We start from the raw sequence: 52,685 nt of genomic DNA, 5'->3' as shown, positions 1-52,685 counted from the left end.
AGTTGAGCGAATGAATCAAACACTCACTTGACAAAAATTGTGGCACAAGTTGCTTGTTGCCACCTACTGGTGTAATGCTGTAAACTGAAGAGAAGGTCAATAAATGAATCCAAATGAAATGCACACTCAGAGATGGGTAGATTACTTACAAAAATTGCAGTTTCTTACTGACTTACATGATTAAAACTGTAGTTAGTAACGCAATCTGAGTTACTCATTTTAGTTAATGTATTCTGCAACAAAGGCCCATTGGGAATATGTGCTTCTAAATACATTTCTGTGAAACTTAAATAACGTACCAATACAAACGAATCACTGCAGTTTCCAGTCGAAATGAACACTGGAGGGAGTAAAAATCAGACAACTTTTATTCCTTTTCATACAAAATGTGATTTGCAGGTCCAAAGTTTCGATTGAAGCCTAATTTTCACAACATTACTTGAGGAATATTATGTTATGGATTCAAAACAATTGCTGTGAGATTTGAAAACGAATACTTTTGAACATGTCGTCACATATACACAGCTTTATATGCATGAGTTTTCTAATTTAGTAGGTTTTTATCAGTAGCTTCAAATGTAGTTATTGACAGCACTAACATATCCCTTGGGCTACAGTCTTAATAAGTATAATGTATTAAAAATATTTTGACATTTTCCACTAATCATGACATGAACATTCATGGATATTTACGGGAATCAAAAAGTATGGAACCCTGTATAAATAACAAATCCTTTCCTCGATGGTAAAAACCAACCAAGCTACACAAACAGACGGTGTTTAACTATACAGTGGTGTGTGAAAGTATGGTCCACAAGAGGAATGATGTTCCTTTCAGGCACAGGTCTTTCAGAGGGCAGGTCAACATCCTTATCGATCCATTCCACACAGTGGGCTGTATCCTCGGAGGGTCTTGCCGCGCGCTTACATGCATCACGCACCTTGAATGATGTATCAGACTCGCACAGGCAGGTGGCAGACCAAAGGCACACAGTTACCGTGGTGATTAATTAGGTGCTTGGATGGTGATGTAGAGAGTATGAAGGAACATGGTGTAACAGAAGAGGTCAATAAGCTGCTGAAGTACAAATGGCCAAGCAAAGTCCGTAGCGTAAGGTTTTAGCAGGCATGCCATAGAAGAATTTTTGGTTTCATAAAGAACATTTCAGTGAACTATTAAAATAACCTTTTTTTTTTTTTTGTGAGGAACATTTAATTCATCTGAAGGACCTTTTCCACTATTTTGTGCAATACACTGGAAAACAAAATCTATTTATTTTCCTTGGAAGTTCTGCTTGAAGAAGATTTAATTAAGTTGAGAGGTCCAGTTATTTGCATTTGGAGAAAGATGGTGAGAGATGATTAAAAAAAAAAAAAAAAAGACTGTAAATCCATCATCATTAAATATACCCACATAGGTTTGAAGCACACCTTTTTCTAATTAGAGAGAGGGATCAAGAAAATGAAATCTCAATCTCATAAAGGTTAAACTTTATTCTCTGTTTGGTGGAGAGATGAGAGAGGTGAGCGAATCCCTCTGTGCTCTTTCATTACCAGACAGATTGATCCACTGATGAGTCGAGTCACAAAGATTAATCAGAACGATTCCCCAAAGCTAATATTCTCCAACTCCACTAATGTATAAATGCTCAAGTCACATTTTAATTGGAGTGAATGATTCAACTATTTTGTATGTTCAGGAACACTATCTATGCAAAACAAAATATAGTACCGATATATTGCAAAATAGACTCCAAAATAAATGGATGTTTTATATATATATATATATATATATATATATATATATATATATATATATATATATATATATATATATATATATATATATATTATACACACACACATATATATATACACACACACACACACACACACATATACATACATATATATATATATATATATATATATATATATATATATATATATAACTAGTAACTAGTAATTTTTAAATATCTTAAAATTTATAAAATAGTAATCCAGGGACATTTTAACTGCAGATGGTTGCTAACCATTTTGAGTCGCACAATTTTGAAAGATATAAAGGTAGTACTGCTCTGTTGCTATGGTCAAAACTGTCAGATATAACTGACCAGTCAGAATCAAGCATTCCAGAGATTCCACGCAATAATCATTTTTAAAATTTACACCAATTTATGTGAAAAGTATTTAACAGTGTTTTTATTTCATGCAACAAAATAATAAATAAAAATGTATAATAGCCCAACGAATACATACGGTGCCAATTATCCCAATATTAATTGCTTTAAACATCTGAAACACTGGTGAACATCCAAATGGTGCTCATTCACCATCAGTGAATTTTAATGAAGAGCCTGAAATATTTCAGCAATTACAGAGGAACCAATGTCATCCTGCCTTTGATAATCATTTAACAACACAGTGTAATTATAATCTATTCATACAATAAGAGCATTATTTGCTTTGTTTCTGGGCATCACATTACAGCGTGGATTTTTCCAGTATGTGTTAATTATGCAAAGAAACAGACTGCAAGAGCCGCCTGCAGCCAGAAATCAACGACTACTTAAATCCGAGCGCATTTTAATCTGTGGCACGTCTTGAATACCGGGCTGATCCTCCTCAGCCTCGGTTGTTTGCCTGCAGTGTCTGAGATCCTTGGAGGCTTTGGGCCCGGTTCCCTCCAAGTGACTTCCTGTGACTCATTTCCTCCTGAAGCGAGAGTGGCTTTGGCAAACGCAAATACAGTTAATCAGATGATGAGGATTTTTCATTTCCTGTCATGCCAGTCTGGCCGCAGAACTGCATCCATATTAATAGGCTGGGAGTGATGATTCAATAACTTAATTCCAGAGTAATAGAGAGAGAAAGTCTTTACATCTCTGTCCAGCATCTTAGACATCTCACGTTTCAGAGTATTTTAAAAGCTCTAACCGGTTTGACTGGGCCACGTTGCATGAACTTTAACAAGATGAACCAAGAAGTTGGTCATGGGATATCAAAAGTGGTTTTTAGATTTTTGAAATTGAAATTTTTGGATTTATAATTCCAAAATCACTGCTCCCAACTGTGTGTAAATGTTGTGAACATCTGAATGTTTTCTGTTCTTTTAGACAAACTGATGACACTCCCATTTCATGATACAACTCACAAACTATCTTTAAGATACTGAGGTTAAACTTATTTGGCTTGCTGTCCGCAGCGGAGGAGTTTTGGAAAGCAGCTTCAGCTCGAGCTCTGATAAACCCCCAGGGTCTCAGAAGATGCTTGGAAGAAATAAGTATGAATGGCAAAATACATAAATTATGATGGAGTTACTTATGTGCATCAGCAGTTTTAGGTATCATACTGTATGCAAATTCACTGTCGTATTCAGAAGCCATTCCGGGCGGATGATGTAAGATGTCGTAGCACATGCGCCAATGAGAACTGACATACGTGGAAGCGCAGAGGAGAGAGCAAATTGAAACACCGGTCACAAGTTAAAATACAAGATGGAGGATTTGTAAAGAAGAATGTAGGAGAATTTCAATGTAAGCCAAAGTAAGGTAACTGTTTCCTTTGCTCCCGTAAACAAACGTTGGTTCTCGCGAAACTAGCACATCCTCACCGGCGCATATGGTATGCATACAACCTACAACATCATCGGGTTATAATGTTTTCTCACAAAAACACATTGATTCACTACAGGATGCCTTTCACACCCCGGAGTCGTGTGAGGCACTTTCTCTTATGGATGGAAGGATACCTTGAGGGTGAGTAAATCAAGGGCTAATTTTTGGGTCAACCATCCCTTTAACTGAAAGATTAGATGTTTTGACTGCATTTAGGAATTTCATAAAATCTAATTAATTAGTTACATTTAAAAATAAATTTCTGTCCAGTCCATTTTCCTTTTGCTTATGGATTACTGGTAGTCTATCATGAGCACCAGTAGATAAGCTTAACACTTTTAATAAATAATCTCTTTTAGTGGCCAATTTGGGGCAAAGTTTCAGAGGAAATGGTTGGTAATTGCTGATATATGTAAACTGAGCAGTTACTGAGATTAAAATAATACACGCATTCTGGATAGTGCTTTATTTCACTGCAACTACTAGCATCAAGAGGCATGTGTTCAAATAAGCACTTTCTGTTTCCTGATGAGAGATGGGAGGGGAAAACATGCAATTGATTCACACAGTGAAAAGAGGGGGAAAAAACAGATGCAAGGAAAACACAGTGTACTCAGCAGGATCTGGCAGCATCCAGCTGTCTGTTTTCTGGATATAAATGGCTGAAATTATTAGTATCACTGTCCGCTGATAAATGGGTTATTCACAGGACCCTCATGCTAGCTGGCTTCCTCTAGATATCCGAGCATCATCAGCAGTAACATGTCACTGGTTTTTATGCGTATGAGTACAAACAGAATGTTAAACAAAAGTGCAGAAATACAATATTTGGATGAATATAACACTGCTTTGAGGGATCAGTCCAAGTATATTTCACTTTGCAACATTAAGAATATTTCAAAATGACTAAATAAATTAAAATGACACAATATATAATAGCGCCTGGTATTTGACAAATTAAAATAAAAAACTGCTTTTAGACCAATATATGTAACTTGCACAATGGAGTGCTTATTGGACTAGACTGCTTTTATATTATGCACTTTTGTGTTGCTATAAAAGGTCTAATTTCTTTGATGGGAAAGAATTGTTCATCAGAAATATTGCTACCATCCTGTTCCCTCCCACGTCAGTGCAACCTACCTTTCTGCTGAAATAATTACAAGTGCTAACTAAATCCAGAGAATCCAGGTTATGGTGAAATTTGATAATAATGCCACTAAAGTTAATATGGTATGGAGTCATATTGAGTCTGAATTTGAAACCAGTGCCCTGTGCCTATAATTGCTGGAACACACTTCTGAAAACTGTATGAATGCAAATGCATACACATATTTCAGATCTAAATTTCTAGTCTTGTTTGTTCTTTTAATTTTTGTAATGTTTTATGCTTACCTAATGATCTGGTTTCCCTCAGTAATAAGATTAAGAGTTTTCAATCTCGAGGGGCTCAAAGTGATAGAAAATACATGCAGACAAACCGAAGCACATTTATAAAATTACTGCAGGCTTTGACCTTTCTAATAATTTCTTATTTCTTATGCTAGGCTGTCAGCACTCTCCAGTTTAAGATAAGACTGTCAGACATTTGAAACTACATTTACATATACTAAATCCATACATAAACACTATATTAGTCCAAAGCAGCTCATAAATAAGGAACACATCTGCATCAGTAATTGTAGCATGATATAAGCATGATACCCAACAAGACAATGTCAAAACCAAGAACTCACCAGAACGAGAATCAACCAAAATACAGGTGTGCAGTGTGCACAATTAACGTGCAACCAGCATTTACAATGACTCAAATATTCTTTCAAAATACAAGACACAACAAATTTCAAAACAAAAGCCTGGCTTAAACTAAAAGACTTCAAGTCTCTTAAAATTCTTATTTGATACCAAGTAGTTCAAATCTATTAACATATTTACTGATGTATAGCTTAAAACTTGATGTAAAAATTATTTTTTTGGAGTACTACTTGTATACAATGCACATTTCTTAATATTAAGCCTAAAGAGAGTTTTAATGTCACTATTGATGAGGATTGTATGATCTTTGAATGATATCGATCTTTAAATGCAATATATTTAAAGTGTACCTAGTTCACCCAAAAATGAAAAATTGTGTCATCAATTACTCACCCTCATGTCGTTTCAAACCCGTAAGACCTCTTTGGAACACAAATGAAGATACTTTAGATTAATTCTGAAAGCTTTCTGACTTACCAAGGACATTAGTAAATAATCCATGTGACATCAGTGGTTCAACCATCATTTTCCAAAGCTACGAGAATACTTTTTGTATGCAAAGAAAACAAAAATAATAACTTTAAACAATATGCCACCTCCCCGTCACCCTGGAACCATTTTGGAGAATATCCACTGAATGTAAACAGCGTATGCTGTTCTATGTCAGCTGTGCCACACCAAAACAACGTATCCACATGGCGCAGCTGACACAGAATAATAATAAGTAAAGAAAATAAAGCAGCACAGCATATTTAAAAATGTGTTTTGACCACCAAATCCATATATTATAATGATTCTGAAGGATCGCACGACACTAAAGACCGGAGTAAAGACTGTTGAAAATTCAGCTTGAAATTTCAAAACAGTGTAACAGAAATGAGTCGAACCAGACAAATTAAAGAGTCTATCAAAGCTGTATGCATTGAAACACGAGCTGAATTCCTCAGGAAGTCATAAATCAGTTCTAGTGCCACAAGAACCAAGCAAGATGACCAACCAACTTGTTCACACAACAGCTTTCAACACTAACACCACTAGAACAATTGTTTACAATTTCAATTCGAAGAAGAGAAATTTGGTGTCAAATGTGTTGTTCGTAATTGAAATGCAACGCTGGACATCACATGGAAACCCATGAGTTAAACACTTACATTGACTTCCCCCCAGACTGAAATTCCTAAGGGGGGGAAGGGCTTTAAACCTCTGTCTTCACAGAAAAGTCTTTTGTCATGAGAATGGCAAAGAAACTTCTTTCGTACAGATATATGGACCAGAATTAACTCAAAAAGACTCATAAATGAATCATTCCATCGCATCACTCCATATTCATTTATGTGTAACCCACACATTTGACTATCATGTTATAATCACTTATTGTGTATGTTTTTTTTTAATAACTATGGCATAGCTTAACGATTTATAATTGTGTTTGGTATGTGTGTGATCGAATCTTCTTGCTTGAATTAGCCCTGACAATAATTTATTTGTCCCATGTATCGTATTCGTGTTATAGGAATCATGTCCAAAATTAGACCCTGCGAGGCAGGAAAATTCAGACCACATGCTTGGTAAGATAAACAAATGATTTATGATACCCCCGAGCCAAGACAATATTTGATTGGTCAAGACAACATTTGAGGTGTGGCCAACAGGCCACTTTAAATACCTAGGACATCGTAAAATCTTTGCTTTTAGTCTGTTTTTAGTCTCCAGCTATGCTGCTGCTATTAGCCATGTCTGTTTCTGCTAGCTTGTAGCTCCTAGCCATGCTTTGTAGTCATCACTGTTCTTTGAGCGCGGTTCCAGCGTGCCTGCCTGCTGCTACTATCAAACTTTATTTCTTTTCTTTTCCGTTTGAGAGTTTCGTGTTCTGAGTTAAGTTTTGTAACGTCGACCTCGTCTGCGCGTTTCAACTTCAACCAGCCACACGATTCTGCATCTTCAGCCAACGCCCAAGCACGGACTTCCCAAGACGACACTTCAAGGACTACTGAACTTCCAGCCAATCAGCGACAACTTTTCACAGGAGAGTACGCAAGTACACTCCAGACTGTGACCTTTACTGGTGTATCTAATATAATTTTAACCTCACTGAGGAACTCAATGCGAGGGCTAATTACGTGATTGATGGTTGTTCATGTCTATGCAATTTAACGTATTGCTGTAAACTTGGGATTCCATATTTCCATTCTCTTAAACTCATCTTTTCCTAACTTTCGATCTTCCTGCAACTTGTGTAAATGTGTGAGTGCGTGCGTTTATGTGTTAGATTAGTTTATATGTCTTAGATTTATCTAATAAAGCCTTATTCATATTGAAAAGAGAAGTATCTTGTGTTTTGTGCTTACAAGTTAATGTCTTAAACTGCCGATCTTGTTACTGTGCTAATTGATAGTGTTTCACTATAGTTTGGATATTAATATCCAGCGCAGATTTGATTTTAAACGGCTTGTTCAGTGAATCGCAGGGCGTCTCATTGATCAGCCGTGAAACAGTGATTCTGTTCAAATTCCCTTTAAATTATTAAATGATTGCCTTTGAGCTAAATTGACCTGTTTCCCTTACAACAGGAATAAATTACATTTTAAAGTATATTTAAATGCAATTTTAATCATCATTTTCAGCTTGTAGTGTATCGTTTTATTGTCAGTGTTTTTCCAGTATCCAGAGTAAATTCCAGTGAGAGAAAATTGAATAGTCTGTCATAGGTGGCTTATACAGTTTAAGATCTGAGTTATAAATCGAGCACTAATATCAGTTAATTACTGTACCATTGCATCAGACTGTACTTCACTGGAGGAATAAGGTTCAACTTCTATCACACTTGCAGTCAGTTTTCATTATTAGTCATAAATGAAAGTGAATGCAGTGCTGCCATTCCAGTGGTCATAACCTCAGACTGCTGATTAAGGCCTCGCTGACACTTAATCTGAAATTGATGTGCTGCCGCTAGACTGAGCTAAACTCCATTGCTGGTTTTTACACTGCAAATACACAAGCTTTCTATTTTATCCATGTGAGTTCATATGGCTTTTTCACAGACACGTATACGACAGGGAGAAAAGCTTAAACCCATCTGCCAGTGGTCCTGGATTTATTAATTTCCAGAAAGTGTAAATTTCCTTAATGTGAAACATCCCATAACCACAGAGACTGAGGAAGCTTAATGAACCTTAGAAATTACAGCCACTATGGCCATAGAGTTACCTGGCCATACTGATACAGTATTACACGCAGGCTACCATCCCCAGTGAGACGGTTCAAGAAAAAGCAAAGCAGATGAAATACTTTCAATATGCAAAAATGTCTCCTTCAGGCATAAACAGGTAGAAAGGCATTATACCGTTATCTGCTAAAAAATGAAGCACTGAAGTCATTATGGTGCCGCCAATGGAGTAACATTTTAATAAACTAATGTTCTCCCTTCTGCTCCTCATTGGATTTTAATGTCCACAAGTCACAACAATAATACCACTAAAAGTAACACAAACTCTGTCCCAAATAAGAAAACAACAACAAATGGCATTACATGGTTCTGTATGGAATCCATTTTTGGTAATGATGCAAAAAATTCTGCTTCGAAAGTCAGCTTTGATTTTTCCTAATAAACTGTTTATCTGCACTCACAAGTGGATATTAAATTATGTTGTGGGATAATTTAATATATTCTAAATAAACTACAAACATTTAATTATATACATTTATTTTGACCTCACATTCTTTCTTGTAACTCTTCCCTCTCATGCCGCGTTTCCACCGAAATTACCCAGAACATTTGTACCAGGAACTTTTTTTCCCAGGAACTCCCCCCGAGACCTGTTGCTTTCTGCGTTTCCACCGTGGTGTAAAGTACCGGGAAGATTAGACAAATAGACTGGTGGCGTAGGTTTGCGCTCGTTTCTCAGTACAAAGTACGCTGATTTTGGACAGGCATCCACATTAGATCAGACTATGTGAATTCGACTCGGGAGTGTGATGTCCGCAACGACGCGAATCCGGTAATTCTGCAAACAGCAGCGTACTTCATAACTTCAGTCAGCTGACCATGGCTACTGCAATTTTCCTCTCTGTATATTTACAATAAAACGAAATAAGATATCAAATACCACTGCCTGCTTTCGTTTTCATTTAAACATAATAACAGCTGAAGAAATGTACTTAGTTCAGGGATATGTGTATATACAGCCATTACAATGAAACAAAATATTATATAAATTTGCCTTTTTTATTTTCATTTTAACATATAGATAAATTGAATACAGACCTAAGATAAGCTGTTAGATTTACCCAAAACAAATTATATTTTATGTTTAACCACTAAAGAGACATCAAAGCCAGCAGCACACATTAGAAGGTCTAGCCGAGGTGAGGCTGCTTCTCGGCAAATATATAAGCATCAGTGTTGGGAAAGTTCACTTTCTACATGAACTAGTTCAAAGTTCAATTCACAAATTTTAAAATGAACTAGTTCAGTTCATAGTTCAAACTACAAAATTTTGAACTAAGTTCACTAATTTCCAAAAATGAACTAGTTCATAGTTTGTTTGTTTTTCCCATATGTTGCTGTGAGCTATTATTTTTCACAATTATTGCCACAGCCCATATAGAATCACAGACAACAATTATTTTATCAGTTTTAACAATGAAGCTATGCGTCAGATTTCATCTTCATATCCAATTTTGAATCCTTATCCAACCAGGGTTTACATTAGCATTGAGGGGACAGCATTTCCCCATTGTTGCTTTAATGCTTTGTCTCCCATTCTCAACGACCTTATCATAAACATCATAAAATTCTTTTTAATGATCATGCGCCTTCTTGCTACATGCTGCTGTCGCCTTTTTTTTTAAATCGATGACACTTTACACATGCGGTGGACGGCGGTGCGACACTGGTGGTGTTGCCAGATTGGGTGTTTTTCCGCTACATATTAAGACCCGTTTACGGTGTGTTTTAGCTGCGTTTTCGCCTGGAAGGCTCTATAGAAATATGGCACCCTATTGAACGAAGTTAACCTGAGAGAGCGTCCCTAGTTCCTGGGTAAAGTTCCTGCGGTGGAAACGCGGCATCAGTGACACAACCTGACTGAAAGGCTCATTATGCAGCTCATTACATTTATGTGTTTTATTGTCTTATTCAAGTGATTTAACATTTTTAGTTTTTCACATTTTTCACATAACATTTTTTTCTCAAAAACACAGTCATGTACATACATGCTGCTCACATATTATTATAGCCCAGTTTGTGCTGATTACAGTGAGATTAGCTATTTAGATATTTATAAGAAACTGAAAAAAAGCACAAATGTCAGGGCATGACAAAACTTCTCCAGGCCCCAAAAATACCTTTAGACTCCAGAGGGTTAATGCAAGTTAGCATTTAACAAGTGTTAATGCTGCAGAGCTGCAAAATAATAGCATTTATGTATTTATGTACTTAATAAAAAATTAAATATCTTGCAATTGTACTTTTTGTATACTAAACTGGTATACTTAAAGTCTGCTAAATTGGAACAACTAATTTTGTGCACTTCAATTGTGCTGAAGTCTAAATAAAGATGTGCTGAAGTATATCTAATTGTAATGATATTACTGCACTAAAAAAAAAAAAATATATATATATATATATAATTTTTTATTATTTTTTTGTGCCATGAAAAAGATTTTCAAGATTTGTTTTTTAATTTTTCTTTTTACTTTATTTTAAAACATCTCTAAAATAGTTATATGCTAAGTTAATATTATTATTATTTATTATTATTATTATTATTATTATTATTATTATTATTATTAATATTATAAATTTAACTTTTTATTGGTGTCAGTTCTTCATTATTCAGAATTTGAGAAGCTGTTCAGTCTCAAATCACAGTTGTGCCCAAAGGTGCTCAAAGAGATGGCTTCTAAATTGCTATGGATAACCAGATTATTACTAAATTACGATATAAAGAAGCCAGAGTCCACTGAAATCGCTGGGGAAATCTGTTGCTCTATTCATAACCTCTGATTCGGTAATTACAGTAGATCAATCTTTGACACAATTAAGTGTCAGAATCCAATAGAAAATGTTTCTAGATAGAAGAAATCAATCTTTGCGTAAATATCTGACACTGCTGACAGGCCATTTCCATCAAACAGATAGGAAATAAAATGCTAAGTGAGAGGTGCGGGTGATATAACATGAAAAATATCCATTTGAGCCTCAGAAGTAACAGTTACCAAAAACACCTCCTCTCAGTGTGGACTGTCCCCTCGTCGAACGACAGAGGGAGGCACAGAGAGAGAGAGACGGGGAAGTGAGACGCTTTGACAGGCTGTCATAGAACAATGTGTCAACTCCACGGCTGCTCTCTATTGATGTTAATTACAGGTGACAGGGCTAAGTACAAGGCTTTACACATGATAACGATGACTCAAGAGGAACTTCTTCATGGTCTCCTTTACAGCAAGGCTGACAGCTGCCATTATGCATGCTGGGATTTTGTCAGGATTCACTGATGAAGATGGCCACTCAAAGAAAAAGAGGGGTCAGGACATACTTACAGTATCGCCTGATGTACGCAGACATCAAAAAGAAATAGAAAAGAATTTATTCATCATTACAACACTTACAAAAAATAATAACAATAACATTGCCACACACCTGAATATGATGTAATATTAAAATCAGACTGGGGATCTCTTTAATATGCATTTTTATCTTCCTAAATAACAGTATCATTCAATTAAGGAGAATCGAAAATAGCCATCATTACCATTTTTTTTTAATGGAAATTGGCCTACAAAAAAATGAAATAAAACATAATTGCTCATAACACACTACAATTCAATACAATATTTCAAATGTATGTTGCTCTTAAGCAAAATAAATAAAAATCATCAAAATACACCACTATTAATGAATTTGTAGCAAATGTAATTGTGAAGATACACCTATAATATATGTATCTGTCCCTTTGCTATTTATTACTGAACAAAAATTGTATGACAGAAGGGGGAGATTACAGAGGTGAAATTAATAGTATGTTTATTCTCTAGGCAGTTGATATAAGTAACATTTATTTCATTTAAATTTTTTGAGATGACCATTTTAAACAGGTTTAATCTCTTTAGTGTCTCAATATTTTCTCCCAATATGGCAGCAACTTTAGGCCGCACACATTCATTGGAGTGAACTATCATTTATTTCAGATTTTTTTTTTTTTTTTTTTTAAGATTGACATTTGAGAGAAATGGAGATACTATTACTTTACTCTCCTGCTTGACAGATAATCTTAAATGTGTCTCTTTTAGATTTCAATAATCTCTCATACTATGCTGAGTTTTTCCAAAATACCTACATTTCTGATCAAAACTCAAATAGTTCAGTTCAAGTTCAAACATCATGTCAAATTGTGTTCATATTTATAATTACCTCTATACGTTTACTGTAACTCTTTTGTTTGTATTTTCATTTATTCTTTTTCTAAAAGAAACATTTTAAAGTACAATTTGTAAGATATTTGCAGTAAAATATCCAAAAACCACTAGGCTAGTGTTATATATTTAGTCCAGCTGATTACTAACAATACCGCTAATGTTATCAACTACTTGTAAATCATGAGAAAATTCCCATTCTAGACATTGACACGGGGCAGTGCAGTCGCCTGTCAATGATGTTAATTACCCTTTGTTACCGCCTTTACTGACGTAGAGACCACATGACAACAGTGTCGACGACAAATGCGGAAGTAGTGTCTAGCGTCCAGCAAACCACTAGCTTGCTTCAAGCAGTACCTTAATTCTTCTTGCACTTTTTATGTTGGATTGTGTTACTTATTTATGGAACATAATTACTGTTTACCGTCTGCCGCTGGTTCTGTCGACAAGGACAGCTCCCATGTACTGTATGCTATTATAATGATCAACAAGATTAGTATTATGGGGCATACATGCCAAACGCAGTCACTCCGCGTGAGGACGTGTCTGATCCATAGTCTGATCGCGTCTCTGCATTGACTTTGTATGTAATCTACTTACACAAATTGTTGAACTTGCGTTTGCTATATATGCCCAATTTTTGTGTTTGAATGATTAAAGTTTATGTAGGTGCAGTGTTTTTGCATTTGGTTATTTACTGATTTATTTACACTGCCTCATTTCACATGACAAGTTAAACAATGCAAATCAATCATTATTGCAAATGATATTGGTAAGTTCAAAATAACATATAATTATAATTGATTTGAACACTTGAAACTGTGCTGTGTTATCACACCATCAAATTAAATATTCTAACATCTATGATTAAAAATTGAGTTGTTAACCTTCCATTACTTGGGTCTAATTCAATATAATAAAATTATGACATCAAACACAACATTTAAAAAACTTCACCTCATCCGTTAGATCCATGATTTATCTTTCCGTCTGATTGATGGCCGTCATCGGTTGGGTAGAAGACAACAAATCCCATCATTCCAGGCTCCTTCTTAGCGTCATCAAACCACGCGACTGTTATTGTTTTGGTACTACGCCCTCTCGTAGCAGGTCCTACAACCTGTACCTTTAAGAAAGCAAAAAGAGAAAGCAAGAGGTAATATACAGCAAATATCTCCATTAACTGAGTATGCCGTCTATTTTGTCGGAGAGAACAAATAAGAAGTGGACATTCAAAATGTGCTGAGCTAAAAAAACATTTTAGTCAAGTTTCTGATTTCTGATAGTCAAGATCACAAACAGCTTTATTTGTGCATGAAATCTACTACATGCCAACAAACAAATGAGAACATAACTGGCAAAGATTTTCCAAAAAGTACCGTTGTTTGGCAAATGAATAATTTACGGATAGTTACATACTGTACGCATTTCCATCATTTCATTATGTAAGCTTTATATTAAACCTCAGTTACTGGAATATTTATAGTGATGTAAATATTTTGCTTGTCCCTGAGCTCATTCTTTCAAATGGCATGGATATGCTAGGCATTGATATCTGGTGAGCGAGAACATGGAAGTCTGAACAGTCAAGCAGAGGACAAATGTAGCAGCTACAAAAGCAACATGCCATATAAACAAGCATCATGCAACACACAGGGGTAAATGATGTAGCTGTACTCCATCAGTGTTATCAGTCAAAGTCAATGCTACTCCAGTTACCAGGGAGAAAAACATGGGTGCACAACCCATGTTTGACATCTGATGACCAAAGGAGGCTTAGAAGTGTGTCAGATCATTTGTACAGAAAACCTAGTAGAAAAGCATTTGCTGAAAGGTTGCTCTCAGGACAAGAGTTGTAATACCATAATGTTAATCTAAAATTCCACTTTAATTCAAAAGGATAGTTAACCCAAAAATAAACATTTGCTGAAAGTTTACTCACTCTCAGGCCAACCAAGATGTAGATGAACATACAAACAAAAAGATTTTCACAATCCATGACGTTAACTGATGGACTAAAGTTAAAAATAAAGGTGCTTCACAATGCCAAAATGGTTCCATAAAGAAAATTTTAAGGGGTCATATGTTGCTAAAAAGAAAATTATTTTGTGTATTTGGTGTAATGAAATGTGTTTATGTGGTTAGGTTCAAAAACACATTATTTTCCACATAGATACATACATTATTGTTGCTCCTCTATGCCGCGTCTTTCTGAAACACATCGATTTTTACAAGGCTCATCATTCTGAAAAGTGAGGTGTGCTCTGATTGGCCAACTATCTAGTGTGTTGTGATTGACCAAATGTTTCAAGTGTCTGACAGAAATGTTACACCCCTCAACATATACTGTTATGGCGTGTCCCAGTCAGAACCCTGGCACGACAGGACAAAAATAATATAAACCATTACAAACGAGGCAGTTGTTGCATCCAGTGGGAATATAATTAATGATTATAATGACTTATACTGCCTTTTTACACGGTGCGTGGCATCGCACTGCTTAAACATAAAACCATTTCTGTTTTTGTGATCTGAGAAACGACAAACAACAGGTGCTGCTCTACACTCCTCAAAACTCACGTTTTAATCATCAGTAGCAAATCCTTTACATATGTAAACCTACTTACAGACCGTGAGTAAGAAGCGCCAGACTGTCCTTGCAAAGAGTGAGGAATGGCCAGTGGTTTGAGCAGCCAGCAGCTATAACGAGGAACGGCAGGCAGATTCGACGAAGGTGCGCCAACCACATGTGACATAGACATGTGGGGGCGTGTTTAAACAAGCTGTTTTAGGGGGACGTGGACAAGTGTTAACTTTTGTAAAGAATATCTCTTTGGATTTGAGACTTTAGTCTTTGCAACTTTACAGATCTTTTTTATGCACCAAGAGCTTGTAACACTCATCATATGACCCCTTTAACATCTGAAGAACTTTTCTGTTTCACAAAAGGTTCTTTGTGGAGAAAGAAGGTTCTTCAGATTTTAAAGAACATTTGACTGAATGGTTCTTTGTAGAACCAAAAATACTTCTTCTATGGCATTGCTGTGAAGAACCTTTTAAGCACCTTTATTTTTAAGAGAGATTAGTGTATCATGGTTATGTTTTAACAGCCGCTTGCACCTTTTCACTGCAGATGATCCATTGGTGAAACAGTGATTTATTGCTAAATTTCAGTTCCAATGAAGAAACTAATTAATCAACCTCTTGGATGGCCTGAGGGTGAGTACATTTTCAGCAATTTTAAAATTTTAAATGAACTTCTCCTGAAGCTTTTATACCTGAAAAAATAAAAATGCTATTGCTTAAAGGGTGTTCTTTTATAAGTCAGGAGACTTAAAGAAGCTGTCTTATAGTATGGTACATTTTGCTGGAATAATAGATTTATATTGTAGCTTTGCCTATTATTACATAGATGTTTTGACATAGTGTTATTTAGTAGTTTTATGTGTATTAAAAGTAAAAAGAGGGAGGGGGGAGGTCTTTAAAGGGGAACACTAATTAGATTGTACTTCATTATGTTATCAATGTTTATACCAAACAAAATTCATAATCTTACAACACTTAACTTGGGCAAAGATAATTTAGAAATTGCACTCTTTAATTACACAGCCAACAAATCCATTTATCTTTAATTGAATCTTCTTAAGTGCACTGGTCCTTTTGCCCCACTAGAAATTAACGGTACTAGAAATGTTGGTTCTGTCACCGAAAGAGCTGAAAGCTGCAGTCAGGAACACAGGGAATATTAGCATTTATAGGGTTTGCTCAACACCTGGCTCTAATAAGCAACTTATGCAGTTCCATTCTTTTTGTTTTTATTTGCGTATGATGGAGAAATTAGTTCCTGTCCATCAAACCCAATGGAGCTGTCACAACCAATGAAGTAGTCCATTTGTTAGTGGACATACTTGCACACTGCATTCTACACAACTAGTAAAACGGGGGGTGAGGTGGGCTATAAATCAATATACATTGGACACAGTCCACTTCCCACCCCAGCAGTTGTCTAAAGCTGTACTCTGTGAAATCAACCGATGGAAAAAAAAGTCACAGCAACCCAAAATAAGTTGCTGGATGTGTTTCAGCATAAGGAGGTCCATCATGTGTCATTACACTGAAATGATTGACAGGGCCTCCTAAATCAGCCTAACATGATACAATTAAAAATGGAAATACACAAAGATGAAAAGGGGTTTCCAGGCATAACTCATCTTTAAATTTATTTGTTTATTTATTTTTATGTACATTAGAATGTGTCCTTTTTTTTAATTGTTATTTTCCTGAGCAAAAAAATGATGACTACCATGCATGATTTACAAAATAAATATGCCATTTAGTGTGACAATAGTTTATAAATAATCTTGTCAGGCATATTGAGAGCAAGAATGATTTGATGCCATATTAAAAGACTCGATTTAAAGATCATAGTCCAGCCCCAAAACACTAATTAACTGCAATTTTTTATCTTTATACTATCCTTCAAACCACTGTGTTTTACCCATTTGTCTGCAAGTCTTTGTAAGGAAGTGGAAATCATTCAAAAATATAATACAATTTACTATGATCAAAATTGATTGATTTATAATAATCAGGTCATTATAATTGTTTTATTTTAAATAAATATATCTATTACTCTGAAGTATGTTTTGCCAAAAGGGGAAATAATTTGTCATTGTTCCCATAATTCAAATGTTTTTATTATTAGCCTGTGATATTGTGAATTAGTCTCTTTGAACATAATCCTAAGTAAATGACAGCAGAAGCAGATGTTGAAAATTAATAAGCATCTCATTCTACTGTTTGATTCTCCCTGCCCTTCCTGCAAAGCTCGTCACTTTGATTCTGATGTGTCTCGAACCACATATGACTGCTTGCAGCTATATTAATGAATACTTTCTGTTTGCCAGCATAAATGGCATTATCAGGATGGGTATTTAGGGTATTTTTTTTAGCTCTTAAACTAGTTAACCTTGACATAGTGAGGGGGGCTCTGTTGAGAAATACTGGTAAATTTGATTATTCTGACTGTTGAAATCTTCAAAATACCTTTTTGCTAAGAGTGCTTCTAGCTACTGGTTCAGCAATGACTTTTTGGCAGTGCCTAACAACTCTTTTTGCTCATGGACATCCAAATAAAAATAAATAATACACTACAAAAAAAATGCATTAAAATATTCATATTAATTAGGTTTCAAAGATGTGTCAGTGCTTAACATTCCTCATTTATCTGAAATATAATTACGTAAGATGCTAAAATTGTTATCTATACTGTCATTTAGTGTAACCAATGACACTTTGGTGAAACCGAGAATTTGCATTGCACTGAATGATAAAAGCATTACCAGCTTGTATTATTGTAGGCCACCTATATCAAACAATGAGCATGAGCAGTAAATTTAAATCACAATTTTTGGCAACACTACTTATTAAAATAATAAATAAAGTGAGTGGAGGTCATACACCATGAAAAGATGACAGCACATGGTCTTTAAAGCACCTTTTGATGATGTCACAGAAAGTCAAATCAATCCTCATAACTTCAAAAACGAAAAACTTGTCTGAAAATGCAAAGAAATACTTTTTTTATATATATAATTTAGAACATTGTATTACCCACGATATTGACATTTTATTTTCACACACACACACACACACACACACACACACACACACACACACACACACACACACACACACACACACAATAAATAAATAAATAAATAAAACATTGAGGTAGACATGAATTTAAATGTTTCCTATGTATATAAAATCACTTTTGTACATTTTATTTGATGTGGTTACTGAAATTGTGATTGTCTTTGACCCAAAAGTGTTTTCTCTTAGAAATGAATATGTTGTGAGAGGGATGTTACTAATATTTTCATAGCAGTTAAAACACATACACATCTCCAGCCCGACACTGATTTGGTCAGACTCCGCTGCTGATGATTAGAAAGTCTTGACAGAGATGACATGACACTCAGACAACCAGGAAAGAGCTGTAATTTCCTCTCTTCAGCATCTTTCCCTCACTATTGCATCCTTTACCTCTTAACTGCTTACTTACAAAGGTGAAAAATAAAGAGCCACAATTCACCTCACAGAGTATCTTTTTCCCCCCAGTCAAAAGACATCTAATTGCTAATCTATAATCCTTTTAATATGCTCTTGCCTGTTTTCGATTGATCCTCTGCCAGGCGGAACAGCATGGCTGGGGGCTATATTAATCTTATTAAGGGTGGGTTTAGGATGGGGCCGCAAATCCAGACATTGCTTTTACCCATACTATACTGCACACCCCTTTCTCTCTTCCTTTCTTTACCAATCCTCAATACATCTCAATGCCAGACTCACCTTGCTTTTTTTTATGAGTTACAAAACTTGACAAGCCCAGCTACAAAAGGGCTTTGTTGAGTGATGTTTTTTCATTAATATTTATGTTTACTTACAGTGAGAGTGAATGATGATAACTGGCCGATATTTCTCTCTCTCTCCTTCTCTCTCTCTCTCTCTCTCTCTCTCTCTGTGGCGCACACACACTACGCACACACACACACTGCAATACATCATCATACTCCTCCTATATTATTCAGACACCCCACTCGCTCAACTGTAATGTTGCCCTTCACTTTCTAAGATGGATCTAGAGGTAACACTTGACTTATATTATCAAGATCTATTCTTGGTTATGAAGGTCTTTGTTTGAGAATGCAGACATTTCTTGTCTAACTTTGAAGCAGCTTTTTGTTTGTAGTTTTAGTTAACTTTGATGAACCTGGATGCAGTCAAGCTTTACTCTTTTGAGGTAATTAGCTACACTACCAAACTGCTCAGAAAAAGTTTTTGACAACACTAAGGCTAATTAAAGGTGCAACATCTTTTAAAATATAACTACAAAATGAAAGGTTTTTTTTTTTTTTTTTTTTTAAATCAGACCAGTATTTATTTGGCACAAAAACAATATACAATATAATACAGAAAATGCTGTTTAACAAGGTAAACATTGCAAATGACAACATTTAGGCAATGTGTGCCCTGCAGTTTTGATATTGAAATGCATGCAATTTCATTGTATGATTAAATGTTTGGACATTAATACAAATAATATCAATAGATGTTTAGGTAAGGCCATTTACTGCACAGTGCTGTGCTGTTTAATGATGCCATAGCTGACATTATCTGATATATCTTCAGAAATGAGCTACTCTGTTCACGTAACCATGTTTTATACAAATACAGCAGGGAAAAGAAATTTAAAATCTTCACAATTTATCCTTTTTTTTCATCCTACTGTGGCTTAGAGTGAAGTGGTATTTTCCCCCTGGATCACTTCATTACCTCTGATCCAGAGAACCAGCTGAGAAAAAGACAAGTGAAGCCATGTGGCAAACGGACACATGGTTAATTTTGCTCAGAATCTTTCTTCAATAAGTATTTGTTTTACAGTAAGTTGTGTGTTGTATGTTGTATAGAGTAATAAAGCTTTAAACAGTTCAATTTAGTAACCATGGAAAATTATCAAGTGCTTCAACAAACTTTTCCTGGTGCTTTAAACTATGCAAACTGCCCGAGAATTTCCGCTATGAACAAAACAAAATAATTATATTGTAAAGAATAAACCCAAATAACGTCTTAAATCAAAGTTATGAAAAATAGCCTAAAGTTAGCTTCTGTCATTTACTGCTACATGGTATAAAAATAATGTTTAGTTATAAAATGCAGCATGCAAAATCAATATATCTTGAAAACCCATTCATTATCATTCACTACAGACTTGAAAACGTCACAACGCGTGCGTAATCTAGAATTCAGACAAATAGCAACTTTGAACTCCTATTTTTTTCCGAATCTGACCTCATAACTTCAAAACTTCATAAGCGAATTATGCACGCCCCTTCTTTCTTCAGCAATATATTTACCTGCCCCACAGAAACAAGATAAGCAACTGTTTTGAAGACCTCTTCTCTGTCCAGCGATGAAAAGCAGGACCGTCTTGACTTTTATTTTCTTTCACATTTGACATTTCGCGCCCAGTGCTTGTTGCCCATAAATGGAGTGCGCTCGGTAAACGCGCAGAATGACTGAGGCAGATAACTCGTCAAAAGCCTTCTGATTGGCTACACCTAAAACCTAATACTTTTTTTTTTTTTTTTAATTTAGAGTTGATCTGAATAAATAAGCTTTCCATTAATGTCTGGTTTGTTAAGGTAGGACCATATTTGGCCGAGAATTAACTATTTGAAAATCTGAAATCTGAGGGAGCAAAAAAAAAATCCTTGAAAATATTGAAATATTGAGAAAATCGCCTTTAAAGTTCTCCAAGTCATTAGCCATGCATATTACTAATAATAAAAAAATAAATAAATAAAGATTTTATATATTTACAGTAGGACATTGACAAAATATCTCAATGGAATATATGAATTTTATTTAATATCCTAATTAATTTTGGCATAATAGAAACATTTATTATTTTGACCCATATAATGTATTTTTGCCTGTTGCTACAAATACACCCGTGCCACTGTTTTAATTCCAATTTTATATAACCTCTCCTCTGACAACTTAAATGACCAACTTAAATCTATATGTGTTATTAATAAAAAAAAAGTTAAATCGTCATTTCTACAACCATATTTTAATAAACTGCCATTTTATGATGAGGAAGAGCATTTCTAATAACAGAATGAACTCTTACATTTAAAAAGACCAAAATAAAAATGATTGCAAATGATATGGCATTTATAATTCACTTTAAACTAGCCAGTGTGTGCAGGTGAGATAAATAAATAAATAAATAAATAAATTTAAATAAGCATGGCTCTGTGATCCTATATCCGGTAATTAATTACATCACTTTTATACAGTAGTTGTAGTCCAAACTCTAAAAAAGCAGAAAGTGGCTGAAACAACGCTGGAAATATCAGTACTGTTTGAAAATGTAGGAAAATGTTGTATTGTGTCTCAAATGACACCTCCATGCATAATGCCTAATGTGGCGTGCTAACCTTCTGGCTGCTGGAGAGGGAGATGAATCCAGACAGCATGCAGAAATGGTAATGGAGGTGCTTTAGCAAAGGTTACCATCTCTCCACAGACCCAGCCCGGGCCGCTCCCTCACCTTCTTGTATAAAAATCAAAGGAAATGTTACATCTGAATAAGCTGTAAATGCACAGAAAGTTCACACAGGTGACACACAGTGCTGCAATGAAAGCCGAGAACGCATTTTGGTAGGGAACCCTGAATGTGTTTACAGCCATAAAATGTGTTTTTATTTGTCATTAGGAGTGCAGAGGCTTACAAATTGTGCTCAAAAGTGTTTTATCTTAAAAATAAAAAAATAAAAAATAAAAAGAATGAAGACGAAAGAAGACTAATCATTTTTTTTAATGCTAGAGATTGTTCTGTCCTAATAGCCCATATTTTATGTTCTTTCCTCACATTTAATAAACATAAAGCGCAACGGCTATTTTGAAATTCCAGCGCTTTCCTGAAATGACCCCCTTGTAGTCATATAATATTGTGAGGGGGGAACGTGCCCACCGCTGTGGCAAACTTTCAGGAAATGATGAGTAACAATTTTAAGGAGGAGCTGTAATGGCGCGTTCGCTTTCACAGAAGCAGAGATTCAGGAGTGATTAATGAAAACAAATTTTTCATGGCAATTAAAATGATTAAAGCCTGAGGGCCTTTTTGCTGTTACCCTGAATTGCTCCAGGAACAAGGCGGCAACAAAGCTGCGAACCAAAATTGCATTAGTAGTGGAGGAGAACTGTATTAAAATGCAAATGTACAGCTGTTAATAGTTCTTCAAAAACCAATAATCCCCCACAGTCAGTCATGTGTCAGAATGGTTAATGGAAAAATATCCCAGAGGCACACAGGGTCCTTTTCCATTCCGCTTCTGATTAAAACAGAAATTCTGCAGAAGCAAAAGCAGAGATCGGAGTGGGATGTGATCGGCTGGTATGGCTTAATGTTGGGCAGGAGACCAAAACCCATTGTTCGGAATTTCCCTGACTTTAAGGCATGCTTTGTCCCCCCTGGGACGGCTGTGAAGAACTAAGCAGGGGAAGAAAGCTACTAAATCTGATCTGAAGGTATTAAAGCTATTTATCATGAAGGTTTTTGGCGCATAATCTGTATTAAGCAATATCTGAATTAAATACACATGATAGTCAGGTCCCTCCGTGCAACAGAAACGGGCTCAGCTGAAAAAAATCATGGGGTGCGGGCGTCATAATTGAATACATAATGCATTCGGTTATCCTGTCACTTAATTATGATTCTGCCGCAGGTTGTGTTATAGAGATCGAAGCGTTCTGACCCACCAGAGGGAGAAATGCTGTTCTGTCTCTCATTCCTGCGCAGGAGGGGAGCTGCCAGTGGACCAAACTAGTTGATTAAGAACATTATCATTTAATAGGTTTTTTTGGGGAACCAGCAAGAACATCTATATATCATCACATAACATGAACATGATTTTTTTTTTAAGTCCAGTTTAGTGGTTTTCAGTCATAACAAAGCTGTTTCAAAGGCCTAACAATCAAAGCAGTATAAAAATATCATAAATATGGATTTGATGCACTGAAATATTGATATAATGCTTAATTTTCTTTGTTAAGACAGACAGACAGAGATAGACAAACAAACAGACAGACAGATAGACAGAGACAGACAGACAGACAGACAGAGACAGACAAACAAACAGACAGACAGACAGACAGACAGAGACAGACAAACAAACAGACAGACAGACAGACAGACAGAGACAGACAAACAAACAGACAGACAGACAGACAGACAGACAGAGACAGACAGAGACAGACAGACACACAGACAGACAGATAGATAGATAGATAGATAGATAGATAGATAGATAGATAGATAGATAGATAGATAGATAGATAGATAGATAGATAGATAGATAGATAGATAGATAGATCACAAAACCTCATCTTTTATGTTGATTAGAAAGAGAAAATTTAAGGCAAACTTCTGACAGCTCCAAAATGAGTCTGTCTGCAAAACCCCTGTAGACAGGTGATGAAGACACAAACCTAGCACCCTCTTTAATTACTGATGAGTTGTGAGCCAGTTAAACTCTTTGGATTGTTCCCGCCGGAGGCTCTAATCACTTTAAAGCAGACCGCTGATCCTAACTGCTGCATTGGAGTGTTCTGTGGCAGTGAAACAGACACTATCGGTCTGCTGGTCTCACCCGTTCCCATTTCCTGCCGCTGAGACATAGGGCATCTGCAAATGAAAGATCTCCCTGGTCCTGCTGGGAAATGGGAAGCGGTTTTGTTTCGAGATAGTAAAAGAGATCGATTAACATTTCTGTAGTTTTAAATGGGCTTAGATATTTCACAGTTGTAATTTAGATTTCAATATCATTCTCTATCCCTTCTCTGACACGTACAAATGGCAAATTAAAAAGATAACAATTAGCAAAAAAAGAAAAAAGAAAAAAAAAGATTTTCATATCAGATTCTGAGAAACACACAATAACAAAGACTCCACGTGATAAAACTTTCAGTATTTTATTCATTTGTACATCTCCACCCCTTGTTCCCCTGAAAGTAAACATGATCATACAGATGATAAGTACTTCTAATATATATTTTTGACAGTTTTACAGCCCCTGTACAAGAGCATGGATTTCATGGAGTTCACATCTACATCAGCAACATCAGTTTCTTTGTCCAAAGAACCGAGAACAAGCATATATGGGATTAGGAGCTGAGAGAGAGAGAGAGAGAGAGAGAGAGAGAGAGTGTAGGGTTTTGGGTTAACAGACAATGGCATATACAGAAGCAGCTCCATCAGGATCAACTATGTACAATACAAACCATTCATACAAATTAGGCTCTAGATATAGAATTCATTACATTACAGTGTATTATAAGTGACAATGAGCAAGCCCTCCAATCATTCCTGGATCTCATTAAACTACAGAACACAGCTCAGGCTGAACAATCCGCAATTATTACAGTACAGCTTCATTGTAATAGGTAGAAAACATGCCTGTAGTTAAGGCCTGCTCATAGCCAGCATAACAAAGCCATTCTCCTCATCCTTGGGCCTTCGGGCTGGGAGGAATAACTCAAGAACATGTAGGGACTCACAGGCTGTTCAAAAGTTTGTCGGTGGAGGGAACATTGAGATTCTGATCGCGAATAATTCTCCTGTGACATCGCTTCTGAGCGATCTACCAGCTAAACGAAAAAGTCCTACTGTATCTACACCTTCGTGGCCTTTTGGCAGTTCTAATAAACATGTACATACTTGTACAAATCAACTAATTAAACAAATATTCTGAAAATCAAACACTTCCACAATTCTAAATTAAAACAGAACATTACAAGACAAACTCAGAGTTTACATGGTCATACAAGAAACACTCCAGTGGTAAAATCATATTCTAAGAACATTAAAAGATATAAAGAATAAGTTAACAATAATATGTGCTTTAACTTAAAGGATACCAACTGAGTAAACAAAATCACTGTTATGCCCTCAAATGAAAGTTTCATGAAGTACTCGTGCAAATAGCCAATTTTTTCTCTTTTCAAGTCGATTTAATAAATCCGGGCCATGAGCGCATGGTATGGGCAGGGGAACATGTATTTGTTGTGGATGGGGAGAGAGCTCCATCCTTTGCCTCTCATTGTCCTTCGTGTGGGTGATGTCAACGGCTACGTTCAGCCAGAAGGGAAGTAAGGAGTATCGCTGTGGTAGTTATAATCTGGGCAGACTTTCTGCACAAGCTTGTAGTCGGTGCTGTAGAAGGAGATGTAAATGCAAATGACTTTGAAGGGCTTCGAGCAGAGCCAGGATACGTGGCTTTGCGTCTGCTCCTGGTAACATGTCTTGGATGGGTCGAAGTTGCAGAGCGTGTTCTTGGAGCCCCTCTCCACCTTCTCGTACTCAATGCGGCAGTTGAAGGATTTGGAATCCTTGGAGTCAATGACCGACTGCTGGGCCGTCAAGTCAAACTCCACGATTTTGCTGGGCGGGACAAGGCTGACGGACACGTTGCCCTGGCCCGTGGAGTTATGGCGGAAGAAGACGCTGAAGGTGCCATTGCCGTGATCGACGATCTTTCCAGTGATCAGGAGGTTGAGCTTGACCGTTTTGATGTTGGAGTGGAAATCTCCCCAGCCGAACATTTTCTTGAACTTGCCTGTCTTGACCATTGGCCGCCGTTTGGCTCGAGGCCTGGAGTCCTGCAGGTCCGTGGTATTCCTCAGCCAGTCCCACAGATCCTGCTCTGAGTAAGGCTCCGGAGTGTCATAGTGCAGGTCCAGGGCTGTTGCGTTTTCCTTCCCATGGAGAGTCTGTGATAGAAGCCGACTGATGGACAAGTCCTTACTGCTTTCTGTCCATATATGCTTTAGTGTTGACTTGGGGCTCCCTGATTTGAGCAGCTCCGACTTCCCCGGGATAGAACCGTGGGCACTTGAAACCTAAGAAACAAGATGGAGAGGACGTTATTGAGCCATCTTAACCTTAAAGAGCTACATAAGATGCATAATGCAAAGCAAGTGAGCATTTCATCCAGTGCCGCTTGACAGGAAAAAGGAATTAAATGGATAGTACTCTTGATTCGGGAGATATTGACCCCTAACCCCCTCACAATCATGTAGTCTCCTACTCAACAGACAGATCAAATGGATTAGGATGAGAGGGGGGAAAAGATAATCGATTGAGCCTGCAAGCTTCAATTTGCAAGGTGTTAGCTGACAGGTGCTGTCTGGGAAATGGAACGAAGCGTGGCGAATGAGAAAAAGAATACAACGATCAAACTCGCCACGTAGTGAGTTCAGGGAGTGGATCTCCGCCGGCCCTCCCTGATAATACCGGTGACTATTCTTTGAGTAAAGAGCAGACTATTAACCAGCCAGTGCTCCTTGAATTGATGATTGATGAACCACTGGGTTCTCTCCATTTAGTGCAGATGAGTGGAATTAGGTCCATACAGGGCCTGGCGGAGTGCTGTGACATTGATTGCCTGATTTCTACTGTAAGACCTGACAGCAGATCCGTCTTGCAGTGGTTTTTGCATCTCGAGGGCTACCCCTGGGATCGATAGTTAGAAAATAAGGTCTCGCTACCAATCTGCCCGACTCTTCATACAGAATTGCCTCACAGCATGTGCGAGAGCGAGGGCGATGCGAGTCCATTTTAAACACAGTGCTGGGTGGGAGCAGGGCCACGTGGCTCATTTAAGGATTTCATGTTGCGTACCTGAAAGGTAATCGATGTCTGACTTGAAGAGTGGTTCAAAATGCAAATGAAGAGAAGTTTAACTTAAAAACTTGGGAATTGCATGATAGCGGTCTACTCGTGTTCAGAACTCACATTAAATATTTGTAAAAAAGTAAAGAAATAAAAATGCACAACTCAAAATGCACCTGACAAGCACTGACCCTAGTGATGCAGAACCCTGGGAAGAGAGTTCAAATATGTTTCCAATGAAATTAGCGATCATTACTCTTCCTCATGTGTTAAGTAAGAGGCCTTGCCCTGTACTAAAAGAGAGTAATATGTTTTGTGCTCTGGGGGCATGATTAAAGAAAGAGCTATTATTTATTAATGGCTAATTGCTGAAGGGGCAATACAAACATTCCAAGGCTGAGCAAGTTTCAAGGAGCTATTTGTGTGAAGTTCACTGCAGCCTGACCAACTGGGAGGGCACTTGCATTGATAAATGGATCTTTATAATGCTTGTTTTAGCAAAATATTGAGGGAAAAACATGTTTTCATGTTTATGTATTCATCATTCCAATAGATTATAGTGTAATGCAATAAAGCACTTGCAAAACATTTTAACAAGTGTCCTGGGTTATGTAACATTCAGTCAATATATAGTCAGCTAGTCACAATCATATTAATATTTCAATTATTATATAATAATTCTTACTACCACTACTACTAAAAATTTTAATAATAATAATAATATTAATAATAATAATAATAATAAAAATAATAATGTAAATAATTAATTTTACATTTAATTTAAAATGTAAATGTAATTGGTTTGCATTATTTTATTTTTTTAAATGTTTTAGGTTCTTTATTTTCTTATTTTATATTTATTTCTTTTTCTTTTTTCTTTTTTTGTGTTGTATTCTATGACATTCATTCAGTATGTTTTCTGTAATGCACTTTATGAACACTCTTAAAAAGATGCTATAGAAATAAAGCTTTGTATACTAAACCCTAACAGAGTAATCAGGATCTTGTATCACCCTGAAAGTTTATTTGATAATGACCAGCTAACCTGCTTACTAGAAAGTTATTACCAAATAAATAGACACAAAATAAAGTTGAAATGATTTTACTGCAAAGAGATTTGTCAAATCTCAGGCATGCAGTTTAAAGGTCCTTATACCAAAATATTTGATGGCAGAATACTCCAACTTATCAATCAGAATAAAGCATTTCAGATATTCATTCCAATTGAGTCATTAATGAGTCTAAGAATTGTTAGAATTTTAGCTCTTTCGTTTATAAACAGCCATTTAAAAGGTAAATCCTGATACTAGCATTCAGCTACTGAAAAACAAACAGTGGCTTACTCTTTGCCTATGGCTAGTCTGTATCTGTCCACCTTTGGCGACCTTAAAAAGCTCACACGTGGACAGCACAAAGAGTTAAACACTGGCCAGGAGTTCTCCTGGGCATAAAGCCTGCAAACATAGCTGATGTCTGAACTCATGCCTTGGTCTGTCCAGTCGGTCTTGCCATGATGGGCTTGGATCCAGCCCGACTGCTGGAGCTTTACGGAGCCAGCTGCAGTGCTCACCTGAGGCAACAGTGCATCTGGTAAACACATTTGGGGGGAGTCACGGCCAAGCCCTTCCCACCTCACCCACTGACAGCCGGCCAGCCAGGCACAAACAGCTGGGCTCCCCCAGGGCCTGTGCTGCATCAGGTCAGCAAGAGCAGCATGTGTGCACCAATCATGTGCCTGGTGTGAGTCTTAATGAGTCTGCCTGCTTTAAGAGCTTCAAGGCTGACAGATCAAATCATATTGGTTACATTCTTAATCCCAACAACAAGCTGTACAACATCGAACATTATAAATATTAAAATGCTTTTACAAATGCAAACACTGTTCATTCCAACAATACAGGATTCAGGACATGTTGTTCATCAACACAGAGAGTAGTTAAAAGCAAATTTTGAAATGCAAATGGCTATTCTGGACTATTTTTAATTTAACACACATCTGAAAACATGAAAGCCATGACGGGACAAACAAAAACCAATGCAAGACACGAGACAACAGCCTAAGATGTCCATATGAATATTATTAATATTAGGGATGATTTTAAATATCTAACATTTTAAAGATCGTTTTATTATGCAAATATTCAAACAAGTAAAGCATGGCATCTATAATATAATATAATATAATATGGTTTATTATGTCATATATAATTGTTAAAAAATATGAGTAAAACAATACATAATTTTCACACTATATAGTTCAAAGAAATGTGAGGGCAAATTAAATTCAGCAACTCACCAAATAATTTTTTTTAGAACTATGAACAGTCGCTGTTGTGCCAGTGAATAACAGAAAAGCACACACTGCAACATGGCGAGGTAACAATGTATTTAATCTTGAAATACATGCTCTAAGTCTGCACTGCAGTACCAACTAATGGCAAGAATCAGACCCTGCTTGCCTAACATAAGCCGGAGCTACATTTGGTCCTAATTAATGATAGCAGATTAAATGGAATAATTACACAGGCTAATTCTGAAAATGCAATTATGTTATTGCCGCACATTTGTGTTTCTATTTGAATGTTAATTTGCACTAATTAAGGTATTAATATGCATCAATAAGTCAACTGCAGTGTTAGCTGGCATATTATTGACACATTGATTACATTGCCAAGGCTGTTTACTTATTAAGTAAAACATTACAATGTGCTTGTTCCAAGCATTTCTGCAGGTGTCCATATCCTTAAAACTGTCCAGTTAAATGGAAAATCATAATCAGATTTGGTTTCGGGGGGTAACATATATATATATATATATATATACATACAGTATATACTCAAATTTCCCATACTGATGTCTGTGTTATGGAGGGTAAGTACTCTGACTGTGTGAGGTAACTTCCTTTCATAGTCGTATTGTCTCTTTGACAGAGCTAGCGTAAGAAACAGCAGGTGGACTACAGGTCAGCCGATAATGACCATTGTTATAATAGCTTTTGTAAAACAACGGTAGTAAGAGAATGAGCAAAGGGAGCAGATAAAGCCCAGAGTAGAGGAAAAACAGTCTCAACTATGACCCTGAGACCCACATTTCACCACTTACCTTTACACTACAGAAATACACTAAACGCGAAGTGAGGGGAGAATTACAAAAACACGTCGGCCTGAGATAAACGTTGCAGAGAAAACACGGTCCTTATCAATAAAACCGCTAAGTCGAGGCCAAAACCTCCACCGTGCAAAACAATATGCCATAAAAATGTTCAGCGGATCATTCCGGTGCCTCACTTTAACAACCTCCCAAACAACGTTTACAGCCTGGGAGATGAGATAAAACGGTGCATATCTTCTTCCTCCTCTGCAATTCACTGCCATCCACAACCTAGACACTTAAACAAGGCACCTCATGCTGCGGCTGTCCTCAGAGAAATGAAAAAGAAAGGCAAAAATGAAGATGGATTTCAACTAAATCCACTTCTGCTAACAAAGCACTTGCAGGCTTTGCTAGCCCCCCTTTCCTCACTGCCTGCTGCATGCGTTTGGTTTGTAGGAGTGTGAGGCATTGCACAGGCCCATTAGCGGCATAACTAAGCACTGTGCTTTAGGATGGGCCGTTGGGGCAGGGGCACGTTTGCTGCAAGAATTGGACTGCTGCTAAGCAGCCATGGAATATCAGGCTGTGACCATGCACTAGAACTACCTAATGGTGTCATAAGAAGACCATTAGACGCACCATTAAAGCAGGCTGTCATGCTCGTTGTGTATTGCCAGTGTGTGTTTGTAACAATGGCCATGGACTCCCCAGATACAGTCAAGTAGGTATTGAACCCCAGACACAGTCAAGTAGGTATTTCACATCATCTGAGATGCCCGGTGTGAAAAGCATTTCCTGTATTTACGAATGTAATTATGATAGAACCAAATGAGAATATTAAAACACATGTCTGTTTCGGCATCACAGGAACTCATTTGAAAACAATGGCAGCAGAATGCGATCATCAGTCTAGGGGTCTTTATAAAAAACGTGTTCTTGCATTTAAAACACAAGGCGCTTCACTGAGTTGTGAACAACATGTTTTTGAAAGTTTAACAGCATTTAAATGTTCTGCTATAGTGTGGATTTACATTGGTAAACTATTTAAGTTCAGCATAAACCGGAGCATTAAATGTGTTCTGTGTGAAAAAAATGGCAAGACTAGAAATGTGTTTAGTATAATTTGACAATCAAACGTTTATCAAGTCTAACATGTTTACACAGAAAAACAATGGAAAGCAGTGCAGTAGAGTAGTATGCAAAAATGTGCTCGTTGTGAATGCTGTCAGTTTTCAGATTCATTTTAGGGGAACATGCTGTGTGAAACCAGCAAAACCAGTTTCAGATCTAGTCACATGACTCCAATGATATGCTCAACTCTCAGTTAAAAATAATCAAAAAGCATTCGAAGCTGCTCTCTGCTGATTCATATTTGACTAATTATCTTGGTCTTTGTAGGCTTTTGTCATATTAACTGTGCTAAGACTTTTATTTATTTTCTTGACATCTTTTGGTCACTACAGGTGAAATTCACCAAATGCGAGAACAAAAAAGGCACTTGTTCATACAGGTACAAATAAAACAGCGTACTGTATAAACAGTAGGCTATAGTAAAACATTTGAGATTCACACCTGCTATTAAATATGATTCTCAATCCAAAACAGTGACTGGGTGAATGCTCTAACAAGGTCATTTAGAATCTTAAAATGACATAGTATGAATAAAGTGAACTAGGTTCTAATTTCAGCTCAACAGATCATGAGTAAAATAAAAAAATCTCATGCAAAAACTTGCCATTGAGATTCATTATTTTATGATTTATATATAATAATATAATAATATAACGTTAATAAAGTTTTTGAGGAAAAAAAACAAATATGCAGAAATAATTATTTTCAACTCTCATTCTGAAATTCTGACCCTCTGTCTGAAATGATTAGTTTCTTAAAGGGCCGGCTAATTTAAGGCTTGCCAGTAAACAACGACTGTTAGGATTGCTTAACATTGCATAGGAAACAGTATCAGCGGCCGCTGGTTTCTGCACATTACAGTTCTGAAAACATTATTTACATAAATGACAATGCATGTAGCTTCTTTCAGATCCAAAACACTTGTCTGTTTCATCTTTAAGGAAAAGTTTCATTGCAAACTGTCCATCACACTATCCATTATTTACTAATATTACTTTATCTGTAGACAAATGTATGAACAAAGAAATAATTCTCTGAAGCGATCCGGAATGCCATTAAAAAGAAACCATTGACTTATTTCTGGTGCTGAGGTCTTTTTTAAGTTTGTACAGAGACACAAATGAGTTATTTAAACTGGACACATCAAAGCGAACACTCTTTGACTCTTCCATTTGTCCTGTTGTCACGAGTAACTCAAGCGCATGGATATAATATTTCACAAATTGAACAGGCATCTGTATACTCTATCCACTGTAGACAGCGACAGTGATTATAATGGCTTCTATTTAGATTTGACATCAACATGACGCTCGCATCCAGTGTAGACAAGTGTAACCGTCAACTGACTGAACCCCCTAGTGGGCGGGGCCTATGGTGTGATTATTTATAATTATTCTTGCTGTGGAGGCAAAATGTCTTATTCAAAGGTATTTGCCTGTGTGACACCACAAATCCCACAATCAGGGGCAACACAGCTAGGGGGAACAGAGTGCACAGTGACGTGGACATACAGCCAAGTATGGTGAAGCATACTCAGAATTTGTGCTCCGCTTTTAACTCATCCAAAGTGCACACACACACACACACCATGAACACGCACCCGGAGCAATGGGCAGCCATTTATGCTGCGGCGCCCAGGGAGCAGTTGGGGGTTCGGTGCCTTGGGTATTGCAGGACCGAGACTCAAACCCACAACATTAGGGTTAGGAGTCAAACTCTCTAACCACTATGCCATGACTTCCCAGGGCCCAGAGGCTGAGAGGTGCGCACAACGATGTCCACTAGGAGGCCGACTGAGATCGTCAGCTAAATCCCCCTCTCTTCCTGTGATGGACCCCACAGACCAATTCAGTATTTGCAAACAGTGATGACATTTTTTGTGGGCGGAGCTTATCTGGTGGCTTTATTTTCACAATTTCAAGATTCTATCTCACAATTCTGATAAGGAAAAACAACTTGTCATTCTGTCTTTTCCCCTCAGCTCGGAAACATGAGTTTATATCCCTAACATGGCTTTTTTTTTTTTTTTCTCTGAGTTGACAAACTCCCTATCATTGAGTTAATACAAAGACCTCTTATATGTCAATAGATCAAAGCAAAAGTGATTTCTTATGTTATGACTCCTTAAAGGGACTCTTTAGAGTGTGAAATTGATTTAAATTAGTCCCTGTCAGTTGACATCGATGTCACAGCTTAAGACAGACACTCAGCAGCAGAATCGAGCACCCATGCTGTTAACCACCATTAACTAACATTATACAAATAAGAAAAAGGCTACAAAACCGTGGCTCCTTTAAAACAGTACCCCAAAATGTAACAGTGAAATTCCAACATCATCTCAATACTATTCCCAAGGAGGAACCCACAGTTCTCTTCCTGAGCAATGCAGATTTTGTTGAGCCAACTCCGCTGCTGAGCGCTGATATTTACAGTGGAAATCTTGAGCCTAATGTGGCCTGAGGCTCCATAAATCAAAGCAGGCTTCCCTTTGTCAGCACCGCAGATGGCCCCGCCGCCCAATCACCCCAATTAAGAGCCGAGAAAGCGAGAGAAGAACACAGACGCAGCAAGACGCAGAGAGGAAAAGTGAACGTGTGAGAAGAGAGCTAGAGGAAGAGAGGGCACCTGTCCCGCTGTCATATTTGGGGGGCCTCCTCTGATCAGTGATTCGGGGCCTTCCTCTTAGCCACTTCAGCGCAGAATTAATGATGGCAAACAAAAGCCAGCGCATCGCTCCTCACAGCTATTTGTGGGAGACTTCTCTCTCTACTCCTTTCCCTCTGAACTAATCCTCAATGTCACACTTAATGAGATTTTAGGTTGGAATAATAAACTGAAGCTGTGCTGCTCTTCTTCAAATGATTTCTTCTACTCCTATTCTTTATTTATTTTCCTTTTTTGCAGACCTGGATCTATACCATGCCATTAGACACCTGTGCTAGTTTCTGCTGCTACATCTGCAGCAGAAAGATAAATTGAAAGGAGCTGCATAAATGCCATATACTTTTTATAGTTTGTTACATCATGAATCTGTATAAATGATTAATAGGGTGTTCAAAAAATTTAGTTTTAATTTAGTTCCAGTATTTGGATGAATGCTGTATATGCTGTATGTTTATTCATGTGTGTGTCTGTTAAATTAGTTTATAACTAATTTGGTGACAAAAGTAATTGAATATCAATTTAGTTTCAATATAACATGCCGTATGTTTATGTGTATGCGTGTTTTACTAGAAGGACTCAGGTTGTTTCTGGGGCTAACAATAAAAAATGGCTTGGACCGACAAACTCAAAAGGTCTCAAAAATTTATTTTTTTACTGCAAGTAATTTTTACCATGAATTGGCAAATAATCCATTGATTTAAATGTGAAATTTAGACAGAACGTCTGAAATAGTGTTTTCTTCTAATATGTACAGTTATTATTATTACTATAATTATAATACTATAATATACTATATTATTTTAATTATTATTATAATTAAAAAAATTATTTATTAATGTATTATTTATTCATATTTAAAATCTAGTTTTTGTCCAGTCAATTTTGTAGTGAAATCCAGTACACAAAGTTTATTATTAACCTCCAAAATCCAATTTTAACCCTTACACAAACACATAATCTATAGATTGGTAATACACACACACACACACACACACTCACACACACACACACACACACACACACACACACACACACACACATATATATATATATATATATATATATATATATATATATATATATATACAAAGAAAAAAATATCCTAGTATCTCTCCAAGAGAATTAAGAGGCTTCACATTTCAGAAAATATTGGGGGTTTTCTGCAGTGCCAAGTGTATTTATACATGTGTGTTTTGTTCTTTCGGGTGAAGTGGTAGGAGGGTTCAAGAGTCAGGTAAAGAAGAGTGCTCTCCAGGGAGGCTGCCATTATAATGCACGCTCGTCGCTCAAAATCAAATTAAGCCTGTAATCCAATAAACTGCCATTTCTGCTGCAAGTGACCTCACAGGACCTCATTTCAAATCCGTGACAAGCTTTAATCAATATGATTTAGTGGTTGAGGACACAAATAATTCAGCTGAGGAGAAACCAAGCGCTGTTCTGCCACTGTCTCCACACTGGAAATCTGCAGTGCTGTTTTATAGACGGCCTGTGGTGTGTTACAGTGACGCATTGATTTGCGGATGCAATGTGATGAGAAAGACAGGGGCTGCTATTATGAGACCCCCTCAAGGAGCATTTAACTGAAAGTCAGAGATCAATATGCTCATGTCCATCGGAGCGGGCCATTGACAGGACTACTTACGGGTTACAGTATCTGCCATTGCCACTTTAACCTGCCAATGGGCTCTTTGCTTCCTGATTAAAAACAGTCTGGTTTCATCTCACTCTCATCTGTTTGGTGACAGGTAAACCAGAAGCAATCATATCTAGATAATGCTATACTGGCTTCTCTGATAGAAGGCTGATGCTTTATTTGCCCATGTAAACATTATGAATACACAATGCAATCACTGATGTTTGAGCTGGATTTGTACAGGTTTTCAGGTTTTTTTATGTATTTATTTATTTTTATTTTTTTGTACTGTGCACTGAACAATATGATTAAAATTGAAATGAAGAGCAAACAACAAGATGTGCATTTGAGCCAAAATTCCCCTGTCACTTTGATTTGTGCCATTTCATTCAGGGGAAACATACAAGGAATGCTAATATCAAAAATGACTTTACTTTGGAAGCTAGAGTTCAAACATATCCTAGTAAAAAAAAAAAAAAAAAAAAAAAAAAAAAAAGATATTTAAATTAAATATAAAGTTCAGATCTATTCACATATTTACTGACATACTGATTTAAAAACCATAGTTTTATAACTTTATTTGGAGTACTACTTTTCTACGTTTCTTAATATTAAGCCTAAAAATTGTGGTAACATCACAATCGATGAGTATTGTCTTTAAACACAAGATATTTAAAGTGTACCTGAAGTAGACAGTACTTGCAATAGTTCCACTTTAGCACAGTGTATCTTTACTTGGACTTCAGCTCTTCTGCACAATTAAAGTGCATCAACCACAAAATGTATTGTTCCAATTTAGTAGACTTTAAGTATACAAGTTTAGTATAACAAAAGTACAGTTATAATATATTTCAAATACTTTTTAGTACATTTATATTTCAGGAGGGCATACTAAATGTGGCTGCAAAGGCCAGACAGTTAATGGTATTTGACAATTAATTGCAAAAACACTTGCATAATCTTAAAGGAGTTTGGTTTGCAACAATGACCCTTATAGACTGTCAATTAAAATGTGATTACATACCTATAGGGACATGGTGATAAAAAAAAAATGAGATGTGGATTTCTATATTTTTATGCAATTAGAGCAATTATTACAACTTTATAGCTATATTCATAAAATAAATAAATAAATAAAACCAACCTTTTTACTCTGTAATACTCCATTCCAAGCAAAATGAATTCAATGCCAAAGTTACAGTCTCAGAAATGACATCGGCATATTCCAAACATGGACAATGTGCATCTGCAAAACACCTACCAAGAATAGACGGACATTCTACAGGATGCTACAACTGAATTACATCAGCAGCAGCCCTGTCTGCAGTTTGAAAGCATCTTGAGTCTAACATCAGTGCAAGAAAAGTTATATTGCATTAGGAATCATCTTCCACGCTATTTCCTGCAGGGTTTACATCTGGAGAAATCCTGCGGATGCTTCAACCCACAACGTCTGCTGTCAGCTTGTAAAACATGGTGGGGGATCCGTAATGATACGAGCAACCATTTCACGACAGTGATTAGATCCAAAGATTGCTGTGCATGCTCTTAAAATGCCTAAGGAATATGAGGCGCTCTTATAAGACCAGGTGCACCCTGTAATGCAAACACCATTTTCACATAACATTCCCATATTCTAGGAAGATAATACTTACATATTCTCAAAAGGTAGAATTGAATGCCTTCCAATGGACCTTTTTTTGCATTTCCAGCTGAATCCATCTTAGTTTTGTAAACTTTTATTTTGAACAGAAACTACAAGAAACATTGTGGTGAATGGAACCTACATGTATATAACATAAATAATGCCACGGACAAAAACATAAAGTATAGTGTCATAAATGTAGTTTATATCTTTGGTAGATCTGCAATGGTAATAACTGTGGAAACGCATCATCACTATCTGTGAAAAGACATCATCACTATATTTAAATATCAGTAAGCTTTCGCAGGAAGTTCTGGAGCATAAAGTGCCAGGAAGACTTTATCCCTCAAAGAACTAACTTCTCTTATTGATTAATGACTCAATATCTCAGCACACAGTTCAGTGCTTGTATGATACCTACAAAGAAGACTAAAGCTGTCCTTAAGGCAAAGGATGGACTTACTTCTTATTAGGTCCTTGATCCTGATATATTACTCAGTGTCTTGGTTATAGTTTATCAGAGCCCTGAGGTTAAAACATGGAAATGAGGGCCAAGACAGGACAACTTTCCTTTCAATTCTGGTCAATTGTAAAACGGGCTGTTAATGTAATTGTACGTTAGTTTTAAACCGACTACAGCACATGATGTAATCAAAACCAGATCTTCAAGAATATCTCTGAATGCTTTATTTAATTGCTGGTACAACTATCATCATTTTAATTAAGTTGAACATAACAGATTACTTGAGTGCCTGCATTTGACTGTTGAAAAGAGAATGAGAGTCAGTGTTCTCCAGAAACATGAATATTTCATTCATCCTATAAAAGAAGGGAGGAACATAAAGCGAGGTAAAGGAAAATTCACAAGGTGTTTGGTTTAAGAGAAGGGAATCATCTACAAAGGCACTCATGAACACTCATAAACACTTTAGCAATTTCACACTGGAAGAGCCTTTCCAAAAAAAAAAAATACTCCCTAATGAAATTTAAGCAATGAATCCTGAGACAGCCAGGCTTATCACTTCCCTTCAATTACCCTCCACCAAATTGCTTTCCATTCAAAGCATGTTGCCCGATTGCACTTTCTTAAACAGAGCACAGTCTAAAGTTCATTTTCAACAGCATGAAGACTGGCTCTGGAGTACCTGACTGCGTATGAGCCCGGGTTCATAGACACTAAGGGCATGAAATGCCTCATATTAAAACCTCCTGAAATACAAGATACATGAAAGGCTGTGGGCTAAACAAAGCCAGGCACAGACAAACTGTATGCATACATAAGTTGACTCCTGTTTCTCAGAAGCAGCTGAGATGGTATATGGACACTTCATGCACAGCTGCATCATGCACTCCAGCTTTACTGAAAGCCAACTTGAAAGGAATTAACATCATATCGATGTGTTACCTTTTAGATATTTTTTGGGATTGACAACTAGGGTTATGCTCCATTCAAAAATGAAAATCCCTGAGTGAAAAAAAAAGGCTTTTAAATCCTTATTCCAATTTAAAAGTATAAAGGAATAAAATAAAACAGAATTTCAAATGTTAAAACCTCAGAAGCAAAACTCTGGCCAATCTCAAATTGTGTGATAAGTGTTCAAGGTCAGTAAAGATGCTTTTATAAACTTTGGGTGTCCACCAGTGGAAATCTACCATCTTGATTTATGCCAACCACAGCCTGAAAACCCACTTTTCATTCTACTAGTACAGAGATGTATCCTTAATTCCAGGTTTTGATTTTATAATAATTTATTCAATTAATAATTGTATCCATAAATTCTCTAAATATAATATAATATAATATAATATAATATAATATAATATAATATAATATAATATAATATAATATAATATAATATAATATAATATAATATAATATAATAATGTTTATATTAATTAATGTTTCAGTTTACATTGACTTTATTTTTTAATAAAATGTCTCTCTGCAACCCTAATCATATTATCATATAATATCATAAAAATGAGTTTCTAGTTCCTGAGTTTATGCAAATAAAACCAGTACTGCTGCATTTAGATCCACTTTATTCATCATTATTTACAACCAGCTGTGACAATAATAAAATATGTTAATATAACATTTTATATAATTGTAAAAAATAATTTGGAAAAATAATAATTTTCATATGTTTTATATTATAATATTTTTATAAGATAGTATTACAAATAACTAAGAAAATTTTGTCTCTAATGAAAATGCATTTTCTTCAGTCAAAATGTTGAAAGGAAGGATAAAAGAAAATGCTCATTAGAATCATTAATAATTACAAAGAATAATCAGTATATACCTAGTGTCAAATGTCAAATGCCAAAGGTAAAATATCAATTTGATGCTCTCTGCCTTTCTGCTAATATATTCTTGAATTAAATAAAGAATATTAAGAATATTAATATTAAGAAAATAAAGAAATATTAGTTACAAAAAAAAAGTAAAAGTTCAAGACATTTTAAAAAGTTGATCCCACTCAGCATAAATAAACATAATATATTATGATTAAAAAATATTTAATATAATAAAGTGTCTGAACCTTGACAGGATGTGCTGCAAACAGATACTTCCCATGAAGCACCACAGAATGAGGAATCCATAAATGGCCAGATTACTTTCTGGGTTATTTAGAGCTGTGTTTCAATGATTCATATTCTCTCTCTCACAGACACAAACACAAACAGATGGAGGAGAAGAAAGCGCGAGAGTGTGTGCAGTGTGTGTGTGATTGAGAATGCAGGAGAGAGGGGAAGCAGAAAAGATTAATTCAAAATGACTTGCTTTTGCGCTGGTGCAAGAAAGCAGCAGCATTACAAATGAAAGTGGATTTTGTATGCTAGATTTAACCTTAAATGGTTTCGCCACGCGTCGCTATCATCTCTGACAATTTCACAGCGAGGGTCAACGCCTAGTCTCCTTTCTCCCAACAGGAAATTTCATTCTCCATAGACAAATTTTCCTCATGTACATGTCCTTAATAGCACTTCTCAGGTGACCCCTATTCCTCATGTCCTACTCTACGATAACAGAGAGAAAATGCATCTAGAACTAGAGTATATTGTGCATTTAAAGGGACAGTTCACCCAAAAATGAAATTTCTGTCAATATTTCCGGAAACTCACCATTCGAAACCTAAATGACTTCCATTCTTCTGCAGAAAAAAGATAAATTGAAAAAAATTGGCACGTTTTTTTTTTTTTTTTTTTTTTACACTAAAAGTCAGTGGGGTGTAATGTTGTTTTGGACCCCTTTGTCTTTAATTACATGTGTAACATGTTTACATATTTAATAACATTGCATTGATCTGAAACTTAATCAACTTAAAAACTTAAACTTGTTTTCCATAGAGTAATGAATGTCATAAAGGTGATATAATTTTCATTTTAGGGGGAACCAACCCTTTTTAGATATGATTTCTCATATAGTGCAATGTAGCACCTACAATACATTTTGAAAGCATGTTAAAGTAGAGGAGACGCAACCTCACAGAACATTACAGTTGAAGTAGGCTGTGAATATAAAGTTGATGTGAAAGAAAAATTTGTTTTTAATAAAATCATACCAGATAGGAACATATTATTTATCTTATTTTTGCTGTTGTCTACGTTATTCCCTGTGGTGGTGGTTATTACATGTTTACAAGCTCTTAATATATGTGTGTGTGTGCATGCATGTGTGTGTGTGTCTGTGTCAAGTGGAGATTATGAGACTAATTTCAGAAACCTCCTTCTGGGTTATACACTACTCTGATTACTATGTATTCCTTGCTGAGACTCGCTGTCCCGTTGCTCTAATGCACTTTCACAGACTAATAACACATCAAAGTAAAGCCCTGAAGATACTCAGAAAGTAGAGTGCGCCGTTCTCCATTTCCTATACCATAGGACATCTTCGGATTCTCAGTGTGTTTGTCTATGAGCATGTACCTGCATTTATGATCAAGCACATTTGTGCAGTTTTCCTAATCTAAAATAATGTTGTTGTTTTTTAAAGAAATGTTGATGCTTTTATATTACTGTAGATACAATGTTCGTAACATCCATGTTATAGTTAAATGCACAGACATACATTTATTTTCTCTTTCTCTCTGCCTGTCTTACAGATACATGCACATATGGTTTCACTGATATTAGTAATAAATGTTTCACTTCAAATCAGCATATTTCATTTTATTTTTATTTTTGGAAAATTATCATATTTTTGATAGAGCATAAGTGTAAATATATTTCATTCTCATCTGAACTAAAGACAGATTTGCAAAAAAGTTAATTTACTCAGAAAATAATATGTAAATAAGGCAGTTTACAAACAAAATAGTGTTAAAAAGAAACACCTTAATAAAAATGCCTTATTTCAAAAACACATTAAATTAACCAGGGAGCTTTTAGTTTAATAGTCTGAGCAATTACTTGGAAACTTTGAATAGTTTTCACATTTCTGCAGGCAAGCAGGAAACGGAAGACTGGTGGAGAGGTGGAAATTACAGAATAACGTCAATTTAATAAGTGCTAATCAAAAAAGTTACCAAATCATAGGGCATTTCTCTAAATAAAATAGATATGATGATTAAAAAAATTGAAATTAAAGTTAAATAATAGTTAAATAATCAATATGATAAATGTGACCTTGGACCACAAAACCAGTCATAAGGGTATTAGGGTTGTAAAATTTATGCATCATCTGAGAGCTTTTCACTGATGTATGATTTGTTAGAATAGGACAATATTTCGCTGAGATATAGATATTTGAAAATCTGGAATCTGAAAATGCAAAAAAAAAAAAAAAAAATATTACAATACAGAGAAAATCCCCTTATGAAGTTGTCCAAATGAAGTTCTTAGCAATGCATACTACTAATCAAAAATAGAGTTTTGATATATTGATGGTAGCAAATTTACAAAATATCTTCATGGAAAGATATCTTTATTAATATCCTAATGATTTTTGGCATTTAAAGAAAAATCGATAATTTTGACCCATACAATGTATTGCTGGCTATTGCTACAAATATACCCGTGCGACTTAAAGACTAGTTTTGTGGTCCAGGATCACAAATCATCATGTCTAGATCAATAATAAAAAAAATAATATGGCAAAATATGGCAACCGAAAGTCCCATGGCCTAATCAAAAACACCAGAGTAAAAACTGCAGCCCAGTACCAGAGATGTGTGTCCACTAAAACATACCAACCAACATGAGCTAAAGGCATAATCTGAGTCTAAAGCTACTGTAACACTGATTTTGAGACATGTGTTTCATCTATTGTCTGTTTCTACTATAATTCAGAAAAGCAGTAGTCTTAAAACAATATAAAGGCAATTGAAGAAGTCAATGAGCCTCAAATGATCCAAAACTAATTTAAACAACTGTCTGAAATTTGATTTCGCATCACACCATGTGGTCTCGAAACGCTGTCACAAAGACAATTACATTTGAACACAGGCTAGCGTCATCTACATTTGCAGAAATAATGCCTTTTCCAGTAGAATCAAATTAAATCAAACTAAATAGAACTGAATGACATTCAGCCGAGACGAGGGAGTAACACATATCATAACACACTGGATGTTCAGGTGTGGGCGTGCTGTCAGTCAACGCTCTCAAACACACACACCTTGCGCTCCGCAGCCACGTCCCTCAGGAGCAGTGTAAGGAGAATCGTGCTTACCTGTCTGTCTGTGGTTGAGTGGCTGCTGCTGTGGGGCCGGGCTAATGTTTTAAGTAATGGCTTTTGAGAGCTGACAGATCGCTTGTGTTCGGGCTGCTCTGGGAGAACAGAGCACATCCATCACCTCGCCATAATGCGCCCACCCTTCAGTCACTATCACAAGGCACCGCTATTAGCTTTACAAAACCTGGGAAATACTTTGACAGAAATGACACTCCCACATGTCAATTAATTACAAGGATTTTTCTCTGTCTAATTAAGACGATGGCTGGAGGATTGTGGGCATTACAGGTGGAATCTTGCCATTCCATATCAGCAATGCAAGAAAAAGTAATAAAAGCTTCAGGAAGTTAAGAAAATGTTCTTAAAATATAAAACATTTTTGAACTATGAAGCTTCATCAAAAGCTGTTTTCTTCCTTTAACGTGTCAGGTGTCATGCATTTTTCTTGTTTCTTTGTCACATATCGGATTATTTAGCAAGTTTAGAAGTTTTTTTATTATTATTATTACTTTTTTAATATATAGTTTACATACTAGAACAAATGTTCAGGGGGAAAAAAAAGCTGTGAATAGACCTAGTGTTTACCACAGCTGGAATTCATTTAAGTACTCCTTTAAAAAATATGATAATACAAATAATAATAATAGATAACATTTGGGCTTTTTTAACTTTTTTGTGTTTTTAAACGAATATGTAAACAAATAAATAATAATAAGGTTCATTAATAAACACATTAAGCAATTGTGAAAATGAATGAATGAATGTATAAATGAAAGATCTGCTATTCAATAATTATAAGAGGGACACTAATAATAAGAGCACTTACTAATAAATAAATCAATCAATTAATGAATGAATTATATCCAATAAATAATCAATAAGTATAAGAACACCAATAACATGCTAATGAATAAATAAATCATGGAAATAAATAAAAAAATAAATTGATAAATAATAATAATACAAATAATAATAATAATAGGCTAATGATGGTGTTTGAGGAGATTCTGCCTTCTATGTAAAGCCCAGAAAAGCACTATATAAATGTAACAAATTATTATTATTATTATTATTATTATTATTATTATTATTATTATTATTATTATTTATGAATAAATGAAACAATTATGAAAATAAATAAGTCAATAAATAAAATTTTAGATTAATAATAATACATTTAATTAAATAATAAATATATTTTAACCATTCTGGAAACAAACAGACATTTTTTTGCCATCTGTGCACTCTTTCAATGGTCTCTTTCTTTTACACTCTCTCTTTCTCTCTCTCTCTCTTTGCCTTTCACATAGAACAGACAGATTTTGAATGAGTAGTGTCAATCCCAGAATAAACTGAAGTGTACAGGTAGCTGTAGAATGAAACGTGATGACAACAGATAATTTGAGCATAAAATAAAAGAAGCTGGATTGTTCTAAATAAATAAATAATTAAATAATCAAACAAATAAATAAATGTTTCTAAACAGAATGAATCTTAGCCAGACACGTTTAAAACTTTCAGTCAGGAGGCCTCAGCCCCAGAATCTACTGTATTGCCTCCACGCTCAAAATCTGAAGCATATCTTCTCTTTTTTTCTCGTCAGTGATTTTTCTCGACACGTCACATTGGCTGCTTGCCCACACAGGCTGAGGAATAATTGTGACTCTGAAAATCAATAGAAGTGAAATCCAGCAGGTCTCAGTCATGTAATGCAATACTGTTATTCACTGCAGGAAGAGTGATAAGCGCTCCGATTGGTCCGTTCCTCTGGTTAGCAGTCATGATGCGTTCTCATGCACCTGCCATGCACAATCCTTCTCATCTCATCCCGTTTTACTTTCTCTCTCCACTTAATTCTACAATTAAGAATGAGGATTGTTGTGTAAAAAAATATATATTACCTATTGATTGATAGCGTTAAAATAAGTAAAACTAATTCCCAAAGCAGAAATTCAACTGTTGCTCAATAAAATAATCTAGACTGACACACACACACACACACACACACACAGACAGACTGCAGTTAGTTAGCATATTATGCAGTAGAGTGATGAGCCACCTAATGCAAAGCAGCTGAACCTGACACAGAGTGTATCTTTGTGTCAAGATCATTGTATTTATTTCCATATAGTACAGAAACTGCATCCACATGCCAGCTAATTAACTTCAATAATTACACAAAGGCAACATAAGCAACTGTAATGTCCAAACTGAATCTACTCTTGAATTTGAATTAGCTTAAGATGTAGCACTGCAGATCTTTCCTGTGACACAGGTTTACTATTTTTCGAAACACTGAGGTTAAATAATTGTAAATATATATAGTTGACTGCATTTATTTAATCAAAACAGTAAAAACAGTAATATTGGGAAATATTATAGCAGATGAAAAAATAATCTATTTTAATATATTGTAAATGTAATTTATTTCTGTGATGGCAAAGCTGCATTTTCAGCAGCCATTATTACACTCCAGTCTTCAGTGTCACATGATCCTTCATATTCAGATCTGCTAAAGAAACATTTCTTATTATTATACATTTTGAAACCAGCTGTGCGTGTAATGTGTCCTTGCTCAACAACAATATAAAATTAAATAAAAACATTAATTGGCTTCACTACAGAAAACAAAAGTTATTTCCTCACTAAGAGGAAGAAGTTGGAGCACAAGAATTGGCGCGAAAAGAATGCAACATGACGTTCAGAATGCATTAATGAAAAGGCACACTTACACACCAAATATGTCAATAAAATGCTCTGTTTTTATCTCATAGACACTCATTCTACCCTCTAAAGCATCTTGAACTTGTGACAGTGCTCCACCTGTAGGCAAAAACAGGTAATTCCTTTGAAGGCAGTAATTGTCCACAAATAAAACCAGCATATACTGAGTACTGGTTGTCATCTTACAACAAAAACGGTCATTTTATCATCTGATATGCACAGGATCACAGGAGGAGAAAGACACTGTCTGCAGCTGAGCTGTTGTTCCTGCTTTACTGTTCATAAATCAGCCAGAAGCAACACGCTTTTATATACAGTAATACGTAAACATCTCTTGTTTTGCCATACTTCAGTTCAGTGGCATTCTTTCAGAAACGGTGGCAGACGTGCATCCAAACACAGTCTGGAAGTGCTTTTGCTGTAATCCATGACTATTGTTGTCTGACTGACGTTTATGGCTCAGAGATTTCTTTCATCTCTCTAATTCCAGCCTCTTTAATGCATGAAAGAAACTTCAGAGACCCACAGCATTTTAAGATAGAAGGGAGGTAGGCTGGGGTTATCTGGTCCTTCCTGCCTCTCCGCGGGCTTTGCATGGAGTATTTAGAAATGTTTCTTTCAGCAGACCACACAGCTCCGTGGGGATGCGATTGGGGAGGATGCTTCTATATATAGAGAGAAGGGAAAACAGCCCACTGGGGTTCAGGTCAGTCTGGGGTATAATTTTCCAGATCCAATGCCCTTCTGAGGTTGCGTCTAAAGCTGACCTCTGACCTGTGTGGGTGACTGAAATTCGGGAGCAGTTTGTGGAGAGAAGAATGGAGACTGTGGTAATAAATCAAACCAACCTTGTCCTGTCTCCACCCCGTGATGTGTCCTTAGCTTGACACTGTGTGTTTGTGTGTGTGGTTGTGTGTGTGTGTGTGTGTGTGTGTGGAGGGTCAGAAGAGGAACTGGTTTAAAAGTAAAATGTGCTAAAGCCTATGCAGGGCCATAGACAGGTTAGGATAGACACTTAAAAGGCATGACTGTGGACAAATAAAGAGCACCCTAGTGCTAATTAACAAAGACATGACTGCATTTTGAATGGATGTCAGTGGAAGGGAGGTGGAAGTATGATAGAGAAACTGCTGGGAGGAAAATGCTTATCAAATATCATTTCTATGGTATACGCAAACAGTTATTGACTCTCGTACAACTCTAGGCTATTGGTTATCAATGAACACAAGATGCATGGCTATTTACAACTTCCTGTTTTAAACTGTAACACTTTCTTCAGTGGAACTGCTTTTCTTCAAAACAGCAGCTTTCTCCAAAAAGAGCTACAGATGCTGGTATCTCCCCATAATAATAATAATAATAATCTTAATAAATATAAATAATAATACTTTATACTTTACTTTATATTTACTACGATTTAAAGTTTTATATATATATTTTTAAGGGTTTGTTCCTTTTCTTGGTGTATGAATTCAATTGGCCACGCCTCACAAAAAGTTACACTGGAATTTAAATTGCCAATGCATTCTGGGAAATAAAGTGTTAATCCTCCCTGATCCAATTTATTTATTAATACATTTTTATAACAAAATACAGTATTTATCAGCCTAAGAAATCAAATAAAGATATACACATTGATACAGATAGATAATGTGAACAATGTTTGAACCTGGTCAGTCTTGCTTCTCAAATTCTCAGCCATTCTTTCTCATCAAAAAATGAGCTTTTCCATTCATTGCCGTCAAATGGCTAGCTCATCATGGTAACTAAGAAGTGATTTGTGTCATGGTGCTTGCTGTTAGAAAGCAGTTGGGAAAGAGCAATGCCCTTGGCACAGGTTTAAAACACTTGCTGAATTAAGGTCACCTTCAGACATCAATCCTACAAAGACGATTCATCATTCACCGCCCCCGTGCTGCTATCACCACACACACAGGCATAACTACACACCTTCAAGAGTCAAAGGTCATTCCAAATCACATTCTGACTGCCAAAGGGGTCAGTCATGCAGTGTTGGTTGCATTCCATTGCACGTTCAGCTCATCTCAGCTGTGATTACGGCACAATGTCCTCAGAAAATCCTGTTTCTCCAATTATCTGGTGCAGAACTGCTGATGGTACCATTTACCTACAGAGGTGCATTAACATAATGCAGATATCCTTAACTGCAATACGGAGGCACTTCATGAAACTCATAGAGTTGGGATAAATGGACTGTGGCACTGATGTGAACACATGTCTATTAAACAGCGGATATGAGTGTGTGCGCCATGGGAGGAGGGCAGATTACATTGCTTTGCACACTAACTATACAGCCCTGGGCTCCCTCTCTCTCTAACATACAGACCATACTCCTCTTCATCACTTCAGAGCTTAACATCACTCAGCCTTAACACACTTCACTGACACTAACTCACCACCCAAAAATCAAAGCCTATCCTGAAGGGGAAACATTCACAAATATATATATATATAAACAGACACACATTCCTTATTTCAGATTCAACCGAGGACTCAATTTTAATGCATTTCAATGCAACAAACTAGAACAGAGAAGCTGCGTTCGGAAGATAGGTCACACTTCAGTCGAGTGCTAACGTAATGTTTTATCATAACAGGACAATCTTGATTGTATCGCTTAAGTTCTTATTAATTTAAGGCCCTCGAGAGGGTGATTAAAGGCCATTTTTGTTTAACCCGTTTAAAGAGACTGACAGGCAGTGTGTCAAAACGTCTCCGTTGGGACCCAGGGCAGGTGACTAACGGGTTTTCTAGTGTCTTCTGAAGCATAGGTGAGGTTTAATAGACTAAGGGCTGAGGATTTTTACTTGAACTATTTCACGGCGTCTCTCCGCCGATCATTAGACACAAGAGGTTTAGCTCAGACCTTGAACATAGCTTTCCTCTGGAGTCTTAAATGGAGTGGATGTAGTTGGCTGAGCAGCTTCTACAACACACTCATCGGGGTTAAAAACCGCTGAGCCGACTGAGGAGCGTTCCATCCTCAAGTGTATTAATAACAAGGTACATCTGCGCGGCTTGTGAAGATAATGAATCTGTACATCTATACAGTTCCAGAGAACAATGTATATATATGCAGTTGTCCTAGAAATGTAAAGTGCACTTAGAAGAGCACGTCTGGACGTTTCATGCGTGTACTTTACAAACGCTGCAACTTCTTTCTAGGCATTGTGGTGTTTTAAATATACTGCCCAATCAGTGCAATGCTGGATGCTTAAAATGTGATCACTGTTTCAGACTGTGCTAATCAACTGAATTTTTTCATTGAGATGCATGTAATTTTAAAGGAAAAGGAATATAAAACCATACACTAAAAATGGTTATTTAATGCAAGTTACTTGACCAAATATGCTCCAGAAAATATATTTTAAAAAAAACACAATAAATGTAGTTTTACTGTAACATACTGTAAAAATTTAGTAAAAGTATTAACTACCTTATAATTTGCAGAGTAAATTAATTTAATATTTAAAGCAACTGGTTTTAAGTGTAAATCACCTTTATAGTACTATGTCATTATTTAGAAACTTCGTTTTTTTTTTTTTTTTTTTTTTTTAATTACATAAAGTGGAGTGATTTATGTCGTTTAATTAATATACACTGCATTATTTTATGGTCATGTGTGTTACTATGATAGGGTTTCGTGTTTGTGTTGTGTTATTAATTGCTGGAGAGACCAATTATTTATCTTTAAATTATCACGTGACCTTAAGATATACAGATGGGGCCTTAAGTGCACATCTATATTATTGTTATTAACAGAAGCAAACGAATTTTAACGTAAACAGTTTAGCACATTATATAATTCTAAACGCACCTTTATGTAGTTAAGAACTATAATATGTCGTATGTGCATTTTTTTACGTTAAAGTTCCGGCAACAGCTGTTTTACGGTAATGCATGCGTATTATTAATATATTTGTTTTTATTTTATTTTTATCAGGAAAAAATTAATCTAAAGGATAGCGAAAAATACTTGGCTAATAAAAGCAATGTGTTTGTACAGACACATGTAAAGACGGTCTTGTTTAACAGGCTGGTGTCGTTCGCTCACACACAGCCGCGCTGTTCTGCTGTTATCAGGGTCAGGACGAACTGACAAACACAAGAGGCTTAAACATGAAATACAGCAGCCAAGTTCAACACTAATACTCGAAGCTGCGGACAGGACGATGGAAATCCACAGCCACGGGCTTCAATTCTCTCTTAAACTCTCATATTTTAAGCCATCAAGTTATTATGCATGATGATTTAGAGAATTATTCTAAAATTCTGTTATGGAAAAGGACAACAGAACAAAGGATCCTGTGTTCTTGTACACAAAACGCAGAATATACGTAGTCTGTATGAACATGTATATACACATTGTTTGTGGCCTGTAAAACACAGTTTAGGTAAATACATCATAAAGGTAGCCAACATGTTAATAGAGGTTTTTTTTTTTTTTTTTTTTTTATTTTTTTATTTATTTTTTTATAAAAAGTCAAGATGTAGATATGCTGTACAAAGCGTGAGTGTGAATGATAAGCGCTGGAGGCCGGGCTGCGCTGTCCATGGTCCTGAACTGCCTTTAGAACACGAGTAGACTCGCACTTCACAAAATTAAGAGTGTGTTACTGTTGTTTGGTCTCTATAAAATACAACACGAAGAAAAGTATAAGAAAAACACACGGAGACAATCTGTTGTCATCTGATCAATCAATCTGATCAAATGAAAAATAAATGCGCTTTTCAAACATGCCTGTAGCATATTTAAAAAGATACAACTCGATTTTAAATAGCAAATGTTTAGTTTTAAATCTCATTTGTAAATGTTAAAAAAATAAAAAAATAAAAAAAATAAACAATGAAGCTTAAATGACATTCATTTTGTTAAAATAATAACTGTTCTGAAATAAATCTGCTGGACATACTAATAATAACTAAAAATGTCGTGTAACCAGTTTTAAAATGATTAAAATTATACAGCACACTAACCAGGACAAAAGTTATGCGTACTTTATGAGAAGAATTGCAGTTGATGTATTGCTTTACAGCTGAAATTTAAGAAACAAATCAGTCTTTTGTGTTAAACAGGCCATTCTGACGAAAATAAACAAATTAGAAAGGCACAGGTGTACACATATTTGAAAACCACATAATTTTATACTTTTTTTTCTTTTCAGATGCAAATGCTCAAATTATATTTTCTTAATGTAAGTGATGTTAAAAAACTCTTTCTTTTTTCTTTTTTTTTTGTTGTGTGCACATCTGTGTGTGCGCTCACGGCATCTCTAAAACATTTTAAACTGGAAAAACATAACATATGGATGTTAAAAACATAAATATTTATTTAATAGGCATATTTTAGAAAACTAAAAAAAAAAAAAAAAAAAAACACCACACACAAAACACTAAGTATTAGACAAATGCAAGATTAAAATGCAAAGCATATATGTAGCGGTTTTAATCTACGTACATTTAAAATGTAACAAGATTATCAAATGTAATTGTGTGGTCACAGTACATCCTTTAAATACGTCGTAGTCTATTCTCCTTTCTTGATTTATTTTCAATAAAGTAATTAGCCAATTTGTAGAATGTAGCTTGAGACATGGCTTGAGTGTGTAGTGAATAGTGGAAATCAAAGAGACTCTCATCAGGGTGCAGGGCTGTCACTGACGCTTCGTTTAAGCAGCTATTTTCATTTGTTTTGGCGCCCCCGTGAGGCCGGACAGAGAAACGCAACTCTCGCAACTGGATGTCGATTCCAGAAACAGAGAAAGGTTTTGTATGCGCTTTTTGAAATAGAATCATTTTATTAAGTAAACTCACGCCGTCCGAAAATTTTATACACAACTTAAAACGCGTTTAAAAGTCTCAAAATTACAAAAATTAAGGCATAAAAGTTTATTTTTCACGACCCTCAAACCATAGTTATAAAGTGAAGAGCATCGCATAGGGCTACTGCTACAACACTCCTGTCATTCCGAAGTGCCACGGTTTCATCTGATTCTCATTTAGACACACGAGCATATTTTACATGTAAATGACTAATACAAGTAAAAATGAGAGACACTTACCAGGTAGACAGCCGGAGTGAGGAGAAACACTGCACACCAACACGTCGCCCGCATCCTCCCTTATCTCAAACTTCCACTAATTTCCCTGCGCTGTTTCTTTTGACTGTAAGGAACATAGATCCACTTGGTATCCGCTTTAGACCTTTAGCCTAGGCAAAAATGACACTATAGACCCCATGACCACAGAATTGCCTTTAAACTTGGACACAGATAAGGGAGGGAGAGCAAATGAACGTTTACACAGGCATTAATCCAGTCAAGGAGTGAAGCACAGTCATATTTCATTAAGATGTCATGGGAGATGGTCGCTGGTCTTGCTGCCTGGAGTGACTGCGGCGTAAGTCCTCTTAGAAAGAAGGACAGAGGCTTTTCACGCGCGCTGTCACTCAGCGGTGCCTTTATATCGCGCGCTGGGAGCCACGCGCGCCGTACAACATCCGGAGAGAAGCTCAGAGGGGGTGGGACGAGAGGAGAGTGGTAAAAAAGATTAGAGAACAGGACGAGATTGGTCCGAGAGACGCCGGGATCACACGATAGCGACGACTTAAAAGAGACTCGCAGCCCACCAGAGAAGCTTTTTGCGTGATTTCGTGCGCGCCAGACGACGCAGTTCGAGGAGCGCGACACAACTCTACACGGACATTGTGCGCTTTTGTCCTGTCAAATTGAACGCAACTGTGATTTTTGAGTTCAATTTGACAAAGTATATTGTGATAGAAAAAAAAAAAATAGTGTGAATTTGCGTCAAAAGAAAATAATTGTACATCTTAAATGCACCTGGTTAATTTGAATTGCATTTCAGAATCATTTCTCTCAATTTTTTAAGTTATAGGTGTTATTCTGCTGTCTGTTAGTAAAGTAACATTTACACCTTTCAGTTTCCATCCATATCACAAATACATCAAAATGACTCAAATAAGTCAATATGGACCCACATGGCACATCCATCACAGATACATACATAAATAAATAAATAAATAAATAAAAATCCACTCG

At 36.1% G+C, this 52,685-nt stretch overlaps 1 protein-coding gene across 1 annotated transcript; it reads right to left on the bottom strand.

Moving 5' to 3' along the window:
- Nucleotides 1-24,316: 24,316 nt before the first annotated feature.
- LOC127978808 (neurexophilin-1-like) lies at nt 24,317-52,240 on the bottom strand. Its single transcript, XM_052583720.1, has 2 exons — nt 51,690-52,240; nt 24,317-26,261 (listed from the first exon to the last, which is right to left on the bottom strand). The coding sequence occupies exons 1-2, from the start codon at nt 51,741-51,743 to the stop codon at nt 25,497-25,499; spliced, it is 819 nt and encodes a 272-aa protein (XP_052439680.1). The 5' UTR covers nt 51,744-52,240; the 3' UTR covers nt 24,317-25,496.
- Between the last annotated feature and the right edge of the window lie 445 nt (nt 52,241-52,685).

Source organism: Carassius gibelio, chromosome B19 (assembly GCF_023724105.1).
Source record: "Carassius gibelio isolate Cgi1373 ecotype wild population from Czech Republic chromosome B19, carGib1.2-hapl.c, whole genome shotgun sequence".
NCBI lineage: Eukaryota > Metazoa > Chordata > Actinopteri > Cypriniformes > Cyprinidae > Carassius > Carassius gibelio.
This window is presented reverse-complemented; position numbering and strand designations above follow the sequence as displayed.

What these genes read in the sequence shown, in the direction of transcription:
- LOC127978808 (XM_052583720.1), bottom strand. Translation starts at nt 51,743, where the DNA reads ATGCGGGCGACGTGTTGGTGTGCAGTGTTTCTCCTCACTCCGGCTGTC. An exon ending in TCACTCCGGCTGTCTACCTG is followed by an intron (nt 26,262 to 51,689) that starts GTAAGTGTCTCT and finishes CTTGTTTCTTAG; the next exon opens with GTTTCAAGTGCCCACGGTTC.